We start from the raw sequence: 72,089 nt of genomic DNA, 5'->3' as shown, positions 1-72,089 counted from the left end.
TCAAGCTTTAAAACCCCAACTAGTTCATTGAAGGTGTTTGTTCTTGCTTCTAGTTGAAGTTGTGGTAACTTAGTCTTGAAGTAAGTTGTGTGGGCCGAAGTTATTTAGCTATAATGTATGCTCTTCACACTATCTCTTAGGTTGAGTTGATTTGGAGGTCTAAAAAGTCTTAAAAGTGAAGAGAATCATGGTGGAAAGGTCATAAGGTGTTGTGTTGAAGTTATTGCCTATGGACTAATTTTGAAAGGAAGTTTTGGACTGATTTGAGTCTAGTTTGAATATAACCTCTTGGCTATGTTGTTGTTGATGTTGTTATTGATGTTTTGGAGTTGTTTTGGAATTTGGTGGAAGTAGCTAATATAAGGAAAAATGCTATCCGAATTCCGTTAACTCACTTACTAGTTTAACTTGACCTTATAAGTATTTCAACAACTTAACCTTAAAGTAAATCATCTTGAATGTATATTTTCAAGCTCGAGAAGATAGACGTTGAGTGGTTAAGTAGACGACGAGATATGTTAATGCAAACTCGTCTTTCATTTTGGCATGATCTATAACAAAACGAAACGTCAACGAAAGTCATTCCATAATGATTCTACTCTTAGATATACTAGAAGCTTATGTTCTTGATCTTCTTATGATGTTATTGATCTTGTCTTATGGTTGTTGATCTTACCTTATGGTCATTGATCCCTCAAGGTGAGATATGTCAATGATGTTAGTTCCATAATGGTAATCGTGAGGTATACCGACCTTACGTCTCTCCGATAGAGTCGTAACACCTCTTTGTGCTCTCATGCATGCATTATATATATGTATCTACGCGCTATAGTCGGCCGGGTACGGCACCTATTGTGCACACCACTACGATTGGGTACGGTATGATGATGATAGCCCCCGAAAGAGCGGCTTAATGATGATGATGCATCCCCACAGTGTGGCTTTTATATATATATATATATATATATATATATATATATATATATATATATATATATGTTTTTAAAAGAAAGCATGCATGTCATACGCACTCAGTGGCATTCAGATGTACAAGTTAACTCTCTTTTATCGCATGTTACCTTCATGTCTTTATGATGTTACTTTCATGCCTTAAATAATCAGTACTTTGTCTGTATTGACGTCCCTTTCCTGAGGGCGCTGCGTTTCATGCCCGCAGGTTGACGATCCGCCCCTATAGGTTGTTGTTCAGCTGACGTTGGAGCACTTCTCTCGTTCCGGAGTTGCGGTCTAATTTTGGTACGATATTCTTTTGTGTACATACGGGTATGGCGGGGCCCTTCCCGACTTCTTTATGTCAGATACTCCAGTAGAGGCTTGTAGACAGTCATGGTTTAGCTAGATTTTGTATGGCCTCCTCGGCCTATATTTTTGTTGTACTGTCATCTTTGGTAGCCTTGTGGGCTTGCTCAGTTTTGACCAATATAGTTGCATAGTATGTCTTCCTAGGCTCATCCTTTCTCAGTATATTTCTCATATGATTTAGTAAACTTTCATCTGGTGACCCCCGAGGTCCACTCATGATCATGATCATAATAGGAAAGTATGTTTAGCGGTGCTTGGCATATAGGGCCCAGGTGCCCGGCATGGCCCCTTCAGTTTGGGTCGTGACACTATTTGTTTCATTCTGGAGCACTTGGGCACGACATTGAAGAATATGAAGCCTTCAAGTTCGAGTTGGAGCATCTAGTTCATACTGGGGAAATTTGGGTAGTGCTTCCTCCCCGTTACTAGAAAGTAGGGCCATTGGCCAAATGCGTGGTTGTAAGGACGACAACCCGCAATGACTTCAGGGAGAGGTCATCTTTTGGGTAGATTTAGACGTCTCTTTTTCTTCAAATCAAAATGTTATCCCCCCCCCCCCAATTTACATGCAAAAGAAACTACGTCCGACCTGATATCCCAAGAAGGGAGACGTATGAAGCCCTTGTCGGGCCTGGTCTGGGAACTCTTTTGGGTAGAACAAAATTAGGGGATATTTTATACATACCGAACTACCGAAGGGCCTAATTTCTCGCGGAGGGATACCTAAGCAGTCTACGTAAGACTCGGTCCCTATATTATATAAAGTATATATTCCCCACTCAAGAAGAGAGCATCAAGAGGGATCGCTCAAGGGTCAATCCCGACGATATTACAAGAGCTAGTCAACTGTAGACTCTCAAATCGAAACCCACAAAATTTGAAATGCCCAAATACCAAAAAACCTTGGAATGGAGGATCAATCAAGCATTTGGGTCAAATATATGAATTTCTTTGCTTTGTGTGTTTATTTACAAATTATATGTGATATCTTGTATTGTTTATTATTGCCTAACATACTAACATCATTTGTCTTTAAGTATTTCTCTTCTTATACAGGGGGTCCATCCGTGTCATGTCATGCTGGCATACTTCACCAGATCCAAAGCCACGACAGCATACCTTTCCGAAAAAAGAGAAAGGCAAAGAAAAAATGACTGGTACATTGAAAATGAGTGCGACAAGAATGAACTCGTCATAAGGGATGCAACATCCCCAGACCCGAAAGAGGCATTGCATTCTGAGGATGTGATCGCCATGTTGTTTGAGAAAGTTTCTGACCTTCAAAAAAAGGTAGCGAAAGCTGAATCGACCAATGTGGCCAAGGAAACATCTAATGAGGCAAGAAGGCCTCCTCCGCCTTTTCTATCTCCAAATTCCCCACTGCCGGACCATTTTCTCACTTACCCTGTTGGAACCATACTACCTACCCAAAACCCACTTGCTGCTGAATTTCCCCACATTGGTTCATCCTACCACACTCCGCCACCTGCCAACACTAGCTAAATTCTCGGAACTACCAATTCTGTGCCTTCATACCAAGTACCACAACAGGCTCACGCCAACCCCACTATCCGTCCAAGCACAATCACCTTACCCACTTTATGAATCGCCTATACGCCCAGAAATTGTCCTGCACATCCAACGTATCCTTTCACACCCCTGTCACTCTAAATGACTTCCGCTCGGAACACCATGAACTCTACCATTACGAGGAGATGGAAAAGGACTAGAGAGTTGAGCATGACAAACGTCATAACAAAATGGAACAAAAGATGGCAAAGATGCTTAAAAAATCTACAAGAGCCACCCGAAAGGCAACTGGCTTAAGCTATGACGACCTCTGCATGCGCCCTGACTTGCATTTACCTGAGGGCTTCAAAGTGCCAAAATTTGAGATGTTTAATGGAACAGAAAATCCCAAGGCTCACTTACGATCCTATTACGACCAATTAGTTGGTGTAAAGAGAAACCAAGCACTGATCATGAGGCTATTTGTCACGACCCGACTAGAGGGCCATGAAGGATACCCGGAGCTAACTACTGAGCACCACTCATTATGCTAATCATCATACCCAACCTGAACATACATAATCTCGAAGGCAACATTTACATTTGTGTGTATATATATATATATATATACACACACACATAAGCCCTCATGGCTACAAAAATGATATACAAAATATACATCGATATATCCATAAGACATCAACTACCCACGCATCCGTATCTACGAGCCTCTACTAGAGTACTGAGACATAAGGACGGGACAGGACCCCGTCATACCCGAATATATATATACAAAAGAATTTGACCATAAGTAGCACCTTCGGAGTAATGGAGTACTCCTGTGAATCCGCTGATGAGCTCCTACGGGTCTGCACCGTCTCCCTGTCTACCTGTGGGCATGAACATAGCGTCCAAAAGAAAAGGACGTCAGTACGAAAAGTGTACGGAGTATGTAAGGCATGAATAATACTAGCATAATAAAGAAGTAATGAAATATGAGGTGAAGATATAACACCTTAACCTTTAAAAGAAAACACATGCTATGCATATCAAATATACCATCATCGTTAACCCGCGTCCGGGTAATTATCACACGCCGCCCACTAGTGGTGTCATGTCCAGCGATCTAGGCACGGTGTTATCTTAAGTCGCCCGCCTTAGCGGTGTCATGCCCGGCCATCTAGGCATGGTGTAATCATAAGTCGCCCGCCTTCGCGGTGTCATTCCCGGCCATCTAGACACGGTGTAATCATAAGCCGCCCGCCTTCGCGGTGTTATGCCCGACCATCTAGGCACGGTGTTATCTCATCATTATATACTTATCATAAAATATGCATTAGAAATCGATTAGATACTATAATTCTATCGGGGTGACGTAAGGTCGAGGACCCCCGATTCCATTATGGAGTAGTCATGATTATCATGCCTCACCTTGAAGGAACTAGCATTTTAAGGTGAGTCTAATCCACAATGAATAACATCAAGGAATCATTAACTTCATAAGAATATCATATCATAAGCTTTGTGGGAATATCGTATCGTGAGCTTTAGAATCTCTAGACTTAGGCTCATCATCATCATCATCATATTCATAACATATCTCTTATCTTTATCTCATGAGTAACTCTTATTAATCATAGACTCATAGTTTCAGAATATAAGATGGTCATGGAAAGATAAAGGAAGTCATGTTATAGGAATCATGCCTTAGAAAAAGAAAGGATTAACCTCACATACCTGTACGTCTCTTCCACTTTATCAATTAAACACTTTCCTTCACTGTTCACGATTCTACATTCAAGAGAATTCGTACTAGAATTAGATAATCGATAATGTACTTAAACTTAAGCTAAAGCTAATGAAAATTGGGTAGCATCTCCTTTGTTTCTACAACTTCCTCCATATCATATAACAACTCCCAAACATCCATAACAACATTCATAATATCGTAATCAATAACTTCTTTGAGTTCAATGTTATTCAATTCCTTACCAAAATGATTCATGACCATAACCATAATATAACACCACATTCATCCTCGTATAATGTTTCTCCAATTTTTTTAATACCATTTACAACAAGATTATGCTCATATCATCTCAAGAAGTATGATTCATGTCAAACTACTATTCAAGAATACCATTATTTCACAATTGAGCTCCATATTCTACCTTCTTCCATAATCTAAGTCTTTTAACCATTCAATATTCCTAATAACAAGAAATAATCATAAAATTCACCTTTGATTGTGTAGGAATGGGTTTTGGATGGAGATACTTCACTTGAAGAAAACCCTAGCTCCACTTCCAAAGAAATTTCTTGACTTCTAGCAACCCTAGAGAACTTCCTTGCACTTGATTTCCTTGGATTGATGAAGTTGATCTTTGATTTCCCTTGAATTCTTGTAAATGAAGTGTGTGGAATATTCTAGAGACTTAGAGAGAAGTGGAGAAGTTGGAAGAATGAAATTTTAGAAGTGGGAACACATTTATATACTTGGAAAATACTCAGCCCGTCGCGTGTTATACGGACACTTATACGGTCCGTATAACATTATACGGTCCGTATAAGTGACCGTATTTCACCATCAGGGAAATCATCTTTTCTGTTGGGTTATACGGACCCTTATACGGACCGTATAAGTGGTCGTATAACTCCACTTTTCTGAAATTATTTCCGTCATTTCGTTTGATCTCCAATCCTTATGGAACCTTCTTAAAACTTGTTTAGAACTTCACTAGCAACCTAAGGAGCGTTATAACTTTTTCTCAAGACATTATTAAATCAACATTAGCTCGGCACTTGCAAACCCTTCTTTCAAAACACGACTTATACTTGACAATCTTCAACGAACTTTTTCCTCTTGCCTCAAATGTCTTTAGAATCTTAATTAAAACTGTTAAGTACTACTTCTTACTTATAGAAACATCATATACTTCTTACCCTGCGTTAGTCTATCTACCATACGACGACATGAAATTTTTCGAGGTGTAACACTATTTAGCCGAAGCCTGACCGGAGAAGCCTCCGAATGTTTTACCGCGCAAGACACCGATAGAACTCATGGGAAGATATGGCGAAATCCTTCATGGAGAGGTTTCAATTCAATGTAGAAACTGTACTTAGCCGATATTACTTGGAAAAAATCAAGCAAAATTCCACTGAAAACTACCGTGAATAAGCAAGCTGGTGGAGAGTCGAAGCCACGCGAGTGCAACCGCCCGTTAGCGGGGAAGAGCTGGTCTTTGTCTTTATCCGGTCACAAGAATCTAATTTCTATGACAGAATGTTATCTATGGTTGGAAGGCCATTTTCTGAATTAGTTAAAATGGGAGAGGCTATAGAGGATGGCCTCAAATCTGGAAGGATCATCAGGGTAGCCAACAAGGCTACCCAACAAAGCACTGTGGGGCCCGCTAGGAAAAAGAAGGAGGAGGTGGCAAAGGTTTCCCATACTCCTGGCCCAAAACTCAAGAGACGAGAGGAGTCACACTCCCCCCAAAATATATCAATCACCACCCCTAGTAGTTACCTGCCAACACCATACAGTCCCGTACATGTCTTCTATGTACAACCCAACTTTCAAACACCCGCACCTACCTACCATGCTCAAAAAAAAATTTCCAAACACCCTCACCGACTTACCAAGCTCCACAGCCAAATTATCAAGCACCCGCACCTGTTTACCGAGCTCTACAAAATAAACAACCATTAAACAACCCAAACCAACCACCTTTAAACATATATAATCTACCACATCCTAACTTAAAAAATAAGCCTCCTCGTGTGTTCACTCCGTTGATTGAAACATGAACTCGATTATTCGAGAGATTGTGACTTGCTGGGCTGATTCAGACTGTCCCGCCAAAACCTGCCAATCCCGAAAATTATTTTTTTCGAGCTGATCAGACATGTACCTATGATTTTGGTGGAAACGGACATAGTACTGAAGATTGCATCAACTAAAAACATAAGATACAAGATTTGATCGGTAAAAGAGAGATCACTCTACAGACAGCTGCACCGAATGTGTAGCATCCCCTTTGGGAGGATACCACTTACGAAATAAAAGCTAATTTAATACTTACAACGTTTAGAAGAAATTTATGCCAAAAGATATTCACAAAATATTTAATAGCGGAAATAGGCCCATGTGAAAAAAGGTTGAAAGTGCGATATTTTTTTTTCCATTATACCCTCCAAAAATTACTTAGATAAAATACAATATCGGAGTATCAATTTAAAATGGTAATGCCCTTCTCAAATAGTCAACACATTTAAGAAACTTCGTTTTGAAATTTATATTTTCAAATCAACACCACTGCGGGTCCATAAGATACACGAAACTCAAACTTGCGATTATCACATAAACTAGTATCTTCCTTTGTACATAATTACAAGGCAAAATGTAAACCCAGTACATGGCATGACTTGGGTTGGAAGCACACCCTAAAATAGCAAAACAAGTCACCAAGTTCAAGTTACAAGCATATGGTCTTGTGTCCAACAAGCCTCCAAAATTTCATACATAAGTGTTACATATGGATCATGTACAAGTCCCCAAAATTTTAAATGACCTAGATGCATATGCAAATGTGATCTTCACTAAGGCTCCCAAAAAGTCTACTCCAAATGGCCATCTTCAAATCTCTTCCCGTACATTACCTACGATAGAAAACAACTATCGCTAAGCATAAAGCTTAGTGGTGTATAAACTTTGGGCTTGGAGCCATTAGATTCTCCAATTCCCTTATCCGTCGTAGGTAGCTCAATAAGATAACAATAAATCAAGTAAACAAGTATATCAAAGTATCAAATATCAAAACCTTGAAGAGTTTCCAAATGTCGAAATCAATATTCGAAGGTTCAAGTATCAAGAAAGCTTATAATTCAATTCAAGAGAGTTTGTCAATTAACCAATTTCGCCCAATATGTACGTCATGCCATCACACCAAGCACAATCAATATCAAGATGGACCGAAGCCCCAAATCAAGAAGGGTCGTCACCCAATAATCAAGAGAATCAAGAGCCATGTTGAAAGTGGCTTTCCACTCGTACTCGAAAATGGACGAAAATCCATCATCAAGACGAAATGTAAATCCAAAGTCAAGATGGGCAAGATCCGAATCGAGAGGCATGCCGATATCGATGACAAAGTCACCGCAACAAGAAGGACAAAGTCCCAACAAGAATGCAAAATGATCAAGCAATTCGTACAAGTGGGCGATTTAGCGAAAGTTTTGCAATACTTGAGATAATAACCATACAATGATATAAGATGAAGAGTAAGGAAACAACCCATCAAGATACTTCAAAAATTCTAGAAAATAAAGATATTCCAAGTTCAAGTTTATACACAAACCTTGGCGTTTTACCACACAACAAGTTCTACCACAACTCGAGGAGTTCAAATCGTCTACGCCATAGACCAACCAAAGTCCACTTCGTCAAACAATTCCTCTTAGCTTGTACAAGAGCATATATACCTTAAATACACAATCAAATATCTACTTAAGTTCAATAGTTTCAACACGTCGAAACTAAACATGAAATCAGTGAAAATCAGCCTAAACTATCAAAACGAGAATTTTGGACAAGATTACTATCTTGTCTTGTATTGTCGCTCGCCTTCAAAGGGTAAACGGCAAAAATAGACTTTGTGGCCTTAATGAAAGTTGTAGATATATGTCTTGGGGTTTCAAGAAATTTAATCACTCCTATAGCAGTTTTTCACAAAAAGATATGCTCAAAATACTAACAAAGAGTACATGTAGGGTTTGCAAACAAAAATCTGGCAAAGACACATCGCCCCGTACTTCATCACCCCTTTTCGAGTAAATACAAGCAAAACTAGATTTTGGAGCCTGAACGAAAGTTTTAGGGATATGGAATAACTATCTATAACATCTTGAATCACTTAAAACTAAGCTTTATACAAGGAATTATGCTGAAAACACTAACAGCAGTCCAGTCCAAAAATGGGTTTGTAACTTACCTCAATCGTGTGGAGTTGCTTGGGGCTCAACCAAAACAAGTCTTGATGATTGATTTAGAGGATGAATATTGTGAGAGGAGAGAGGTGTTAGTGTCTTATTTCCTTGGAGAAAACGAAATTGGAGGGGTGGTGGAGAGGACAAGAGCCAAAAGGGTATATATCTTACTTAGTAAGATAAGGATGAAAAATAATACAATAAATAAAAAAGGGGCTGCCCACTTTTATAAATATCTAATCCATTTAATAAATTTACTAAGATAATCATAGTAGGAGTAGTTTATATAACTACACCATAACACTTCAAACAAGTTTCAAATATCGTCAAGTTCACATTCAGGAAGTGCGAAGTAAAATATACCCTTACTATCAAGATATGATAAATCAAAAATTCAAGTATTCGCTAAAAAAAAACTTTTGGGGTGTTACAACTCTCTCCCCCTTAAGAAATTTCGTCCCGAAATTTACCTTATGCTAGTCTCGAAACAAATGGGGATATTGAATTCGCATATCCTCTTCTCGCTCCCAGGTAGCCTCTTTGCCAGAATGATTTCTCCAAAGGACTTTTACTAATGGGATTTTCTTGTTTCTAAGCTCTTTTGTCTCATGCGCCAAGATTTGGATAGGTTCCTCTTCATATGTCAAGTCAGGGCTGACCTCAATGGATTCAACAGGAAGAACATGAGATGGATCTGAGCGATATCTTCTAAGCATAGAAACATGGAAGACATTGTGGATCTTATCTAACTCCGGTGGAAGAGCTAGTTTATATGCAACTGGACCAACTCTCTCAAGTACTTCATATGGTCCAATAAATCGAGGACTAAGTTTTCCTTTTTGGCCAAACCTCATAATCTTCTTCCATGGAGAAACCTTTAAAAATACCTTATCTCCCACTTGATGTTCAATTTCACGCCTCTTAAGATCAGCATAAGACTTTTGTCTATCCGAGGCAATTTTTAGACGATCCTTGATGATTTTTACCTTATCTTCAGTTTGTTGCACAATCTCAGGACCAACCAATTTTCTTTCACCAACTTCACTCCAACAAAGAGGAGTTCTACACGTTCTCCTAAATAAGACTTCGTAGGGAGGCATGCCAATACTTGATTGGTAGCTATTATTGTAAGCGAATTCTATCAAGGCTAGGTGTCTGTCCCAACTACCCTCAAATTCTATAATGCAAGCTCAAAGCATATCTTCCAAGATTTGAATCACCCTCTCGACGGCCGTCTGTCTGAGGATGGAAAGAAGTACTAAAGTTCAACCTAGTGCCCAAAGCTTCTTGCAAGCTAGTCCAGAATCTGGATGTAAACCTTGGGTCTCGGTCAGATACAATAGAAATAGGAACTCCATGCAGCCTAACAATCTCATTAACGTACAATTCTGCTAAACATTCAAGTGGGTAGTCCATTTTGATGGCCAAGAAATGAGCACTCTTGGTTAGCCTATCAACTATAACCCAAATTGCATCATGATTTCTTTGAGTGCGTGGAAGCCCGAAACAAAGTCCATAGTTATTCTTTCCTATTTCCACTCAGGTATCGATAAGGGTTGTAACAAACCAATTGGGACTTGATGCTCGGCTTTTATTTATTGACAAACTAAGCATATAGAAATAAATTTCACAATGTCCTTCTTCATACCATTCCACCAGTAGTGTTCTTTGATGGTTTGGTACATTTTAGTACCTCCAGGATGCATTGCATATGGTGAAGTATGTGCTTCATTCAAAATTTCTTTCCTCAAGTTGTCATCTTTAGGAACACATAACCTATTTCGATAAAATAGAACACCATCCTCCCTTAATTTAAAATCAAGCTTTCCTCCAGTTTGAACTTCTTTGATCAATTTCACAAGCTTCTCATCTAACTTCTGTGCTTCTTTCACCTGTTCAAGTAGAACTGGCTTGACTTGCAAACTAGCAACAATAGAGCCATCAGAATTAAATGCAAGACAAGCATTCATGGCTCTTAATTTAAGAAACAAAGGCAAATGACTTAGAGATAAACTAGCAAAGGCTTTGCGACTTAGAGCATCTGCCACCACATTGGCTTTACCCGGATGATAATTAATCATGCAGTCATAATCTTTAATGAGTTCAAGCCATCTACGTTGTCTCAAATTCAACTCTTTCTGTGTACCCAAGTACTTCAAACTCTTGTGATCAGTAAATATGTGACACTTTTTGCCATATAAGTAATGCCTCCAAATTTTCAAAGCAAACACTATGGCAGCGAGCTCAAGGTCATGAGTAGGATAGTTCAATTCATGTGGTTTCAATTTTCGAGAGGCATACGCAACCACTTTCCCTTCCTGCATCAGGACACAACCCAAACCATGATGAGAAGCATCACTATATATCACATACTCTTTCCCTTCAGTTGGTAGAGTAAGTATAGGAGCTTGTGTCAATAAGGATTTGAGCTTTTCAAAGCTCTCTTGGCATTTGTCATCCCATACGAACTTGACATCCTTCCTCAAGAGTTTAGTCAAAGGAGAGGCTATAATGGAGAAGCCTTTGACAAACCTTCTATAGTATCCCGCTAAGCCCAAGAAACTTCTTACTTCAGTTGGACTTTTAGGTGGTTTCCATTCAACAATAGCTTGAATCTTACTAGGATCCACCTTCACACCTTCAGCTAACACAACATGTCCCAGAAAAGCCACTTCACCAAGCCAAAATTCATATTTGGAAAGCTTATCATAAAGCCTTTTCTCTTCCAAAATTTGTAAAACAATCCGGAGATGCACATGATCTTCACTATTCTTGAAATATATTAAAATGTCATCTATAAAGACCACCACAAATAAACACGTGATTCATAAGATCCATGAATGTCGCAGGAGCATTTGTCAACCCGAATGGCATCACCAAGAATTCATAATGACCATATCGAGTCCTAAAAGCAGTTTTAGGGACATCTTGTTCACTTACCGCAGACTGGTAATACCCGGACCTCAAGTCAATTTTTGAGAACAACCTAGCACCCTTTAGCTGGTCAAATAAATCATCAATCCTAGGCAATGGATATCTATTCTTAATTGTTACCTTGTTCGATTCATGCGGTAATCAATACAAAGCCTAAGAGTTCCATCTTTCTTTTTCACAAATAAAACAGGAGCTCCCCAGGGAGAAACACTTGGGCGAATAAAACCTTTCTCAAGAAGTTCTTGCAATTGAATTTTCAACTGTTTCAATTTTGCTAGAACCATTCGATAAGGAGTTATAGAAATAGGAGTAGTTCTAGGAATAACCTCTCTAGGAAATTCAACTTCCCTTTCGGGGGACAATCCAGGAAGATTTTTAGGGAAAACATTAGGAAATTCACCTACAACTGGTATATCCTTAAGGCTTGGACTTTCTAGGTGTGTATCAAATATATGAGCAAGATAAGATTCACAACCCTGACTAACCATCTTTCTTGCCACAACCGCGTAGAGATAATATTAGATGTCAATGATCTTTCACCTTGAACAATGATGTGTGAAAATGAAGGAGCTCTAAAGGTCACATGCTTCGACCTACAATCAACTACCGCATGGTATCTATGAAGCCAATCCATACCGATGATGACATCATAGTCTTGGAAAGGCATTTCAATCAAATCAGCAGGGAAGACTAGATTTTGAATCACCAAGGGACAACCTCGATAGATTTGATTACAAACAACCTGTTGACCCAAAGGACTTTGGACAAGCACACCATAATCAAGTCTCACAGATTTCACATTTTTAGGAAAAACCAATGATGAGCAAACATAGGAATGTGTAGAACCAAGATCAAATAATGTAACAACACATAAGCCAAATAAGTGAAATTTACCAACAACCACGTCTGCTCCATCTTGGTCATCCCTCTGTCTCATAGCATAAGCTCGTGCTGTAGCTCTTGACCCACTAGCTTGATTGGCTCCACCTGCACTTGTTGCTTGCATGTTTCTAGATCTTGCACCTCTATTCCCTTGAGAAGGAATGGTAATAGGTTTCTGAACTGAGCCTTCCGTACGCGGAGAAGAAGTAGGGTTAGGATTAGGACAATCCTTCACTTTATGATCGAAGCTCCCACAATTAAAACAAGCACCAGAAGCTCTCCTACAAGTACCAGAGTGATTCTTTCCACATTGTGCACAAGTGGGTATACGAGTCTTGCCTTGGCCATAGCTTGGAGTGCTAGCAGTAGAGAAATTTGATCTATTTTGCTTATGCTGGGCTGACTTGTGAACAGTACTAGCTTTGGAATTGTCAAACCTTCCCCTTTTAGATGGACCTCCTGAATCTGCATCAGCCTTTCTGAACTTGTTTTCATTTCTACTAGCTTGTTCCTTGTCGATCCTTTCCCAAGTAAGAGCAGCTGAAACTAATTTACAAAAGTTTTCATGTTGTAGGACCGCCACAGATTTTCTGATGGAATTATTCAAACCGTCTTCGAATCGCCTACACTTATCTTTTTCGTTATTAATAATACCACCAACATAATGAGAAAGCCTGAGAAACTTTTGTTGATATTCAAAGAATAGACATACTCCTTTGCTCTAGATTCAAAAACTCCTTTTTCTTTGCATCATGATAAGCAGGTGGGACATACTTCATATGAAATTCTTTCACAAAATCATTCCAAGTAAGAACAGGAGGTTTTGCCTTGGCATTCGGTACACTTACCCACCAGTCATAAGCATCTTTTTGTAACAGTGAGACAGCATACTTAAATTTGGCAGCGTCTGAACACTCTAATTGCTCAAATACTCTTTCCATCCGCTCCAACCACTGCTCGGCATCCGTAGGATCAACAGTGCCTTCAAACTCAACTCCACCCATTTTTCTCATTTTCTCAAAGTTCATTTCATTAGGGTCGGGCATTCTTCTAGCCATGTGATGAAAGAAATCAGCCATTTGTTGAAAAGGAGGATCAACAGCAGGAGTATTATGACTCATTTGAGGGTGTGGCCCAACTCTTGTACCCTGATTATTTCCCACTTCAGATCCACTAGTACGAGGAAGATTAGAATCAGAAAAATGTTCTCCAACCCCTTCTTGTAAGTGAGGTTGGGCATTAGAGTTATTTAAACCCTCACGAGCATATATTATATTTACCATAGGTCTATTAGAGGAAGAAGAGACCATAACTTAATTCCTACATAAGGGAAGATCACATTGCATTAGGGACATATACATGATGCATATGCTCAATACACTCAACAAAACATGTAAAAAAAAAACAAAAAAAAAAAAAAAAAAGAACAAGTATACCAACAAGTCACAACAAAAGTCCTAGAATTACAAATCTAAACTCTGATACCAAAATTTGTAGCATCCCCTTTGGGAGGATACCACTTACGAAATAAAAGTTAATTTAATACTTAAAATGTTTAGAAGAAATTTATGCCAAAAGATATTCACAAAAATATTTAATAGCGGAAATAGGCCCATGCGAAAAAGGGTTGAAAGTGCGACATTTTTTTTTCCATTGTACCCTCCGAAAAAATTTCTTAGATGAAATACAATATCAGAGTATCAATTTAAAATGGTAATGCCCTTCTCAAATAGTCAACACATTTAAGAAACTTCGTTTTGAAATTTATATTTTCAAATCAACACCACTGCGGGTCCATAAGATACACGAAACTCAAACTTGCGATTATCACAAAAACTAGTATCTTCCTTTGTACATAATTACAAGGCAAAATGTAAACCCAAAGACATGGCATGACTTGGGTTGGAAGCACACCCTAAAATAGCAAAACAGTCACCAAGTTCAAGTTACAAGCATATATTCTTGTGTCCAACAAGCTTCCAAAATTTCATACATAAGTGTTACATATGGATCATGTACAAGTCCCCAAAATTTTACAAGACCTAGATGCATATGCAAATGTGATCTTCACTAAGGCTCCTAAAAAAATCTACTCGAAATGGCCATCTTCAAATCTCTTCCCGTACATTACCTACGATAGAAAACAACTATCGCTAAGCATAAAGCTTAGTGGTGTATAAACTTTGGGCTTGGAGCCATTAGATTCTCCAATTCCCTTATCCGTCGTAGGTAGCTCAATAAGATAACAATAAATCAAGTAAACAATTATATCAAAGTATCAAATATCAAAACCTTGAAGAGTTTCCAAATGTCGAAATCAATATTCGAAGGTTCAAGTATCAAGAAAGCTTATACTTCAATTCAAGAGAGTTTGTCAATTAACCAATTTCGCCCAATATGTACATCATGCCATCACACCAAGCACAATCAATATCAAGATGGACCGAAGCCCCAAATCAAGAAGGGTCGTCACCCAATAATCAAGAGAATCAAGATCCATGTTGAAAGTGGCTTTCCACTCGTACTCGAAAATGGACGAAAATCCATCATCAAGACGAAATGTAAATCCAAAGTCAAGATGGCCAAGATCCGAATCGAGAGGCATACCGATATCGATGACAAAGTCACCGCAACAAGAAGGACAAAGTCCCAACAAGAATGCAAAATGATCAAGCAATTCGTACAAGTGGGCGATTTAGCGAAAGTTTTGCAATACTTGAGATAATAACCATACAATGATATAAGATGAAGAGTAAGGAAACAACCCATCAAGATACTTCAAAAATTCCAGAAAATAAAGATATTCCAAGTTCAAGTTTATACACAAACCTTGGCGTTTTACCACACAACAAGTTCTACCACAACTCGAGGAGTTCAAATCGTCTACGCCATAGACCAACCAAAGTCCACTTCGTCAAACAATTCCTCTTAGCTTGTACAAGAGCATATATACCTTAAATACACAATCAAATATCTACTTAAGTTCAATAGTTTCAGCACGTCGAAACTAAACATGAAATCAGTGAAAATCAGCCTAAACTATCAAAACAGGAATTCTGGATAGTACTACTGTCTTGTACTGTCGCTCAGTTTCAAAGGGGTAAACGGAAAAAATAGACTTTGTGGCCTTAATGAAAGTTGTAGATATATGTCTTGGGGTTTCAGAGAAATTCCAATCACTCCTATATCAGTTTTGTACAAAAATACATGCTCAAAATACTCACAGCAGTACATGTAGGGTTTGCAAAAAAGAAATCTAGGCAAAGACCTACCCTGTACTTCATAACCCCTTTTCGAGTAAATACAAGCAAAACTGGGTTTTGGAGCCTGAACGAAATTGTAGGGCTATGAAATAGCTTTCTAGAACATCTTGAATCACTTAAAACTAAGCTTTATACAAGGAATTATACTGAAAACACTAACAGCAGTCCAGTCCAAAAACGGGTTTGTAACTTACCTCAATCGTGTGGAGTTGCTTGGGGCTCAACCAAAGCAAGTCTTGATGATTGATTTAGAGGATGAATATTATGAGAGGAGAGAGGTTTTGGTGTCTTGTTTCCTTGGAGAAAACGAAATTGGAGGGGTGGTGGAGAGGATAAGAGCCAAAAGGGTATATATCTTACTTAGTAAGATAAGGATGAAAAATAATAAAATAAAATAAAAAGGGGCTGCCCACTTTTATAAATATCTAATCCATTTAATAAATTTACTAAGATAATCATAGTAGGAGTAGTTTATATATCTACACCATAACACTTCAAACAAGTTTCAAATATCGTTAAGTTCACATTCAGGAAGTGCGAAGTAAAACATACCCTTACTATCAAGATATGATAAATCAAAAATTCAAGTATTCGCTAAAAAAAACTTTTGGGGTGTCCTAAATATCCCTGTTGGTAAGTTCTCCACAACATCGCCAAGCTCTGATGAGGGTGTTAGATGAAGCCCATGCCTGCGGGCACAAGTAGCAAAATCTGGCCGATATAGTGGCCCATGTCATAGGAGAGCATCAAATCTCCTTCACTAAAGAAGAATTGTCAAAATAAGGGATGGCACACCACAAAGCTCTATACATAACTGTCAAGTGCCGAGACAAGATCGTGGCATGAGTATTGGTCGAAAATGGGGCTGGCCTCAATATCTGCCCCAAACCTACGCTCAGTCAGTTGGGCTATGATGTTGGAAAGATTCGCCAAAGCCACACAAATGTAAGAATTTAATGGAGCCCAACGTGATCCTGTTGGAGAAGTCAATCTCTGCATCCAAATGGGCTACTGAATTCCAAGTCATGGCAATCACTGCCAACTATAATCTGCTATTAGGAAGGCCCTGGTCTATATGGCTAAACCCGTTCCATCATCTCTCCACCAAGCTGTGAAATTTGCATAGGAAGACCATGAAGTCGTGATCCACGGAGAAGGTAGCATCCACAAATACCCAAATAATTATGTGCCAGTGATCGAAGAAGCTTCAAAAGGTACATATATCCACGTAGTGGAACTAGTGGGGGCCGCTAACAAAGAAGACTCCCCACAAGCTCCCATTCCAGCTGTTTACAAGATGATTGCATCCACCATGCTCCAAAATGGGTTTGAACTCGGACGAGGTTTGGGAAGGGATTTACATGGCATAGTGGAGCCAATCCCAATTCCTCATGACAACTTTCTCTTCGGTCTGGGGTATGTTCCCAATGCTGATGAGACCTTTGAAGCTAATAGAAACACAAGGAGTCAACCTAGCTTGCGCAAGCCAATTCTGAACTTGTACCAGTCATTTTCAGTCCGAATGCCAATGGCTGATGATGGAGATGCTGAGGAAGGGTTAGGGTTGTTGTTCCAAGAGGAAGATTTCTTAGTGATAGTGAAAGAATGCAATGAAGTGCCCACTATCCGCGATACTGACCTGGGCGAGCAACTATTCAACTGGGCCTTTACCCCGCTCTTAGCTCTTCAGTAGAGATGATGAATTTAAATCTTTATGAAATTAGTGGGAATCATTCAAGGCCCTATTACTCACCATTTGCACTTTAAATACCTCGTGATGTTTAAAAAATGGAAATTACTTGATGTTGATCCGAGTCAGGACCACAGTTTGTACTTCTTTTAGTAAATTAATGAAGCCTCGATTTATGAGAAAAACAACTCTTTTCTTTTACATAAGCATATGTTTTATTCTAACCATGCTTTGTCTTGCTTTTTTAGTAATAATAATAAAATAACCCTAAATATCATGACATGTCGCAAAATAAGTGAGCCAAGTGACATAGACGAAGAGGACTACGAAGAGTACGATGAGGAAACAATGTTACCTCAAGGTCTCGTCGAAGAGGTAGAACAATTTGAGAATGAGTAAAAAATTCCAATCTAGGTGAAGCCGAAGTAATTAATCCAGGAGATGAGGAAACATTTACAGAAACCAGGATAAGCGCACATTTAGAAGCACCTCAGAAGGAGGAATTAATAGAACTATTGAGAGAGTGAGTGGACATGCCTGGGCTAAGCACAGACATAGTGGCCCACAAGTTGCCCATCAACACAGGTTTTGCTCCGGTTAAACAGAAAACCAAACAGTTTAAACCAGATCTAAGCATCCGAATTAAGGACGAAGTTGGAAAACAGATCAAATCCGGAGTTGTGGATGTACTTCATACCCGACTTGGTTAGCCAAAATCGTGCCGGTACCTAAGAAGGACGGAAAGATTCAAATTTGTGAAGACTACCGTGATCTCAACAGAGCTAGTCCCAAGCATAATTTCCCACTCCCGAACATCCATAACCCATCGAGAATTGCGGGAAGCACGAGTCATAATCATTTGTGGATTGCTTCATGGGATACTAGCAGATCTTGATAATTGGGAGGATGCAGAGAAAATAGCTTTCATCACTCCCTGGGGAGTGTACCATTATCGAGTAATGTCATTCGGCCTCAAGAACGCTAGCGCCACTTACATGAGGGCTATGACTACTATCTTCCATGACATGATCTACAAGGAAATTGAAGCATACGTGGACGACATCATTATCAAGTCAAGAGAAAGCTCATAGCATACCACGCACTTACGGAAGTTCTTTGACAGACTCCGGAAGTTCAATCTGAAGCTAAACCCAGCCAAGTATGCATTTGGAGTGCCTGCCCAAAAACTGCTTGGGTTCATAGTCAGCCGAAGAGGCATAGAGCTGGACCCATCAAAAATCAAAGCAATAAAGGAGTTGCCTCCTCCAAAGAACATGAAGGAGGTCATGAGTTTTCTAGAAAGGTTAAATTACATTGGTCGGTTCATAGCCCAGTTCACTGTAATTGTTGAACCCATACTCAAATTGCTGAAAAAAGACGCACCTACGGAATGGACTGAAGAGTGTCAAAAAGCATTCGACACCATCAAGAAGTACCTTTCCAACCCATTGGTCTTAGTACCTCCTAGAACGGGAAGCCCGTTACTGCTATACCTGTCGGTATCAGACAACTCTTTCGGATGCGTGGTAGGACAACACGACAAAACCGACAACAAGGAGCATGTAATTTACTATCTGAGCAAGAAGTTCACTGCCTGCGAGATGAGGTACACTCTGGTAGAAAAGACATATTGTACTTAGACATGGGTAGCCCAAATGCTGAGGCACGACCTGTGTCATCATACACCACTTATCTCATCTCCAAGATGGATCCACTAAAATACATCTTCAGCCAACCCGTGCGTATAGGGAAATTGGCCAAGTGGCAAATCCTATTGAGCGAGTTTGACATTACATACGTGATATAAAAGGCCGTCAAAAGGAAACCATTGGCCGACCTATTGGCAGAAAGCCCAATCGATAAGGATTTCGCACTATTTCGAACTTACTTTCCGGATGAAAAGGTATTGACGGTGGACAAAGACATAGCTGAGCCCTATTCGGGCTGGAGAATGTTTTTCGATGGTGCGGTCGACTACAGGGGTTCAGGAATCGGAGCATTCTTAGTATCACAAATAGGAAAACATTATCCGATGGCTGCGAAGCTCAAGTTCTGATGCACCAACAATATGGCAGAATACGAGGCCTGCATCTTAGGCCTCCGAATGGCACTCGACATGGACGTCCATGAGTTATTGGTAATACGCAATTCAGATCTGCTAATTCACCAAGTGCAAGGGCACTGGGCCACAAAGAACGCCAAAATCTCACCATATGTAAACCTCGCATAAAGGTTGCGCAAGAGATTCAAGAAAATTGAGTTCAAGAATACGCCAAGGGCTCAAAATGAATTTATCGATGCTCTTGCTACCATAGCATCCATGATACAACATCCCGAAAGCAGTCACATTGACCCGTTTGAGATAAGCTTGAGAGAAGAACACGTTTATTGTTCCCATACGGAGGCAGAACCCGATGGCAAGCCTTGAAACACCGATATAAAGATGTACTTGGAAAAAAGAGAATATCCTAAAAACACCACGAGCAATCAAAAGAAAACCATCCAAAGAATGGCTAACAGATTCTTTCTAAACAAGGAGATACTCAAAAGAGGAACGCCAGATCTTAGATTACTGATATGCGTGGATACCACAGAGGCCACAAAATGACTAGAAGAAGTACATGCTGGGACTTGTGGGCCTTACATGAATGGGCTCGTTCTAGCTAAGAAAAGCTTGGCTACTATTGGATGACAATGGAAATCGACTGCAGTAAGTTCGTGCAAAGATGTAATCAGTGCCAAATCCACGGAGACCTGATCAGAGTCCAACCAAGTGAACTTAATTTCATGAGCTCACCTTGGCCATTCATCGCCTGGGGCATGGACATCATTGGATCCATCAAACCAGCCACATGTAATGGACACCGATTCATATTGGTCGCCATAGATTACTTCACCAAGTGGGTAGAAGCGACATCACACAAATCAATGACAAAGAAAGTGGTAGTTGATTTCATGCGAAACAATATCACATGCTGATTCGGCATTCCAGAGTCCATCATAACGGAAAATAGAGCAAATCTGAACAGTCATCTGATGAAAGACATCTGTGAACAATTCCAAATAACCCATGGAAACTCCATCGCCTACCGGCCACAAATGAATGGAGCCGTAGAGGTAGCCAAAAAAAATATCAAGAGGATATTGAGAAAAATGACAGACAATTACACATGCTGGTTCAAACAGTTGCCTTATGCATTACTGGGATACCGAACGACAGTTCAGACTTCCATAGGGGCAACTCCGTACTTCCTTATCTATGGAACCAAAGCAGTAATACCCGCTAAAGTGGAAATACCGTCGCTCAGAATCATACAAGAAGCAGAGTTGGACAACACACAATGGGTCTGAAATTGATACGAGCAACTAGCTTTGATCGATTAGAAAAGAATGATCGTCATATGCCACGACCATTTATGCCAGCAAAGAATGGCTCGTGCCTTCAACAAGCGAGTCAAAGCTCGACTTTTTCTAATAGGACAACTAGTACTCAAGTGAGTGTTCCCACACCTTCCCACACCAAGACGAGTACAAACGAAAGTTTCCACCCAACTGGCAAGGCCCGTACCTGGTCTGCATAGTGCTCTCTGGAGGAGCAGTGATCTTAGCTGAAATGGACGGCCAAGAATGGATCAAAGCAATCAATTCAGACGCAAACAAGAGATACTACGCATGAAGACACGCTTTACAATTTATAATCGTACTTTTTCTTGTAATCACTGCAATAAGACCTATCTCTTATGGCAAGGATACAGAAAATCCATATCAGATTTGGTCTTCCTTTTGTAATAGATAGAACAACCAAATAATTTCCTTGTAATATAAACTACGCAATGACCTGATTTTTCAAGGTGGGTTACGTACGTAGTCCATATATGACTTGGTCACATTATTAGAAAAAAAATCAATTATTTTATTTCGAACTACGTTCGACCTAATTCCTGTTGCAATAGGATACATAGGCGCTCCTCGAGTTCGGTTGTACCAATCAAAAAATCCAAGAAACCCCTAGGAATCAACAAGGTTAGAATTTTTTAGATAGCCCTAAAAATATTCCGAATTCAAAGTTAGGACGAGATTTCGCCAAAACATCTTCAACTGGGGCAGAATTTTTGAGATCCTCTAAAAAATTCCTTCACAACAATTTGGCACAAGAGTCAGCCGATCCGAAGCCTTCAACTGGGGCAGAATTTTTTAGAGGACCTCAAAAATTCCTTCACAACAATTCGGCACAAAAGTTAGCCGAACCAAACCTTCAACTGGGGCAGAATTTTTAAGAAGATCTCAAAAATTCCTTCACTACAAGTCGGTACGAGAGCTCGCCGACATAAACCTCAAACTGGGGTAGAATTTTTGAAAGGGTCTAAAAAATTCCATTGGATAAAGCCAGAGTTCCGCCATAAGATACCGCGGACAGATAAAGATCCTCTCTTAAATCCACATGTCATGATGACAACATAAATACTTTTCAAAAATTATATTCCGTTTTACAATCAAACGTTTTGAAAAGCTTATTATCAATGTTTTGAAATTTTTTTACTTCATTTTATAATTCATCTCTTGTACTACCAAATCTAAGAGGGTTGGAGCCAAGAACATGACCAAAGAGGAGAAGGAATGACGCAAGAGGAGTCGATGACACGAATCGACCTTGTATAAAACTAACGCTCTTTCTATGAATGAAGGTTCCCCAGTGTCGTCAGGAGGACGACCATTTATTTTGCTAACCTTGTTTGCGCATGATGATAAAAGAGCTAAGAAGCGGCTCGCTGAAGAAAATCCCGGTCCACACTAAGTACCCAATCAAGCTAAGAGGGCTACCAAAGAACAAAGCGCCACAAGAGTGGCACAATCTAGCCAAGAGGGCTACCAAAGAACAAAGTGCCACAAGGGCGGCACAATCTGGCCAGAGGGCTACCAAAGAACAAAGCGCCGCAAGGGTGGCAAAAATCTAGCCAAGAGAGCTACAAAAGGACAAAAGCGCTACAAGCACTGCACAATCTAGCCAAGAGGCCTACAAAGGACAAAGCGCCACAAAGGTGGCCCAATCGAGCCAAGAAGACTATAATAAGCCAAATGTCATAACGACGGTATCATTAGGTCAAAAGGACCACACAGCGAATGAAACGGCATATCATGGCCAAGAGTTTCACAACCGACATAAAGGATGAAAGAAAGATAATCTAGCCAAGAGGGCCATCTGTCATTCATTTAAAAACATTTGCATGCCAAAAAGGCCATTCATACAAACATTGCCGAGAGGGACATTCATATCAAACACTGCCGAGAGGGCCATTTATATCAAACACTACCGAGAGGGCCATTCATTCATATCAAACAATGCCAAGAGGGCCATTCATATCAAATACTACCGAGAGAGCCATTCATTCATACCAAACTGCCAAGAGGACCATTCATTCATACAAATACTGCCGAGAGCGCCATTCATACAAATAGTGTCGGGAGGGCCATTCATACAAATATTGTCCAGAGGACCATTCACACAAATATTGTCGAGAGGGCCATTCATACAAACATTTTCGAGAGGGCCATTCATACAAACATTACCGAGAGGGCAACTCATTCAAACAAAGTCCAAGAGGGCCATTCATATCAAACGCCAAAAGGGTCATTCATTCAAATAAGCGCCGAAAGGGCCATTCGTTCAAATAAAATGCCAAGAGGGCCATTTCATGCAAGCAATGACCAAAAGGGTTAACAAATCAAACGGTACCAAGAAGGTCACCCATTTTTAAAGAGTCGGCCGAGATGGCCATGTCATCGAAGCCATGTATGGGTGGTAAGACAAAATATACAAGACCAATAAGTTCATTCAAACCAAACGGTGCTAAGAAGGTCACCCATATAAAATCAAATGCTGCCAAAAGGGTTACCCAAAGCAAACCAAATGGTGCCAAAAAGGTCACCCACAAGAAATCAAACCAAGAGGGCTACAGTGACGAAGTCACGCAAAGGAGGTGAGACAACTACACAAGACCAAGAAGGATATTCAAATCAAACGGTGCCAAGAAGGTCACCCATGTGAAATGAAACCAAAGGGCACAGCTACGAAGCCACGCAAGGGTGATAAAAGAAGAAAACAAGGACCAAGAAGGTAAACCACAATGCTACCCAGAAGATAGGAAGCAGGTTCATAGTCGCCAAAGAGACGAGCAGGCTGATCAAACCAGATCCAGATGTATGTGGAGCAAACGTGAAACTTTTTCTTACCCAGCCGGTCGAGATATGGTGCCAATGAGAGTCAAGCTCTTAGGCCAGGAATTGGAAGATCGCTCCACACTGTGCTCAGCCGCACAAAATAGGTGTTTTAAAGATTTTGCTTTATTTTGCTTTATTTATCAAAAATCCCACAACCGGTCGGACACATACCGGGAAGTAATAAGGCAATCCCGCATCCGGGATACCCTTTTCCACCGATTGAGTCGAACTACAAGTGACCTGATTCCCGAAATCAGGGACATGTAGGCGGACTCAATACCAGAGAGTCAGTCACATTCCAACAGAACATTCCGGAACTTCTCAGTTTTGACACTGGAAGATTCGGGATTTGTTTTATAAAATTTGCATTAGAGTTTAGTTCAGTCGAACTACAAGTGGCCTGAATTCTCATAATGTGTGAGATATGTAGAAAACCAAGAGACCCGGGTCCAGCCATAATTTTGAAAATTCATAAAAAGAGAGAGGTATTTTGAATTGGTCGGCCAAAAATCAGGTTAGTCAAATTTCGATAATCAGTGATGGTTTTACCATCCCTGAACAATGAAGGGGTAATTTTGACACCTAATTTTTTCCCTCCAATATTTTCTTTTAATTATTCAGAGTTCTTTAGTCAAAAAAAATGAGTGAAATATACATTTTACAAATCAAAAATGATTTTTACAAAATTGTTCTGGTGACATTTTGCCATTTCATTTGACAAAATATCATCAAGTATGCTATTGTATATCATCTTGTATATTTAGTATATTTCTAAGGATTTTTGAAATATTTATCAAAGTTTTAATTCAAAATAATGGAAACAATTATTAAATTAATTGTTTAAAACTGTTTAATAGTCGATTGATAAATATTTTACTCTGTTAAGTCAAGAAAGTTGAATAATTGAATAAATAATTCAATTACGTCTCAAATTTAACAATTTGTTTAACTTCAATTGCAATTCCTTTTAAAATGGTTAAAATTAAAATTAGCAAATCAATTTATGCGATAATCGTGGTTAAAATGGAAAAGGCCAAAATTTTTTCTATACTTTAATTACAGTTAAAATTGAAATTGTTGATTTTATTTTAGTTATGTGATTAATTGAGGTCATAATTAAAATGATTAATTAGCTGTTGCATTCTCAATTATGGTCAATTTTGAAATAAGTATTTAATGGTTACATTTTAATTATGGCTATAGTTGAAATGCTTGATTTAAATTGGGATTTTAATTAATGGCCACCTTTGAAAAGAATTGGCCTTCATTATATACATATACATATATATGTATGTATTCATTATATATATATATATATATATGCAAATATTATTTTGGGCCAGAGACCCTTTAAACTCGGCCAGGCTTAGTCCAAGAAGGACAAGACCCGGCCCAAGCCTCACCCATTCTACGAACAAGTATACCAAATGACCCCTATAACGTTTCATTTGGTAGAAACGAAGGGTTCCAAGAGAAACCCTAACGCCGCCACCCAATTCCATCTCTTTATTCGATCATCAGCACCAGAAATGGCAAATTCTTCAAACACTTTTGCTTTATGCAGTACGTGGTCCGCATGTTTGTTTCAAGTCTAGCAATTAATGTTTTACCCTCTCTCTACCGCAGTGTAACCAAACACAGTAAAATCCTATACTCTCTCTTCTACTTTTCTGTATTCTACGGCAAACAAGGACAAATTCTTTAATTAATTTTGTCATTTTGCTCTGGGTTTTCAACGATTTCTATTGGTTTTCAACAAACCACAAAGATTCAAGATGAATTCCTCAAAAACCTACAAGTCCCACATCGGTTGATAAACTGAAACTTGGGATTTTTGGAGCCTATATAAAGGACCTCCTACTCTACACACACACAGAGAGAGAAAAGTCTCAAATTCGAGAAAAATTGATACAAGTCTTTTTTTTAATAGATCATAGTCCCCAATTTAATTAGGGTTTTAGCTTTAGCTGAAACTTTTAGCTAATTGGGATTTTTAGTCTAAAAAATTATTTGTTTTTGTGGTTGAGTCTCAGGGTTGAAGAGTGCAAGGATCTCCAATTTCAATTCTCGACAAGGTTGCACAAAGAAGAGGTAAACCTCTTTCCTCTTATTTATTTTAGTATTTTGTATGTTTTTGCTTGTTATATGTTTGTGTGATTAGTGTATGCTTGTTAATATATGTGTTTAGTTTAGTTTAGCTTGGTTAGTTTAGTTTAGCATTAATTATTTAGATAGTTTTAGCTTAATAGTTATATGTGTTAATTTAGTCAATATTTAATTATGTGATATGTTCACTAACATGTTTAAGATTGGTTTGACCACTGTTTATGTCACAACCTAATCGGAGGGCCATGACGCTAACTCATAGATATCATAAGCTGAGAGGAAAACAAGCCCAAACGATATATATATATATATATATATATATATATATATATATATATATATATATATATATAGAGAGAGAGAGAGAGAGAGAGAGAGAGACACACACACACACACACACACACACGTTATCAAGCTAAACCCAAGTATACATGCCGACAAGGCTATCAAAATAATAATACAACCAAATGTAGACCGAGGAGGCCATAGGACATCTAACTGTGCATATCTGTCTACGAGCCTCTACTAGAGTACAAAACATAATAGGGACGGTGCAGGACCTCGCCATACACGTATGTACACAACAGGATCATACCAAGCTAGACTGCAACTCCAGAACAAGTAGAGTGCTCCAGTACAATCGCTGAGAAGGCAGCCTAAGGGTCTAAACCGTCTTCCTGTCTACCTGCAGGCATGAACGCAGCGTCCACAAACAAAAGGATATTAGTACGAATAATGTACCGAGTATGTAAGGCATGAATAACAATATAGTAAAGACAAGGAAGAAACATGAAACAAAAGAGAGATAACCTGTACATCTGAATGCCTCTGAAGGCGGATGACATGCATGCTTTCCTTTTAAAAAAACATTTTCATACATATATCATACCATCATAATACCATACCCGGCCATAATAAGGCTCGGTGTCATCATACCCGGCCATAATAGGCTCGGTGATACAGTACCCAACTGCAGTGGTGTGCACAATAGGTACCGTACCCAGCCGAATATAGCGTAGTGTCATAAAATAGATACATACATAGAAAGCATACATGAGAGCACAATGAAACGTTACGACTTTATCGGAGTGACATAAGATCGGTAAACCTCCGATTACCATTATGGATCTATCATCGTCAACATATCTCACCTTAAAGGATCATTAACCATAAAATGAGATCAAAAACAATAAGACAAGATCAATAACCAGGAAACGAGATCAATAATAATGAGACAAAAATCAATAATATCATAAGAGGATCAAGAACATAAGCTCCTAACATTTCTAAGAGTGGAGTCATTATGAATATCATTTGTGTAAGTTTGTATCAGTATTCTTTCCAATTCGTTCAACGTCTAACCTTCGTACTTTTTTCCAAAAATGTTTAACAGCTTATATATCTCTGATATGCACCCATAGTCCTCATACACAACTCCCCATTTAATTCTTAATACGAACCTACGGCAACCGACTTAAAATGAAACTTTAACGTACGCGAAAACGAGGTGTAACATTCTTCGCCCTTTAAGAATATTCGTCCTCGAATGTTAAATTCCTAGGGGTCTTAAAAAAATATTTTGGCAGAGTTTCCTGTAGCTGTACCACTACCAATCTGACACAACAACCTAAAGTATACAATGCCACATAGGTCCATTACAAGCAATAACAATAATTGCCTCACACGACTAGTAATTATAACAAATGAAACATTATGCACCTGAAGGCAATGGTGTCTCTGTCTGGACCTCCTCTGGGAGTGGAAACAAGTGCGGATACCTGGATCTCATATCTTTCTCAGCTTCCCAAGTCATCTCCTAGACAATTCGATTCCTCCAAAGGACTTTCATTGAAGCTATATCTTTAGTCCTCAATATCTGAACCTGTCTATCTAGAATAGCAATAGGAACCTCTTCGTATGACAATAGCTCGGTAAACAGAACATCATCAATAGGTACGACTTTGGAAGGGTCTCTGATACACTTATGAAGCACCAATACATGAAAAATAGGATGAACTGACTCTAAGTTTCGTGGCAGATCTAATTCGTAGGCCACTTGTACCACTCTACGTACAATCCTGTAAGGCCTAATATACCGAGGACTAAGCTTACCCTTCTTACTAAATCTCATAACGCCTTTCATAGGCGATACTTTCAGGAATACCCAATCATCAACCAGGAATTCTAAGTCTCGTTAGCAATTATCTGCATAAGACTTTCTATGACTCTGAGCTGCCAATAATCGATCCTGAATAAGCTTGACCTTCTCCACCGCTTGCTAGATCAAATCTGGCCCTACTAACTTAGATTCCCCCACTTTGAACCATCAAATTGGTGACCTACACTTTCGCCGATACAAAGCTTTATACGGGGCCATCTGGATACTCGAATGATAGCTATTATTATACGCAAATTTGATAAGTGGAAAATAGTCATCCCAGCTACCTCTGAAGTCTATCACATATGCCCGTAGCATATCCTCGAGGGTTTGAATACTACGCTTAGCATGCCCGTCTGTTTGGGGATGAAATGATGTGCTAAGACTCACCTAAGTTTCCAAACCCTTCTGGAAGGATCTCCAGAAGTTAGCTGTAAACTGCGCACCCCTGTCGGAGATGATGGATACCAAAACACCATGAAATCGTACTATTTCCTTAATATAAATCTTCGCATAATCCTCGGCTGAGTAAGTAGTCGTGATAGGCAGAAAATGAGCTGATTTTGTAAGTCTATCATCAATCACCCATATAGAATCAAACTTACACTGACAACGGGGAAAGCCTGTAAAGAAATTTATATTAATCACTTCCTATTTCCAAATCGGAATCTCACTAGCCTACAATAATCCACCAGCCTTCTGATGCTCAATCTTCACTTGTTGACAGTTAGGACACTGGGCTACAAACTCTGCTATGTCTTTCTTCATTCCATCCCACCAATAAACTTCCTTGATATCATGATACATCTTCGTCATTCCCGGGTGAATAGAATATCGAGATTAATGAGCCTCTCTCATAATCTGATGATGTAACCCTAGAACATCAGGAACACATAATCTGCCTCAATATCTAAGAACTCCATCTACAGAAATCTAAAAGGGTAACTTCTTCTTCTGAGGGGTTGTGTATCTATAATGAACTAACATAGGATTCTCGTACTGCCGCTCCTTAACCTCAACTACTAAAGATAAGACTGTTGAATCTTGGATAGTAACCCCTGTATCGCCTGAGTCTAATAATCGAACTCCTAGGCTAGCTAACTATTGAAGCTCACAAACTAGTTCCCTGTTCTCTAGCTGAACATAAGACAAGCTACCCATAGATCTGCGGCTAAGGGCATCCAACACCTTCTTCTTGAAGATATACTGAAGGCTCTTATGGTCTGTATAAATATCAACATGAACTCCATACAAGTAATTCCTCCATATCTTCAATGCATGAATCACCGCAGCTAACTCTAGATTATGTGTTGGATAGTTTTTCTCATGCTTCCATGACTGCCTTGAGGCATAAGCTATAACCTTACCGTGTTGCATCAACACACAACCTAACCCAATACCGGAAACATCACAATAAATAACATAGCCTTTCGATCCTTCTGGAAGTGTCAGAACTGGTGCCGAGGTCAATCTGTTCTTCAATTCCTGAAAACTATGCTCACAGGCATCGGTCAACTGGAACTTAGCTGATTTCTAGGTCAGCTTCGTCAGTGGTGCAGAAATGGAAGAAAAGCCTTCTACAAATCTCCTGTAATAACCTGTCAAATCCAAAAAACTATGAACCTCCGTGGGTGTTGTGGGTCTCGGCCAAGTCTTCGTGGCTTCAATCTTCTGCGTATCTACCCTGATACCCTCATCTAAAATAATATTCCCTAGAAAAGTCACGAGTTCAACCAGAACTCACATTTAGAGAACTTTGTATACACCTTCTGAGTCTAAAGAACTTTAAGGACGGCACGTAAATGATCTGCATGCTCTGCCTTTGATCGAGAATACACCCAAATATCATCAATAAACACAATCACGAACAGATCTAAGAAAGGCTTGAATACATTGTTCATCAAATCCATAAATACCGCCAGTGCATTTGTCAAGCCAAACGACATTACATGAAATTTGAAGTGACCATATCTGGTTCTGAATGCTGTATTCGGAATGTCCTTCTCTCTAACCCTCACTTGGTGATACCCTGATCTCAAATCTATCTTTGAGAACCATTAAGCACCCTATAACTGATTAAATAAATCATCAATCCTCGAAAGTGGATACTTATTCTTTATTGTCACCTTATTTAACTACCTGTAATCAATACACATTCACAGGGAACCGTATTTATTTCTCACAAATAACACTGGTGCTCCCCACGGTGACGTACTAGGCCTGATAAAGCCTTTCTCAAGTAAGTCCTTCAACTGCTCCTTTAATTCTCTCAACTCAGCAGGCACTATCCTATAAGGAGGAATAGATATTAGCTGAGTATCTGGTAATACGTCAATGCCAAAATCAATCTTCCGCTCTGGTGGAAGACACAAGCTCATCCGAAAATACATCTGGAAACTCATTAACCACTGGGACAGGCTGGAGAGTCGGTGGCTTTGCTTCTACATCTCAAACCCAGACTATATAATATATACAACCTTTGGCAATCATCTTCCTTGCCTTGAGATAGGAAATAAACCTAGCCCTCGGCGATGCTTTATTACCCTTCCACTCTAGAATTGGCTCTCCTGGAAAGTAAAATCGAGCCATCTTCGTTCTACAATCAACATTAGCATAACAAGAGGCTAACCAATCTATACCCATAAGGACATCAAAGTCTACCATGTCTAATTCAATCAAATCTGCTATAGTATGATGATCACAGACTATAACTACACAGTCTTTGTATCCCTGTCTAGCTATCACTGGATCACCAACGGGTGTAGACACCTCAAAAGTTTTAATCGACTCCGGTTTTCACCCCAAACTGACTAGTAATAAAAGGAGTAACATACGACAACATAGAACCTGGATCTATAATACTGTACCCGGCAATAATAAAGCTCGGTGTCATCTTACCCGGCCATAATAGGCTCGGTGTTACCGTACCCAACTGTAGTGGTGTACAAAATAGGTGCCATACCCGGCTGACTATAGCGCGGCTTGGTGTCATAAAATAGATAAATATATATAAATCATGCATGAGAGCTCAAAGAAACGTTACGACTCTATCGGAGTGAAGTAAGGTCGGTAAACCTCCGATTACCATTATGGAACTATCATCGTCAACATATCTCACCTTGAAGGATCAATAACCATAAAATGAGATCAACAACAATAAGACAAGATTAATAACCATGAGAAGAGATCAATAATAATGATACAAAAATCAATAATATCATAAGAGGATCAAGAACATAAGCTCCTAACATTTCTAAGAGTGGAGTCACTATGAATATCATTTGTGTAAGCTTGTATCAATATGATCATGCCATAAAAAAGAAAGGGACGGCCTTAACATACCTCGTCATCTACTTAACCCCTCAACTTCTATCCTCTCGAGCTTGCAAACCTACATTCAAGATGATTCACACTAAGGTTAAGTCATTGAAACACTCATAAGGTCAAATCAATTTAGTAGGTGAGTTAATGAAATTTGGGCAGCATTTTCCCTATGTCACCTACTTCCACCAAACTCCAAAACAACTCTCAAACATTATTATCAACATCAACAATACCATAGATTATCAACATCAACAATACCATAGATTATCAACATCAACAATACCATAGTCAAGAGATATTTTTCAAACTAGACTCAAATCAATCTAAAACTCCCTTTCAAAATCAGTCCATAGCCATCAACTTCAACGTAATACCTTATAACCTTTCTGCCATAATTCTCTTCACTTTTAAGACTTGCTAAACCCTCAAATCAACTCAACATAAGAAATAAGATGAAGAACATACCTGATACTTAAAGAACTTTAGCTACACAAAACTTTCTTCAAGACTTAGTCACCACAACTTCAAGTAGAAGCAAGAACAACCATCTTCCATGAACTAGTTGCGGATTTAGAACTTGATCTTCTCTTGTATTGGTTTGGAATGATTTGGGATGTTTGAGAGATCTTAGAGGGTCAATAGGGATCTGTTTTTTTTAAAAAAACAATAAGCCCCAAGTCGTGCTACTTAATTTATAACAAAAGAAAAAATTTCCACCGCCTCAATTCCACGATTCACTTTCACAGACAGTGAATTATTTCACGGGCCATGAAAGTGGCTGTGAAACTGTTCCAGTGGATCCACCCCACTGCCACCAATTCATGGTGCTTGCTTCCTCTTTTTCACGGCCGTGGAATACTCCACGGACCGTGAAACAAATCGTGGAATTGCCCTCTTTCGATTTTCCGACGAAACATATTCTTTCCGATTCGTTTAACGTCTAACCTTCATACTCTTTCCAAACATGTTTAAGCTTATATATCTTCGATATGCACCCATAGTCCTCATACACAACTCCCCAATTAATTCTCAATACGAACCTACGACAACAGACTTAAAATGAAACTTTAACGTAAGCGAAAATGAGGTGTAACGTTTAATTGCATATTTGTTAGGTTAACATAACAAATATGCAATTAAACTGTTTAACCTAACAAATATGCAATTAAACTGTTAACCTAACTACTAGTAGGTCTTATATGCTTTGAGTGTTTCATTTGTGATTACTTTGGTTTAGCTAGTAATTATTGGCATGCCTACTTAGTTTAGTTTAGTTTAGTTTGATTTAAATGTTGTTTAACTAAATATGTGTTATATTAATCATCAACATGTTTATAGTTTAGCTTAATCCCTGTTCAGTATGTAACTAGCCCAATCATTAGTATATTGTGCAACTTTGATGTGGTTTAGGTTGTGGTTAATGCTATGTCTGCTTAAAGTGATTACAAGCATGTTAAGTTGAGTTCCCATTACTGCTTTAACTATGTGTTTGTTCAACCTAGTCCTAGACTATCAGCATGTTTATAAGTGTTTTTGTATGCCTTATTGGATTTAACAGTTGTCTAATAAGTTGTTTAGCATGTGTATGCTTATGTACTTAGCTATGTATATGCTGGACTGGTGTATTTGCTTAGCCTGTTTTAACTTAGAACTGATTTAGTGTCCATGCTTAATAACCAGCATGTAAAGCCTTTAGTCAACTTAGCATGTGAGTTAGTTTACTTGATTCATGATTTTGTGCTAGCTTTGTTTAGTTAGTTTAGCTTTGATATATTAATTTATGTGCCAATTCATTCTTATTTGAGGAACCATGCCTATATATGGTTTGTTGATGATGAGCATTGTGTTAGTGGATTAGTTCAAATATATGCAAGTGGTCATCTCTGTTTGATTCAAGCATGTCTTCAATTCATGTGTAATCCTTGTATATTGAGTGTTTAAATGGGCTTCAGTGTTTAAAATTGGTGTTTTTTTAATCCTAATCACCATATGGAATAAACTACCTTTTTCTCCCATAAGTTAATCTTAATATGAAGTAACGTGGCCAGCCTATTAGTGTGTGTCCAAGGCTTTGGTAGTTTTCTTATACTATGGGGATAATACATGGAGTATATGCTTTGCCTTTCTCTCTTTCTAAAGTTGTTTGATAGTAGCAAAGTGTGATTGAAACTGTAACTAAGTAGTTAAGTTCAAAAGACACAAACCTTATTTCAAATGACCTTCTCTGATAACTAAAAATGATTGCATTGTTTGCCTGGATACTGTGATGCTTGTTTGCTGGTCAATATGGAAATGTCCATTGCTTATGGTAAAGAATTTGGTTAAAAATGGCCCATGATTGGTACTGCCCTGTTTGTCTGAGTGGAAGTTGTTATTTTAACAGTTGGGAGTTTAAGAGGTTAAATGTTTGCCTTGTCATGATAAACTAAAGTAGTCTGGTTCATTCAAGGGTAAATAATGAAATTGCTTAGGATCACCTAAGTAAAGGGAACTTATGAGGCCGTTACTTGATTTATAAAAAGGTAGGGAGTGATTATCCTAGGGCTACGAAGGGTATAGGAAAGGCTTTGAGTTTCACTCAGCCTAGTACTGCCTATGCTAGGCTGCTGAGATTCCTCCTTATTGAATTTCAACTCTATGGGACCCCTCTAAGGTTTCAGTAAGCCCTAAATAAGAGGACTATGTGATTTGCATGATAAAAATGGGGTCCTGAGGTCTGTATACAAGACAATAAATGTATTTGTGTAGTTTACCTCCTCTTCTCAGTGTTTTGAAGTGTATTTTATCTTGCCGCCATCTAATGCTTGTTCATTTGCCTAAAATATGTTTAGATAACTTATGTTCTATTGTGCCTATCTTTAAAAAGAACAAGTATGTGATCAACATCTAGGATTTTAGACTGTCAGTGTGATCTAATATATGATATTGATTTTGAATGCCTAAAAAGACTTGCATGATGCTGAGTAAGCAATACCTTTGCTATGAATCTGCATGATCCTTTTTTACTTTTCTCTCCTTTTCTTATGGAAGTCATTAAGTAATAACTGATGTCACCCCATAGAATTGATTACCATACTATTATGCTTGTGCATGAATCTTAACCTATGCTAGGACCTGTATTTGTTTTCTTTAGCTCTCTTTGGAATGCTTTTACTTCATACGACTACTCTTTGTCTGAATCACTTCAGTTTGTGTCTGTAAACCCTTTTGCCATTTAGCATGTCATGTGTGTGCTTGACTGTGGGTTGACCTGTGCAAAGATCTGCACCTGTTTTCCATTAGGCCTTAAAATGTATGTTGTACTAGTCTACCCTTGATTTGAATTCTTTAAGAAGGCTTAATCTCATTGAGTCCCTTTTTTAATGTGAGTTTGCAAAACTATGTGTGCTTCTTTTCACCACCTGAGTAGGGAAAACTTGAGTTTCAATGTTTAAGAAAGATCAAAAGGAGTAAATATTCTAAGTATATTAGTGTGTACTCTCTGTATATGTGTGTATGGTGTATTGATATTGATTTGAGATGAATGCCAGATCCTGCTTATTTTAAACTTCCTTTCCTTCTCCTTTTCTCTTCTCATCATGTACTGTTGTGATAGAATATTACTAGGTATACAAAATACATACTCTATGTATACCTTAGTATATATTGGACTGTATATCGTGTCTACTGATGGTATATCACAAAGATTGATTAACTTGAATGTTGGTATTGAGTGACAATTTGGGCCTGCTCTTCATTTGTTCCTCGTAAAGATTAATTTGGGCCTTTTCTTGCTATTATTTGTACACGACATCATATTGGGCATGTTGTTTCTCTTTTGAATATATTTGGGCTTGTCTTCTTTTTTCTGTTTTGGTTCTTACTGTATCATTTCAGTGAATATAACGGACTATACTTGATATATGTTTACATATGCGATTGTGTTTGAGTGTTTTAAATTCTCGTTAAATTAGTTATTAAGTATAGATGCCCTCTAACCTCCATTTTCCTTTTTCCCTCTCCTTTACATGAAACTCGGTGACGTGGGCCATTTGGGTCGAGCCTGCATGACTTCGGTTTGTTGGGCCAGAGTCCCAACACCTCTTCCTTCTCCTGAGTTCGAATCTAACAGTGAAGGCCCAACCATGGGTGAAAATGGTCAACTGGTGGGTTCGGTAGGCCCACTGGCCTTCCCTTTCTTTTATTTTTATGCATGTATTTGTAAATATTGTTGTAAACGAGTGCTTGTAAAATATTGAAACCCGATTGGTTATGACTTAGTTGAATTAGGCAAACGATACGTATATCGTCTAGAATGAATAGGAACCTGGTTGCTATTGCAAATTCGGACCCAACAAAAGATAAGTGATAATATGCCTTCAAAAAACATGATGAAAAGATAAATTTTGTTCTTTTCTCTATAAAGCCAAAACTGAAAAGAGTAGGATACACTTTTGAAAAAAAGATTAACTTTTCTCAAACTTAAAACTTTCTGAAAACTGGAAGCAAATGGGACATGTTTTGAGAAAAATTCAACTTTGCTTCTTCAACTCAAGAGTTTACAAAAAGATAGCAAAAGAAAAATCTGATTTCAAAATAGGCCTCTTCGAAATGGACTTCAAATGGTTTCAAGTAACTTGAAGGATTTTTCTAAAACTCCTTTAGGCCAAGCCCACTTTAAAACAAAACAAAGGGAATCCTACTTATACTTAAGTTAAGGGATAAGACACTATTACCCCTCTGAACTATACCCGAAGTTGCTACAACACACCTTACCTTTTCCTGGATTTTATTATCCGCCTAAACTTATTTAAAACGGAATAATTACCCCCCTAAATGTTGATGCCCACCCTCATATGGGAGAGTGACATACACTCTCCTTGCCACATGTGTATTTATTTATTTATTTTAAAAAAAAACATTCAGCTTACGTGTCAATTTTTTTTTTTAAATAAAAAACAGAATTTTCTTTTAAAAAAAAAGATTTTTAAATTAAAATTTGATTTTTTTTTTTAAAACCCATTTTTTTAGAAAAAAAAATAAAACTGAAAACATGGATTAAAAAAAATTAAAAACTGAATTATTTTTTTTAAAAAAAATGACTTTTAAAACCTGTTTTTTTTATAAAAAAAAATAGAAAATTTGAGTTTTTTAAAACCCGTCTGATTTTTTTTTTTTTCCAAAAAAACAAAACTGAAAGCATGGATTTGTTTAAATTAAAAAACTGAATTTTCTTTAAAAAAGATGATTTTTAAAACCCGTTTTTTTTTAAAATATTTAAAAAATCTGAAAAAATTTGATTTTTTTAAAAACACATTTAAAAAACAAAACAAAACAAAGCTGAAAACATGAATTTTTTTAAAATATGGAAAACTGGATTTTTTAAAATATGGAAAATTTGATTATTTTTTTAAAATCTCTTAAAAAATCTTGATTTTCATGATTTCATTTTCTTAGGACACTTTTATTTTTCAAATAAAATCCGGAAAAAAGTGTTTTTCTTGTCAAAATGTGAAAAAACTGAATTTTTATAAAGTTGTGGAAAAATTAATTATTTTTTTAAATGTGGAAACCCCATTTTTTAAAACTAAATTTGGAAAACCAGATTTATTTCCATATATAGAAAAAAAAATAATCAATTTTCAGTCCAAATTTTTTAATAAGAAGACTCAGTTTTCCAGATTTATTTTCTAAAAAAAATGGATTTTTCATATTTATTAAAAAACAATTCAGTTTTTCATATTTTAAGAAAATACAGATTTTTAATTAAAAAAAATTAATTTTCCCCTTTTTTATGCTTCTCACTCTCCCAAAGAGAGTAAAACACACTCTCCTTGCCACGTCAGCGCTTAGGGGAGTAATTATTCTGTTTTAAGTAAGTTTAGGGGGGTAATAGGACCCAGGGAAAGGTAAGGTGTGTTGTAGCAACTTCTGGCATAGTTCTGGGGGGTAATAGTGCCTTATCCCTAAGTTAAACGAAAAGATTCAAAAAATGGAATATGGTTGGCCTTCAACTAATAAAAATAGAAACTTTTATAAACTTGTATAAATCATATGACATTTTTACAAATAGAGATGCACTTGTTATGAAACTTATAAGAGGCAAAAGGGACATAACATTTGGACCAAAAATTAAGTGGAACTCTACTCAAGAGAAATCTTGGGTGTGTTTTGGCCCGGAAATGAAATGATCATTTCAAACCTTATAGGCATTTTCCCAAAAAAAGAATTTAAATTCTTCAAAAAAAAAAGGATGTTTTTGCCAAGTATTTTAAATGATATGCCATGACATGATATACAAGATTTTAAACTATTTTTAAGCAAATAATTACAAATCACACATTGAAGCTCGTAGATCCACCGCATTCTGCGGATTCTTAATATCAGGGTGTCTTAACACCTTCCCCGAAGAATCACCAGAACCCTTACCTCGAACTCTGGTTTAAAAGGATTTACCTTTGTTTGAATAAACCCTTTCACTTGGATTTTTCTAATTTTCCTTATAAATTAGGTGGCGACTCTATAGGAACATAAAATCCAAAAGAGTCCACAAATTCAAAATAGCTTTTATGCCTCGCGCAAAAGTAAACCGTAACACTGATCGAATAGGCTTGGGCCATCTCATGTCTGTAATTTTGCCCATTGCTGCCACCAACCCAGCCACATTGATATTAAAATTATACTCAGATAATCTTGGATTTTTTATATTATTTGATGTTGAAGCGCCCACTCCGATTTTGACCTGCAAACTTCTGCTACTTTGGCCTCGATCTCTCTGTCTTTCAAAATAGGGCTTTTCGGACGTTGGGAATATTAACTATTGCAACCCCGTTCTGACCTTTATGAGACCTTTCTGACGGACCATAAGGCTGATACCCGTCCCTCAAAGATCTTAACTCAGAATCAACACTTCTTTTAGGTTTGTCATGAAAGATTGCGACCCATTGATCCAGCTGAAGGCCCCAACTGATCGTCTTCCACCCGAATCTTGACTCATACAGGTTGTGAACATCTGCCCATGTTGTCGCAGGAAATTCCAACAAGTTCTCCTTTAATTTTAAAGAAGCACTTGAGCTCTTTGGGTTCAAACCATGGGTGAAAGCTTCCTCTGCCTATTTGTCTAGTACCGCGGGCAAAAGCATGTGCTTCCTTTGGAACCTAATCATGAACTCCCGCAACAGCTCTATGCCCTCTTGTGCTATTTTAAAGACATCCGCCTTTCTAGCTGATACCTTTTTTGCGCCGGCATGCACTTTGATAGAAGCATCTGCAAGCATTTCAAAGGAGTTAACAGAATGCTAAGGTAATAAAGAATACCATGTCATTGTCCCTTTGGACAATGTTTCACCAAACATTTTTAATAAAACCGATTCAATTTTGTCTAGTGCATGTCGTTGCCCTTCATTGCACATAGGTATGATGTCACATGCTCCTGAGGATATGTTGTTCCATCATGTTTGGGTAGGTCCAAAGATTTTGAGCCTCTTGGGAATCAACTTTGGTGATGCACTCGGTGGGAACGACAACTGGATATATCTCTTTGAATCTGGTCCTTTCAAAACCGGTGGTGCTCCCGAAATCTGATCTATCCGAGTATTGAACGCCTTGAACTCCTTCTCATTTCGATCCAATCGACTGGTCAACTCTTTTTCGTTCTGCTCCAATCGATTAGATAAGGCCTAAACATACTTCATGATTTCCAGTGCTTCATTATTTCTAGAACCACTTTCGCTACCTTCTTTTTTATCCTCGGCCCTAACAGCTGTGTTTCCGTTTACCGTGCCTGCATTGGTCCTACCTTTCTTCTGTAAATCCACAATCGCCTTCTGTTGTTTTTCCAACAGATCAAAGATTTTCACCAAGTCGGACCCGACGATCCTTACTTCACCTTCAACATCATCGTTTGGGGTTAGATCATCCCCAGTGTGCTTTGACCCTTGAGTTGAAGCAACAGATTCATTCCTTGCCCGAATTTCTCTAGTAGTCGGATCGACTTCTTGGGCGAGTGTGTTGTTCAACAACTCATTGTTAAGGGTGTTGGTTTGACCTTCAGTGCCTACCATTTATCTGATTCCACGGATTTAGAAGTGATTAGCAAAGTAGCAAGAGCAACAAAACAACACCACAATTATCCTTAGCCCACGGTGGGCGCCAAGCTATTTACCCTCAAAAGGTACAGTTGAATTAATTTAGTGGTCTAAAGGATACGTAGATTGATTTGTTATAAATGGTACTAACGATAAATGGTAAATGATGAAATCAAGTAAACTTAAAGCAATAATGTAACAAAATTAGCCTGAATAGTCTGAGCTCGGAGGAATCTCTCAATGAAGTCGTCCCAGGATAGACTTCAAGCATTCATGAACATTTTACAACCGTAACAAAAATAAGTAAATTGTATTCTATTTTTCTAGAATGCGTAAATTGTAAATTGTTAAGCTAGAATTGGATGCCCTCTAACATTGATATTGAGCTCCTTTTATAGGTGATAATTCTGCAGCCAAAGGCCGTGAATCGCTCCCTCATTATGGACAATAATGATAAATAAATGTTCCTTAATTACAAACGCATAATGTTTGGCTGCATATTTGGACCAGATACGTAACGTCTCGTGCTCATAACCTCTCCGTGACAATTGATCTGAATTCTTTGCTACGGACGCGTATGAAGTATTTTCCTTCGGGATCTCGACAGAATTGCATCCTAATCCATTTCGCCTGCAACATGTCAACATCGTATCTTGCCACCGGTAATATCGGTTTTTACCCTATACACTCTCCATAAGCAAATGCAACGCAAATTTATTATCTAATGAGTTTGCTTTCATTAAAGCCTTTTTTACTGAATGCTTTTTTGGTTTCTTCACAAATTGAACTATAATAATTATTTGAAGATTATATGAAAAAATGCGATTAAAAATAGCTGATTGATTACCTAGTAACATTATCATATAAAGTGGAGTATAAAGAATATTAATTAATTATTATTTATGAGGCAGATACATTCATATATTTATTTTTTATTTAATGTAAATGTAAGATAATAAGCTTTCTTTATATGAAAAACGCCTCGTTTTAAGAAAAGTGGCAATCTTATCCATATTAATGGAAACAATCTTAATCTCAAGTCAGTTTATATATACTCTCTCAAAATATTTGTTGTCCTAAATAAAAATACTTGTCTCAAAATATTTGTCGTTTATTTATCCAAGATAAAATTAATAGTTTTTTTTTTCATTTTACCCTTATATTAATTACATAATGGGCCGATTTTGTGAGTTCACATACCAACATTTAAGAGGTTTCAACATTAATGGAGTAAATATTTATTAAGGAGAGAGAATTTGATGAAATATGTTAAGAGGATAAAACAGTCAAAATGCTACCCTTATAAATGCTTTCTTAATGGGCGTGTAAATTAAAAATGCGGCAAATATTTTGAGACTGATGAGTATTATTTTTGTGCCGCTTAGAAATGAAACTTTGGTAAAAGGGTAAATATAATCAAAGATTTAAGATTATATGACATATCCGCGTCACAGTTTATTGTTAATAAAAAAGGACAACTTTTTTTTTTTACATAAAAACATACCTCGATATAAGAAAAGTGGAAACATTTATTCATATAGAAGGAAGACAATCTTAATTTCAAGTCGGTTTATATATTGTTTATGTCTTACTCAGAAAAGCGACTTTGTTACAGGGTAAAGTATATCACTAACGAAAACCTGATTTCAAATTAAGGAATCATATTCTTGGCAACCAAGAAGCATATTATTAAATATTATAATTCAAATTTCAAACTTCTAATCACTTCTTTATTACATTGTCCATTTGTGTTATGTCTTTTTCTCCCCAAAAATATAGCCGTTAGTCCCTATATGTACTCATTTCCCAACAAATCACAACTATTCACAAAAGTGTTGTTACTTTTCAGCATGGAACACTTTTTCTTAGTCTTTTATCTCTTGCCGCATACTCAAATTTCTTGTTTCCTCATGCGTCACCGCCCAAACATTTTTTCTCTTTTGGAATTTCATTGTGTAAACTGATAATATGACTACGTGGCTAATATTTATGTTGGGTTGTATATTTTTAAAAATTTCTTTTATTGAAAATAATTTAAGTTCACAACAAACATGATATAAATACCTGACACAAAATTAATGGAGATAAATACATTTTATAGAAATATGTTTTTTCATACAAAACTAAAGATCGTTTAATTAACCAATCATTTAATTAACCAAATTTAAGAATGACATCAACATCTATACCATTATAATATGAGTTTTAGAATTTAGATTAGATAGTACTTCAAACAAGTATGCTAAATTAGGTAATTGTAAATCACTAATTTGATGTTCAATTATCTTTAAATAGTAAGTCAATGTTTAATTATTTTTTGTAAATCACTGAGGTTACGTGCGCTTAGTTAAAGACTAAAGACGTGACAATGTGGTATCAGAGTGAAGGTTACGACTAAGGGAATGACAAACGACGGAGAAATCAACGCTGCTAATACCTAAACCAACATCACTCAGGATGCCGCTGGCAAGAAGGGCCATAACAAAAAGAGGAATGCTGTCAAAAAGAGCCAAGAGGTGCCGCCAGAGGTTGTGCCAAATGAAGGGCTTACATCCCAAGAACCATCTACCACCAAGGTGAGCGAGGATGACGTGGAGGTCCTGTCCAAGGACATCTTGCTCGATAAAGAGTGGGTTATGAAAGTTAGTGTAGGGATGGACGCCATCGACATCTTTGGCCAACGTCTTGGGAAGGTGGAGGGCACCCTTAGCGTTCTTGAGGGGCACACTATTAAAGAGATTGAAAGCATCCGAAATGACTTGGAAGGGCGCATGCAGGTCGAGATTGAGGTAAAGCAAACCATCACTTCCTTAGAGTGAAGACTCATGGAGGCGTTGAGTACTATCGATGCCATGAAGGCAAGGATAGTGGCACTCGAAGAGCAGGTCGACACTGACTTGATCGAGGCAGCCAACAATGTTGTAACGAGGGAGACTAAGATCGGGGCTACCAAGCCACCAGTGTTCAAAGGGGTTCGTGATGCGCAAGAAGTGGAGAACTTTCTTTGGCACTTGGAGAACTATTTTAAGCATGGAAAAGTGAGAGACGATGAGGCCAAGATCAACACTGATGTGTTGTACCTATCAGAGACTGCCATGGTGGAGAAGAAAGGTCGCCAATGCTGAGAGAGATCTATGCACAATTAGCACGTGGGATCAGTTCAAGCACGAGTTCAAGCGATAGTTCTTCTCAAGTAATGTCTTGTACGAGGCAAGACGCAAACTTAGAGAGTTAAAGCAAATAGGAAGCATACGAGACTATGTCAAGGAGTTCACCACCCTTACGCTTCAAATTCCTAGCCTCACTAATGATGACTTATTTTTTCACTTTATAGACGGGTTGTAAAATTGGGCTAAGCAGGAGTTGCAACACCGTCAAGTCGCAGACATAGACTAAGCCATAGTGGAGGCTGAGTCTTTGATAGACTTCAGGTATGACAAGCACGACAAAGACCAAGGCAATGAGTCAGGGGGGTACCCATGCCAAAGGTGGGGGAGACCGTGGCGAGAACAAGGAGTCGCAACAACAATACTCTAAGACTTAAAAAGCCAACAATTTCAACGGCAAGAAGTCAGTGGTCATCAAGGCTATGCCGAAAAGAAGACACAAATCGAGAAGAAGGGATGCTACCTATGTGGAGGGCTGCACAGACCTAAAGAGCCTCAGCGCTATGGTGCGTGAAAGGAACGAGCAAACGCAAGCTCATAGTTCGGGAATCGCACAGTTGGGGACGATCAGACTATGTGGCGCTGTCACGAAGCAAGATAGCCAAACTAATGAGAATAGAAACCATTACGCGGACCTCACCATCAACAACAACCCCGTTCGTGCATTGGTGGACACTGGAGTGACTCACAATTTTGTGACTGAGGCTACAGTGAAGAGACTAGAGTTGAAGCTCACACCAATTAACGCTCATATCAAGACCTTGAATGTTAAGCCAGAAAATGCTCGTGGTGTAGCCAATGGTGTTGGTGTCAAATTAGGCGATTGGAAAAACGACAAACTTTACCGCTACTACTATGGATATCTTTTACATTGTTCTTGGGCAAGAGTTCTTTAGACATTGCTACGCGATGATCGACCTCTACCTCCAACGTCTCTTGATCTTGGAGCGAGAAAGAGCTTGCATGGTACCTATAGTGACTATGCCGCATGGACAAGTCCAAGCACAACTTTCAGCTATGCTGCTTATCAAGGAGCTCAAGAAAGGGGAGCCGACTTTTTTGTCAACCAATGCAAGTTTGGAGGAAAATAATGGTACCCAAGAGACACTGCCACCTTGGAGAATATTGCTTCTAACCCCTATGAATGTGTCATTTAATCCTATTAGGAACTGAAGTAGTCTTTTTTCTTTATGAGCCTTGACACTTTTCTTCTTTGCACCACAAATACACTCACAAGTGCAACTGGAAAAAGTGTTAAGGGCATCTAGTTCATCCCACAAACTCTTCAATTTAGTGAAGTAAATTGAAATTCTAGTATTTCCTTGAACAACAGCACTGAGTTCCTTTTGTAATTGAAACAGTCTAGCACTAGATGTCTGACCAAATCTGTCTTCCAGGTTTTTCCAGAGGCTTTTGGCACTGACTGAGTACAAGACACTTTCAACAATCTCCTTAGAGAGTGAATTAAGGAGCCATGACAAAACCATGCCATTACATCTTATCCAAGCTTTTAGAAGTGTTGAATCAGATGTGGGAACAGCCAAAGGATCCTTCAGTGAATCCCAACTTGTTCTTGGCTGAAAGGGCTATGATGACTGCTCTTCCCCAGCCACCATATCCTCTTCCATCAAACACAGTGGAAACAAGACTCATCCCTGGATAATCCGAGGGATGGATGTAGAAAGGATGACTAGAATCTACTACATTTTTTGTAGCAATTCTAGCAGAATCAACAGCATCACCAACTATGGTGCTTTTTTATTGTTACTTCAGTGATTTCATTTGTATTTTCTGGTAAATTAGACATAGCAAAAAATGTAAAGCAAGTAAATAGAGATGTAAGATGTAAAAACAAGAAAAAAAGCCTGATCGAGCTGCTGTTTTAAGCCTGCCCTGATACCATGTGGAAATTAAAAGAAGAACAATGTAAACAAATCTTTCTTGCTTTGATTGATGAATTTAAATCTGTACATGTCCTATATTTATACAAGTATGGGAGCATCTTCTCCATAACAGAAATGACACTTGTCTATTTTCTATTTGCTAAAGCTCTAACAAACAAGCAATAATTACAAAGAATAAAATCATTACAATGTATATGTACAGCTGTGACGTTTTTGCATAGGCTTTGGGCCTTTATCTTCTATTTCCATCTGATAGTTGACAGATTCATTCAGCCCAGTACTTGGCCCAATAATGAAGAAATATTCAGAGGCCCAAGTTGTGAATAATACCCCTCTTGTATTCATTCTTCATTTTCACTTGTAACCTTTACAATGTTAAAACCCTAGCCACCGTCTTCTTCTTCATTTGATAGCCATAACCAAAACTTCAAATCCAATTCAAATTATGTGATGATCGCGAAATGTCCAAATACCACAACAGTGTTTGTGTAAAGTTCAGAATTTTGAGGCTTTCTAATACTAATCAACACTAACTATAAATGTATCGCTTCTATCTTAAAAAAAATATGTCCTTTTTTTCGTTTTTTAATTCAACTTTCTTAATCCATGTCACGACCCGAACTATGGGCCGCGACGGGTATCCGGGGCTAACCACCGAACACCACTCATTCTGCTACTCACCTGCTCTCATTCATACTATATACTCATAATCGTGTGAAACTGTCATTATCAGAAATATTTTAGCTTTTATAAACATAAGCCCTTCGGCTATCAAAATAATATATATACATGCACATACATATACATGGAGACCATGGGACCATACTACCCACACATGCGTATCTACGAGCCTCTACTAGACATAGGGACGGAACAGGACCCCGTCGTGCCCAATCATGAATATATACATGTATGTACCAAAAGAATAATCAATGGCACCTCCGAAAAATGGAGTGCTCACAAGTCAGCTACTAGCTCCTATGGATATGCACCGTCTCCTTGTCTACCTGTGGGCATGAACACAGCGTCCAAAGAAAATGGACTTCAGTACGAACATTGTACTGAGTATATAAGGCAGGAATGAAATAAGCATAATAAGAATATCATAAGTCATGAGATGGAGATACAACCTGCGTCCTCTTTTAAGCATCATTACATGTCATATACATTCGTCATACATACGCATATCATGTGCACTATCATAACGCATACTTTATCGTATCACATATACATCATCATACCATACATACATCGTCGTATCAATCATACATTATCGTGCCGGTAACCCGCGTCCGGGTAACCATCATATGCCGCCCACTAGTGGTGTCATGCCCGGCCCTCTAGGCTCGATGAAATCATAGCAGCCCGCCTTAGCGGTGACATGCCCGGCCATCTAGGCACGGTGGAATCGTAGCAGTCCGCCTTAACGGTGACATGCCCGGCCAATTAGGCGCGGTGGAATCACATCATCATCATGCTTATCATAAGATGCTTATCATAACTTGTCATAATATGCTTATCATAATATACTTATCATAACTCATCATAGTACATGCATAGAGACTCATAAATGATCATACTCTATCGGGGTGACATAAGGTCATGGGCCCCCGACTTCATTATGGAACATTCATAAGTAACCTGCCTCACCTTGAAGGAACAAGCATAAGGTGAGTGTATACGATGATCAACATCGATGGGCTATGGATAGCCTCATAAGCTTAATTGGAACATCATATCGTAAGCCATAGCATCTCTAGCCTTTATGCTTATCATTATCGCTATCATTTTCATAACATTTTTCTTATCTCGTGTGGCTATTCATAAACGAGGATTCATAGTCTTATTGAAGATGGAACATTTGTAAGAAAGAGGAATTTCATGTCATAAGACTCATGCCTTAGAAAGGAAGGGATTAGCCTCACATACCTTTGTCGTTTAACTATTCTATCGCTTGCTCATTCTCCTTTAATGCACTTGTTTATACCTTCAATGGAATTCGTGTCGTCATTAGCTAAACAATCATGAAAACGTACTTACTAAAGCTAGAGAAATTTGGGCAGCATTTCCTTTGTTTATACTACTTTCCTCCATATTCCATATCAACTCCCAACATTCATAATAGCGTAAACGATAGGCATCATCTAATTATGTTGGCCACAATTCATGATTTCACTACAATCTTCCATAATCATGACAAAAGTCAATCATCGCATTCTTTCATATCCAATACTTCTTTCATGTTCTAAATATCATTTATAACGTATTTATATCATCAACATAACCATTTCCATGATTCAACTCAACTACTATTCAATAATGACACTATCCTCATATTTGTGACCCATTCCCTATACTCTTTCACAATCCATGTGTTTCAGCTTATAAATACTTCAAATAACATGAAAAGGTTATGAAACTCACCTTAGATGATACTTCTTGATTTGAATGACTTTTATGAGATTTCCTGATTTGAATGACTTTTATGAGATTTCCTTCACTTGATTCACTTGATTTCTTGTTGTTAATCTTTGATTTCTCTTGTTTTCTTGTGTTTGAGGTGTATGGAACACTCTAGAGGTTTCTTGAATGGGAGAGGTGAAGAATGAAATGAAAATAAAATGAAGGAAGGGTCCCTTATATAAAATGAGTTCAGTCCCGACCAGTTTATATGGACCAACATACGGTCCGTATGTCTGGCCGTAGATCTGGTCCAGTGAAGTATACTCTACTGGACTGAATCTACGGTTGGACATACAGTCCACTTTTTTATACGGCCAGTATGTCTGGCCGTAGGTCTGTCCAGTTTTCCGGAAATCGTTTCGTCGACTCGTTTGATCTCCGATCCTTATGAAACCTTCTTAACACTTGTTCATCACTTCAATACCATTCTAAGGGACGTCATAACTCTTCCTCAAGGTGTCATTAGGACATCACTAACTCAATGCTCGAAATTCTTATTCGATACCCAACGTATGACTCGCTTCTCTTAACAACTTTCTTTCCTTTACTCGAATGTCTTTGGAAATCTTAATTAGGACCATCAAATACTATTTCTTACTTGTCCAAACCTCGTATACGTCATGCCCTTCGTAAGTCTATTTACTCGTACGCTAGGGGAAATTTCCGAGGTGTAACAATCCAACCCCAAACCACCCTTTTTTTGTTTGTTTGTTTCCCATCCGGTGTCCGATATCTGCATTGGGGTCCGATTAAATCCGGATTCGTACCGGGTAGTCCCACATTGTGGGGCAAAGGACTTCCTAACAATGATGACTCCGTACCTAACAGGACTCGAACTCGAGATCTCTTGGTTAAAGATGAGCAGTACCAACCACTATAAGCCTAACCCTTGTTGGTGCAAACCACCCCTTGGTATTTAAGAAGGATAGAAAACTACTGTTATAAAAAACAAATCAAGAAGAAAAACATACATAAAAAGTACTGGCTCCTCAATCTTTTACGCGTTGGCCATTTCTTTTCAAATAATTTATATTTATACACCAACACAGACACGGAAATCTGCCTAATTTCTTTTATTTAAAAACAGTTTTGTAGATTTATCAACAATTCTTCTCTCTTAGTAGTATTTGTCTTTTGGTTTTGGCAAACCTTCATCAACCATAAACCCTACATTATAGTAATTCCTATAACTTCAAAAAACAAGAGGATTTTCTTTTATCAACTATCATCCCCACGTTTAGCCTATTTCTTTGTTGGTGGTTTTTCAGGCTATATTTGAGGAGGTTTTGGTTTCCACGCACGTCCTCTACTTTCTTGATTTTTATACCCTTTTTATCTATCAAAAAATCTCAATTTCCTTGATAAAAATCATTTCTTTTATCCCTTTTCTTTTCTGGGGTTCTCTAATTCTTTGTTCAAATTACAGTTGTGCCAAAAAAAAGGAGAATAAATCAGTAGAATCCCCAAGATCCTGTGTTCCCAAAATGTTTAAATTTGGGATGTTTGTGTTATTATTTTTAAGCTGTGTTGAAGGGTTAGGAGTGAACTGGGGAACAATGGCAACACACAAATTGCCACCAAAAACAGTGGTACAGATGTTGAAAGACAATGGTATTCAGAAAGTGAAGTTGTTTGATGCAGATCAGTCTACTATGAGTGCACTTGCTGGTAGTGATATTGAAGTTATGGTTGCTATTCCTAATGATCAGCTTTCTGCTATGAATGATTATGATCGAGCTAAAACTTGGGTTAGACGCAATGTCACACGTTACAACTTCAAAGGAGGTGTCAATATCAAGTAAGATTACACTTCTCTTTTTTGTGGTTTGCTTTTTGTTTACTTAACTGCAATTATTCCAATCATTGTGGTTTGCAATTAGTTATGAGTTATCTTGTTGTTAAGCTGGAAACTTTATGTTTGCCCTTTTGTTTTACTCCCTCCGTCTCAAGTTGTTTGTTTGGTTTTTACTTGACGCGGAGTTTAATAAAGTGAAGAAGGCTTTTGATTCGTGTGGTAGTGTTAAATTAAAGATATGTAAAATGTACCAAAATAAACTTTAATGTTGTCGTCTTAAACATGCCATGTCGAAAGTTGAAATTAAAGAGTTTCCCAAAAAGGAAATGAAACATTTTTTTTAAACGGACTAAAAAAGAAAGTAAGACAAACAAATTGAAAAAGAAGGAGTCATCTTGTTCTGCTTGTAACTCCCTCGGTCACAATTTAGGTGGCATTATTTCATCACTAGGCACAAAGTTTGACAAAGAAAGGAAGACTTTTGGTATTTGTGATCTGAAACAAACCTTAGACATTTGTGTGGCTTATAAATCATTTTACTAAGGGTAAAAGGAGAATTTTAAAGTTAAATTGTTTTTAATTATAGAAAGATAACATTCTTTTATAGACAGACTAAAATGGAAAGTGTGTCACATAAATTGGGATGGAGGGGAATCTTTGTGTATGCCCTTTTTGATTAGTGTAATCTTGTTTTTAAACTTGATGTGTTTTATGGTTTATACTGATGATCTGCACCGCATTGAGCATAGCAGCTTCTCTTGTGCTTTTAAAGCAAATTATATGCGGGATATGCTATGCTTCAAAGGCTTTCTTTGGAATATGTATTAGAGGAGCTTAAGAAGAAATGGCTTTGCAGATAAACTTAGGCGGTAAAAGGGAAAAAGAAAAAGAATCTTTCCCCCCCCCCCTTCAATGCTATGTTTTCGTATGACGGCATCGCCATAGAGTTGTTCCTTTGGTTGCTCATAGCTCATAGAAAGGTTGCATAGACTCCCCCTACCCCCACATTAACCAGGCAATATTTCTTTCACAGTTTAAGTCCTTTTGAGAGCATATTCTTTTATCCATATTGTTCTTCAAAAAAAACTGTATTCTGCTTTTGCCCGTTCGGATGTAGTTATCCTAATGGGAGAACCATTGCTAGTATATGAAAAGGTTAAGAGCCTGAACCATTGCTAGTATATGTTTCTGTTAGTATTCATTTTCAGTTCTTTTTTTTTTCTCCTTTTGGCTGCAAACAACCATTCTTCATGTGGTCTACTGGACATGGTCTAGTGCAAGACTGTACAAATATTAAGCAGAGAATGTTTTATTTCAAAAGAATAGTGCAGCGGGGTTATTGAAGTGCAGTAATGTGATTATTCTCTTCTGTATAGCTTCTTTTTGTCACTTTCTGGCTACTTTGTGTATTCACTTTCTTTCGAACTGAAACGTCGAGTCAATTTATTTCCTTTTGAACTGAAACATCGAGTTTGACTTTTGAAATTAAGCTAGTGCTTGGTTGAAGTTTTGGTTATCTTCTGCGTTCAAGCCCTGCCATAGATAAAAGCCTGATATCTAAGTGGAAAAGGGTGGAGGGTGGGTCCATTATCCAAAGTTTTGAGCCGTGTGCCTCCATTGACCCTCGGGAGTTTCTCGGTTATCAAGAGAAAAAAAGAGAACATAAAAAAGAAAAAACAAGTGATGGTTAGCATAATCCTTTACGAAGTGAAGGAAAATAGTGAGTTACATCTAAGAAATCCTATTGCTTGAAGTTTTATGGCTTTGAAATGCTATATATCATACTATGATCAAACAATTACTTGACTTTAAACGCCAAACTATGCACTTGATTATGGAGAAGGTATAAATTTTTTATTGTTTTTAAGGAACTCTTCAAACTGTACTTAATTTCTTTTCCTTGTATGAGAATCTTTTTTCATCTGTACTGGATCTTTAGATTTGTCATTCGAAGTAGTGAAATCCGAAACTATGTGATGCTATAAATGGTCCTTGAAATTGAAGATATTGTAGGTTGCAGTTCGTAGACGAATTTGTGCACCAACTTACTCCCTAGCCTTCTCATTGCTACTTACTGTTCAAAGAAAAGTGTGTAAAAGCATTTCAAACTTTTATCTAGCTGATTACTGGATAATTTTCTTCTGCAGATATGTTGCAGTTGGTAATGAGCCTTTCTTGACATCCTACAACAACTCCTTTCTCAATACGACCTTCCCAGCACTTCAGAACATCCAAAATGCTCTAAATGAAGCAGGACTTGGGAACTCCATTAAAGCAACTGTACCTCTAAATGCTGATGTTTATTTCTCTCCAGACAGCAACCCCGTACCGTCAGCCGGGAGATTCCGGAAAGACATCAATGATCTAATGACCCAGATTGTTCAATTCATGAGCCAGAACAATGCACCTTTCACAGTAAACATTTACCCCTTTCTAAGTCTTTACGCCAATGAGCATTTCCCCGTTGATTTTGCCTTCTTTGATGGAGCCAGTAACCCCATTGTTGATGGTGGAGTCACATACGCCAATGTTTTTGATGCCAACTTTGATACCCTGGTTTCAGCCTTGAAAGCAGCAGGTGTTGGCAATATGACCATTCTGGTTGGGGAAGTTGGATGGCCCACAGATGGTGACAAAAATGCCAATGTCAATCTTGCTTATCGGTTCTATAAAGGACTGTTAACCAGGCTTGCGGCCAACACAGGAACCCCTCTTCGCCCTGGATATATTGAAGTTTACTTGTTTGGGCTTATCGATGAGGATGGTAAAAGTACTGCTCCAGGTAACTTTGAGCGCCACTGGGGAATCTTCCGCTATGATGGACAGCCAAAGTTTGCCATGGACCTTACGGGTCAGGGACAAGATAAGTTTCTTGTGGGTGCACAAAATGTAGAATATTTATCCAAGAAATGGTGCATGCTTAATCCGAATGCCAAGGACTTGAGCAAACTTGCAGATAACATCAACTATGCATGCACATTCTCAGATTGCACAGCATTAGGATATGGTTCTTCTTGCAACGGTTTGGACGCCAACGGTAATGCATCATATGCATTTAATATGTATTACCAGGTTCAGAACCAAGGAGATTTCAGTTGTGGTTTTCAAGGTCTCGGAATGCTGACGGATCAGAATATATCTCAAGCAAACTGTAACTTTACCATCCAGATTGCTGCCTCTTTCTCTCCGAAATTGCTGCCTGGGATTATCACATTTCTAACTGCCTTCACATTTGCTTTACTATAGATTTCTTTCTGTAAATTATTTATTTGCAAGAGTGGTTATATTCGAGATTTCTGGCTACTTCCATCTAGTCGATGCTTTAATAAAATGATCTTTATTACGTAAAAAATGTTCAGATGAGGTTTTTGTTTCAATTATTGGTTTCCACTTGGTGATTTGATGAACATCGTCTTGTAGTTGTTTTTACTGTGTACTTCTTTGGGAGATTTCTACTGTAGAGACATTTAGGGCCTGTTTGGAAAGCCACTGGAATTGAGTGTAATTACGCGATTTACCGTTTGTTTGGCAAAATTACACTCTCCAATTCTCAAGGTGAGGGTGGGAGATTTGAGAATTGGGTGTAATTATACCATGTATTTACAGGGTTACGTTTTAGTTTATTTTAATTTCTTTTGATTTTTAATTTATTTTTTATTTCTATTATTTTAATTTATTTTTTATTTCTATTATTTTAATTTCTTTTTTATTTTTACTTTTTAAATTATTTTTCTTTTTATATTATCTATTTTTCATTTCCTTTCTTCTCATTCCCAATCTTTACTTCTTGTGGTTCCATGTAATTGCTCGTATTTTTTTTTAATTCATTTAACATAACCGTATTATTCTAATTTTTGAAACTACATCTCTTAATATTGGAAAGAATAAGTCATTAACAAACTTAATTGATGGCAAGTATACAGCAGGCATCTCCCCAAAACATACTGCAAGGAATAGGAAGGAAAGCAGGCAATACAAACAAAGAGATAAAAGTGTACCTCCTAAGACAGTGGGAGGTGTACAAACAAGGAAAGCACTTGCCATGTCAACCTCTCAATGAATTGTTCTCTCATTTGGAATATTAGGTCTGTTAACACTCAACAGGCCTTTGAAAGAGTAGTGTTGTTACATAGGCAAAAACAATTCAATGTTATCGCTTTAATGGAACCTTTTCAGCATGTTAGGCATATTGAAATGTATAGGCTATGGCTTAATATGGAGACTGCTGCATACAATATAAATGGAAAGATATGGATTTTTGTGAAAGCAGGAATACAAGTGGAGGTTTTAAAGGACACCGATCAGCTATTGTCTTTTAAACTCACCCACTTAGATGGGGGGGCAAGAAGTTGTTATGACTGTAATTTATGCAAGCACTAACAGGGATACAAGGAGGACACTATGGGATGATTTGTATGACATTGCTTCACATGTAAATCTCCCTTGGCTGGTAGGGGGGATTTTAATGTGATTACTGAGGCTGCAGAAAAATATGGTGGACTCCCAGTTCAATTTACAGAGACAGAGGACTTCAGGCATTGTATTGATTCATGTCAGCTAGTTGATCTTGGTTTTACAGGGAGCATTTACACTTGGTGGAATGGAAGGTCAGATGAGGCATGCATTTTCAAAAGGCTAGACAGATGCTTAGGGAATCAAGCACTTCAGAATACCTTTCCAAATCTTGAGGTAGAGCACCTTATCAAGCAAGGATCAGATCATTCACCCTTGTTGATAAGTTTAAAACAAGATAGTAGACTAGTAAAAAAGCCTTTCAGATTTCTTAACTTCTGGGTGGAGCATGAGACTTTTCAAGATGTGGTTAGAGACAATTGAACCTCAAACTTTGGCTCAGATCCTTTTTATAATTTTCACAACAATTTGAAAAGAGTGAGCAGGGCTCTTTCTAAGTGAAGCAAGGAGACATATGGTGATATTTTTAAGAAAATTGCTACTTGGGAGGAGGTGGTGCAGATACATGAGCAAGAATTTGAGCAAAATCCCAGCAGTTTGAATAGGCAAAGATTACAGAAAGTACAGGCTGAATTGATAAGATTTTATGCTATTGAAGAAAAGTTTTGGAAGCAGAAGGCAGGAATGCAGTGGTTTAAAGATGGAGACAGAAACAACAAATTTTCCCATGCTCATGTAAATGGAAAAAGAAGAAGAACGCAGCTTAAAAGAATCCAGGACAGTAATGGAGTCGGGGTGGAAACTGAAGAAGATATTGCTAATGAGGCCATTAGATTCTTTTCAAGCCAATTCAGGGAAGAAACTTGGCCTACTGATTTTGAGATGCTGAAACATATCCCTAATTTGATCACTGATGCACAAAATGAAAAGCTAAATGAACTTCCAGAAGAGGATGAGGTAAAAAGGGTTGTTTTTGGCCTAAATGCAGATAGTTCTGGAGGTCCTGATGGCTATACAGGTAAATTCTTTCAAGCATGTTGGGAGATAATTGCAAAGGATTTGACCATGATGGTGAGGGCATTTTTCTGTGGACATGAACTACCTAGGTACATCACTTGTACTAACTTAGTTCTAATTCCTAAAAAGAAAGAGGTATGCACTTTCTCAGATTTGAGGCCTATCAGTCTGAGCAACATTACCAGCAAAATTTTCTCTAGAATAATTCACGAAAGGATGGTATTGTTATTACCGAATCTCATTTCACCAAAACAATCAGGATTTGTCAAAGGTAGAAGTATTGTAGAGAATATACTACGGGTGCGAGAGATAGTTCATGATATCAGGATTAGGGGTAAGCCTGCTAATGTGGTCATTAAGCTAGATATGGCAAAGGCATATGATAGGGTCTCTTAGCTATTCCTGACTAGAGTTTTGAGAAAAATAGGCTTTGGAGAAAGACTAATTGACATGGTATTCAGGATCATATCTAACAACTGGTACTCCATTCTGATAAATGGACAGCCACATGGTTTTTTCAGGTCTACAAGAGGGGTGAAACAAGGAGATCCTTTATCTCCCACTTTGTTCATACTTGCTGCGGAATGTCTAACTAGAGCTTTGAATGCTTTACATACTGATGCAAAATTCAAAGACTATGGGATGCCAAAATGGAGTCCATATGTCAATCATTTGGCATATGCTGATGATACAAATATTTTTACTTCTGAAGATGACCAATCTATGAGACTGGTCATGGATACTTTGACAAAGTATGAAGAGGTTAGTGGACAGAAGATTAACAAGGGAAAGAGTGCAGTCTACATGCATCACTCTGTTCCACAGACCATTAGTGACTTGGTGTGTAATGTTACCCAAATTTCAAGAAAGGAATTTCCATTTACATACCTAGGGGTTCCAATTTACTATGGCAGAAGACAAGATATCCATTACCGTGAACTTATTGAAAAAGTTCGTAATGTGCAGTTATTGGATCGGAAAGCTATTGTCAGTTGGAGGAAGAACCACGTTGATAAAACATGTACTGCAAAGTATGCCCATACATCTTTTATCTGCTTGTAATCCACCGGCTGGAGTCTTAGCCCAAATTCACAGGCTTTTTACTAAGTTCTTCTGGAGTAATTCTTTTGGGAATTCTAGCAAACATTGGGCTACCTGGACAACTCTATGCCACCCACAGGAAGAAGGAGGGATGGGTTTCAAAAGTCTGCAAGATGTCTCCAAAGTCCTATTTGCAAAGCTATGGTGGAACATGAGAACTAAGCAGTCACTATGGAGGACTTTCATAAGCAACAAGTACTTAAAGAAGTTTCATGCAGTGATAGCACCACAGAAGAATACGGGTACCTATGTTTGGAAAAAAATGCTCAAAGTTAGGGAAGAAATAGAACATGAGATTTGATGGAAGGTGCAACAAGGAAATTCTGGATGGACAATTGGACAGGTCTGGGAGCACTTTATCATATTACCCCACCAGATTTTGAATGGAATCCAACAGTAGTCCTTGTTAAAGAAGTTGCAGAAAATGGACAGTGGAATGAAGATGTGATGAGGAAACTACTTCCTGAAGAACTGGCTAGTTATATTATAAACCATATTGCTCCTCCAGTGGAACACAAAGGGGTTGATAAAGCTTTTTGGAAGATGGAAGCAAGGGAAAAGTTCACAATGGGATCAGCATTTCAACTAATCGGACAAAGAAAGGAACTAAGCAAGTTGTACAAGCAGATGTGGATCAAGGGACTACCTATTAAAATTTCATTTTTTATGTGGAGGTTCTGGAAGTTTAAATTGCCCCTTGATGATAAACTCAAAAGATGGGGTCATCAGTTCCCATCTAGGTGTTATTGCTGTCAGAATCCATCAACTGAAGACATCTCACATGTGTTCCTACAAGCTCCTGATGCTCAAATTATTTGGAAATATTTTTGTAGACCAGTTAGGATAGACATTCAAGACTTGCACATCATTCAGGTGGTAAACAAATGGTAGGACTTGCCAGTGAAGGGTGAGGTCAAGTATATTTATAACGCAGTGCCTGCAATCATACTTTGGGATCTTTGGAAAAGGAGAAACACATTGAGACATGAAGGGAAGATTTCAACAGCCAAGCTGATTTATCAATTGATGCATACTTTGATTTTGTTTATGAAGGTTAGAAGGAAGAATTTCAAGTATGCTCCTTACAGATGGGTGTCAGTTGTTGAGGCTCTGGATAGGTACTCTCAACCTGTGAAAGTCACTACTGTGGTGTGGAAGATGCCAGATAGAGGTTGGATAAAAGTTAACACTGATGGTGCTTCTAGAGGAAATCCTGGGAGAAGTGCTTGGGGTTTCTGTGTTAGGGATGAAAATGGAGATTTATTGCAGGCAAAAGCACAGGAAATGGAGGACCGTCTAAGTACTAACTGTCACGACCCAACTCCGTAGGCCGCGACTCGTGCCCTAACTGGGCACTCATACGTACCCTATCCTACACTAGCAAAATATTAAAAATAAACAGAAATAATAATTTAATGATGTCCAGTGAATATGGCGCACGAAGGCCGATAAGGCCGTCACAAAACATAAATAAGCTCTAAACGTACGCAAAACTCACAAAGCATATACAGAACCCACACTATATGTCTACAGACCTCTACTGAACCAAAAGCGTAATCACATGACGGGACAGGGCCCCGTCGTACCCAGAATAAATATGTACATATAAAACAGAAAAGTCTATACCAAAATAGGGGCTCCGGACAAAGGAGCACTTCAATCAGCTGAGCAGATAGCCTAGGCGAGAGGATCAATAAATCAAGCGTCGGTACCTGCGTGGCATGAACGCAGCCCCCGAAGAACAGGGGGTCAGTACGGAAAATGTACTGAATATGTAAAGCAAAGACTGTAACAACAAAAATGAAAATCAGAACAGAATGTACGGAGAACGAACATAATACATAGGTAATCAAAATGCATATCAGAAACCATAGACAATGCATGCAGAAACATATGCCAAATCCGGTCCCGCTTCGACTCGGTGAACGAACATAGGCGCCCCCGTCTCCGGCGCCAAAACACATCATACTTCGAGTAGGGAATATCTCCGAAACAAATCATAACATACCCGGGCCACATCACATCACACCATCGTATATCGAATATATGTACATGGCACATCATACTTCGGACCCATGTACATGTCATACCTGCCCCCTCACACCGAGGCACGGCGAACAATGCGAGGGAAAGCGCTTGATAACATATCCTGGCCCGGGCTCAGTGAAGGAAGCATTGAGGCATCCACGAGTGGAGTAGTGAGAAACTAATGCAATAAAAATACATATATATATCCAGAGACTCAATGAGGCATGTCGAGTGACAAATCGAATCAATGAAACCGGACGGAGTCATAATAGGTGAATTCCGGATGTCATAACGAGTTACAAAGGCATAAATCCCTCTGAGATCGTTTCCAAGATCCAAAACAATTTGTAGGACTTAACGGAATATTCAAAACAATTTTTCAATAATAGATAAGGAAGTAGTTAAAACATTTCCTTTAAAACCGCTCGAAACCAAGTCATAGTCGCAAAAGGGTAGAGTCGGAAATAGTGGGCCCACCTCGGGTCAACCGAGGGGGTGGACACAAATTATGTATAATAGGCTTTATGGAATCGCTTATGAAGGTTTTTAGGGCAATCGGGTTTTACTTGCACAAGTTCTAGGTGTTTAGACATTCTCCTAACTACTTACAACTTAACTAATTCAATTCTACTGAAAGAAAATGGGACAATTTCGAACGTGGATTCCGAAGAGTAGAGGTGTCCCCGAGGTCCGAATTCAAGCCTAGTATACCTAGGACATGCCAAGAGAAGGGAAGCAAAGCTTTACATACCTTTCGCGCTTGCTAAGCTCGTCGAAACTCCGGTCTCGTTTCGTCAAAAATCTGCAAATGGTCATCTTTAGCAGTTACTATTCATGCAAGTTAACATTTCAATCTTTGGTTTCTATCTGGCTACCGAAATTTCGGCAGAAGACTTCCCCTATAAATACACCACCCGAGAATTAAACTCGCCAATTCTTCAACAACGACATCAACAACCATTCCAACAACATTAACAATCCATTCCAAAATACATTATAATGTCAATAACTTTTCTTCGAATATTCCAACACATTTCAATTATGTTCAATTCAACTTCATGTATTCAAACTATCATCAATGCTTACGTATGCCAATAATAATCCGAGGCCATTCAAATACGTCTTAGGAACATCCCAAGGGATCCATATAATGTTCAAACAACTCAAACAACAAGTTAACTTACCCGAAATCCATCAACTACATTAAGGATATCGATAACATATTTTCTTCCTTCACAATTCACAAATTACATCAACAAACCATGCTTTAACAACATTATTTTTAAAAGTTCAAGAAACCGCATTACATCATATTAATCCTTAAAATCAGCCCACACCAATTTTGCTTCAACTAGGGATCATTAACCATCATTTTTACATTATATAACGCATGACGACAATGACCAAAATACCATATAACATCAGCTCACCATGGCTGCCCCAAAACTGTCCATACACGGCCATCATCCACAAGTAACATTCCATGAGTTTCATTCATTTTTCGCACTCTACAACAACATACAAACATGCTAAATACAATGGATTCATTATTCCCAATCATACAATACCTATGCACGGCAAGTGTCCTTACCCACGGTCAACTTCAACATCTTACATTCTCATAATTTTCATTCATTTCGACACATTACAACAACACACAACAAGCTAGATAGAATTGTTTCATCACTCCTAACATGCCACACATATGCACGGCTACACACACATATACACACGGCCACATTGCAACATCCACATATTCATGGCTTCTATCATTTCCACACTTCACAACACCTACAAACCATTCATAATATATGAAAATAAGAATGAAATCTTACCTCTTTCCCTTCACCTCCTCACCACGGCTAAGCCTCAACTTTGCATGAAAGAGTACTTTACAAGCTTCCACAATCACTCCACGTTGTTCCTCACCTTCTAATGAGTTAAAAAGCTTGAAGAATCTATTTTTTTTGGACCAAGTTTTCCTTGGCTTGCTCGGCTAGGAGAGGGAGCCGTATGGTTGCTCCCTCTCTTTCTCTCTCTAAGTTTCTTGAACTTTCCTTGGAAGAAAATGATGAAGATGACTAATAAGTCATCTTTCTCTATACATATATTTACCTTCCATGTGGCCATGGCCCACATCCATGTGGCCGGCCACATGGCTCTCCTTTCTTTCTTTTCTTTTTTTTGATGAATTTTTAACTTTCTAAGGTAACCTTTTGGCCCCAAATGTTTCCCTAATGTCCCATGCCAATAACACTTGCAAGCAACTCATGACGTAACATAAAATCGTAGTTAAAGATCTCGACTTCTTGTCCCAAAGTAGTCTTGTCCCTAACTTTCCGCCATCAACTCGACTTCTTGTCCCAAAGTAGTCTTGTCCCTAACTTTCCGCCATCAACTCGGAATGTTCCAATATACGAAAATGAGAGGTATAACACTAACACTCAAGCAGAAGCAATGGAAATCCTACGGGCTCTCAAATATTTGGATAACACTCAGGAGGAAAGAATTATTATTGAAACAGATTCTCTTCTCCTAATGAATATCATCAAGAAGACATGGGAAGTCGCTTGGCAAATTGTAAGCTTGGTGGAGGAAATATGGGAAATCATAGAGAGGAAAACAGTGGCGATTCAACACATATACAGGGAAGGAAACAAGGTGGCGGATTATTTAGCTAATTTGGCTTTGGACTGCGAAATGTGGTGGCTAATAATTTTAAAGAATTAGACAGCCATGGAAGAAGATTGGTAAATAGTGATAAGTTGGAAGGGCTGTATTTGAGAATCAAGAAAGGGATCAGGCTATGAAAAGGAAAGGAGGAGGCAGAAATAGAGTAGATCCTCCTATTCAAATCCTTTGGGAGGAGAATAGGGAGGACTTTATTATTACTAACAGTTTGCTTATTGATGCAGGTATAACATTTTCAACAACTCAATGGAGGCAATACAAGGACAAGCTGGAAAGGGCAAACATGAAGGAAGCACCAACAATTATGGAACAGCAACAACATAGAAAGAGAGAGCACAGGAATACAACCAGATTAAATTTCATACTAATCCTTTTGTTTTTTGTACTTTGTGTGGTACCAGTACCTTTGGGTACTCAATCTATTGGACAAATTTCAAAAGGATGTAGTAGGAACTAGGTCCAACATCAGACTTCAGAGAAGAGAAATTCCTATGGAATGCAGCAGTAAAAGCGAAAATGGAGTCACATAAGTCTTGAATACACTCAACTTGGATGGAGGGATACAAAAGTTTGTAAGCAGCAAACAACCATGATATGGGTGGCATCGAGATGGAGAAACAGTGAAAGAACAAACAACGAAACACATACAACAACAACATCAACAGAAACCAAGAAATCAAAATTAACAGACCAACAGGTAGATTCATTCTATTCAATTCAACAACAGCACCAACAAATCAGCCAATCGAGACAACTGCAAGAACTACAAACAAGCAAGAAGAGAGGATACAACAACAAATTTCATGGATATCGACATCGCAAAGGTCGAAAACTTGAAGATGAGGAACGAGCTCAAATCTGACAAAGAATTCTAAGCAACACCAGCTGAAATCATCAAGTTTTAGCTCCCGCAAGCAACATACAAGGCGGAATCGGAGAACTCACATATGCAGGAACAAAATCACAAGTTAGAGCTTTTACACAAATCGAAAAGGAAATGCACTGAAGAAGAAATCGGAGGTACAAAAAGAACAACAACAGAAATCAATTTGACAAATAAAGGCAAAGAACGAGTCATTGAAATTGCCAAATTCAAAAATTTGGGATTTCAGCTGCCTCTTCACAATATTGGGGCGTGCTTTAAATGACCATCTTCATCAGCTCCAAGCCAACACCAAGGATAGAAGACAAATGAAATGGGTCTTGATATGGAGTCGGATTTGGAAGGCAAGCTTCACCACCGGCAGCTTAGTTTCCACTTTAGGTATTTACTTTTTGCATTTTTCTTTACTCTTTCCTTAGGATAGACTTATTTTGTAGGATTTCTTACAAGACCTTTATTTTCTATAATTTATAAAATAGCCCCTGGGGCCTTAATTTAAAAAAAAAAAATTAACAAACTTGACATCTAATGAGTGACGTTATTAAAATAGTATTTCGTTATGAATGAGGTTATAGACTTATATTTTTCCTTTCTTTTGAATTGTTTACTTAAGTTACGTTGGAACTTATTTATGTAATGTTGGAATTTGATATAAGTGTATTATGTTAAACTTTTTCTTTTGGATTCTGACTTTAGGTTATATTTTCAATTTTAAGTTATTTGCTTTCACATTGCATGAAGTTTATTTTTCACTTACATTTGATGGATTTTTTGTGTCAAATATTTGAATAATGTTATGGCATTATATTTATAAATATTATTTTTTTGTCAAACGTCCAATCCATGATGTTCTCACAAAAAAAAGTCTTCTTTTATGTTTTATAATTAATTAAAATTAAATATTATTAATTTGAAAAATATATAGCAATTATTTTTTTACAATACTAGTTACAAATATATGATTCTTAATTAATATATTTTCAAGAAACAATGTGTTATTAAATAACTAATTTAATATTATTTATAAAGGCAAATATATTTTAAATATTAATTTTAAATTTTTTATAATTAAATTTTATTTTAAAATTAAACTAACTGTGTAATTACACTTGTGCAACCAAATAGCACACTTGTAATTACACTGTGTTAGCGCTGAAATGATAAAAATATAGTAATTAACGTAGTTCGGATCGATGTGAATGTGATCCTAGTCCACGGAGAACAACTGGCACTTTTATTAATAACAAGGGAGAAAGTAAGTTACAAGATTGAATACTCTTAAGTTTTATGTTCTGTCCTACTTAATAAATCCTAGTTAGCATGTATTTATACTAGTAGGTCTAATCCTTTCCTAGAAAGGATCTAAATGCCAATAACACTCAAAAATCAACAAAGAAAAAAGTTTCCTTTTATTTCTTTCCGCTTTTGAGTAGGAATTGGCTTGAATATCTTCTCAACTTCACAATCTCCACCTTGAGATGAATTTTGAGCTTTCATATGAACGTCATTTAGTCCAATGTCTCTAAGCCTACGTGAGCTAACTCCGTGTAGGAAACAAGAGACACAAACCGAAGCCTTATACATACTAGTAGCTCTGCCTTACCTTGCCGTTCTCCATCCTGACGCATCAGTTGATGCGAACTCCTGTCAAATTCAAACAATGACTGAACTTGACAAAAAGAAGGAAGTAGCCAAGGATGGTACAGAAAGAGGACTTCAGCTTTCAAAATATTAACATCACATATCCTATTTTATGCACCCTCCAGGCAATAGTGATGAGTGGTGGCATTAGTACTTGTCTATTAGCATGGTATTGAACAATCATTGTCACCAATAATATCTTACCCCTGATTTCAACCCCCCCCCCCCCCCAAAAAAAAAAGAGGAAAGGTATGTTCTCAAGAAAAAAAAAGGAAGATGGGGGTTCTCAGGCAATAGAAATTTGTTTCCTACGATGATTCCGTCTTCGCGCTTCTTAAAAATCACCCTAGCCTTTTACGAAAGTTGTAGTACTTTCGAACCAAGCCATAGAAATTTATTTCCTATAGTGTCTTCCGTCTTCGCGCTTCCTAAAAGTCACCCCAGACTTTCCTCAAAGTTGTAGGACTTTCTGGTCAAGCGATAGAAATTCAAATCCTATAGCGTTCTGTCTTCGTGCTTTCACCCTAGCCTTTTACGAAAGCTGTAGTACTTTCAGGAATCTTTTCAAACCTTAGTTAGGACTACTTGAAGATACTTGCATCTGTTCATGCCGAAAGGCACCTTAATTATTACATGCATACATTATGTACTCCATTGTTATATAGACACCAATGCATTTTAATTCTTTCCTTTATTTTCTTTTCCTTTGCTCTTTTACTCTTACCAGTTAAATATATTAGTAAAAATGGCACCATATTTTAGATTCGGAAAACATATACGAGTTGAAAATAGAATCTTATTAGGAAAATATTAGGATTTTAAGGTGTGAATGAGAAATGAGAAATGAGAAACGGTACCCTTTGGAGTGCACCCAAAAAGCACCTTTTGAATTGCAACTCTCCATCTCAATCTTTCATTATTTATAAATTCAGAGGAATAGCCTCATTTTACTGAATTTCTGAACTTTTGCATACTTTCTTACAAATAAAAAATCGAGTCTTGTGTGATTTTCTTTGGTCGGAGTTGGTGGAGTTTGAGGTACTACTACGCCATCAACAGGTATATCCGTTTTATCTTAAGAGGAAATAATCCACAACCTTGGTACAGTGAGGGGATTAAATTCCTTAAGGAAACACAATGAATTCTGTGGTTTCGGATATTTAAAAGTTTTTGCATTTTCATTTTGTTTTCCAGTTTATTTTCGTTTACTGGTTTACTTATTTTTTGACATAGTATACTAACAATCTAAAAGAATTTAAATTAATTTATAGTTGTGAGAGTGGTGTTGCACTCTTACTGTTTTGCAGTTTGTATTGCGCTCATACTGGTGAACGAAAATGGCGATGAACATGAGTTCGGCACTAGCCATCATGTAGAAGATGAAAAACGAACTCGCAGAGCATTTAAACAGTTTGTTGTTAATCAACAACACTTTGAAAAAAAAAAATACTCTGAAGAGAAAAGGCATTGAAAACGGAGAAGAAAATTGTAGATTACTTTGCTGGAAGTTGATGATCACTTTGATCGGGCAACAAAAGGGCATATGGAAATTTGCAGAAATGTATTTCTTGGTTAATGGAGATAACATTACTAACCAAGATTGAATCGCAACATAAAATTTTACACAGTAAAATTGTAAGAATTTTTATTATTCTTATGTGTGGCCCAATTAAAGTAAAGCCCATGACTAATATTTAATGAAGAATAAATCTTGTCTGTTAGATCGCATTACTTGATGGACGTATCGGATTTAGTCACAGCTCCTATAAATTCGTCCTCCCCCAAAATCTCTAATCTTTTCCATTGCTAACGGCCGTGGTGACGTAAGGCTAGGGCAAGGAGATAGAAACCAATTTCAAACTAACGCTTCCGCTCTTCTATGCGATAATGTCTTCCGCATCAGGTACGATTTCTGTAAGATTATCATGTTTTCTGTAACGTCTCTCTGTAAGATTATCATGTTCAAGATCCTGGTATGCATTACGTTAATCTTACATGTGGTATCAGAGCCTAGATTGTATGAATTGATAATCTTAGATTATAAAGATATTACTTTCATGATGCATAGTTGAAAAACTAATCTAAATAGAAGAGTAAAGAATCTGGAATGATGCATTACGGAACACAACAAGGTTTTTGTTTTAGTTTTGGGTGAATTTATATGATTCATATAGATCTATTTGAATTACTAAAATATATATGTATACCAAAGTTGATACAAATCTTCGCCAAGAACGTTATCAGTGTGGCACCGTTCGAAAGGCCGTAAGGTTTTTACTTTCTGCAATTATGATTGTCTCCTTATTTAAACAATTTGAGAACGGTAGAAAGTCACACATGAACTAATCAGGATTCTTGCATAAATATGTAATTAAAGTGGACTATTAAAGTATTAAAGCAAATTTTGTCCTTAAGCCCACGGTTTGTTCATACATGGCAAATTAGTATATCTGATGGTTCTATATCCGATTCAAGTAATCAGCTCTTTCCTCCCAATACCGTATTGTGCAAGCTCCTGTGAGAAGGAATTTAGGTTACGATTTCTATTAGTCATTTGATTTATTAGACCGTATTGGATATCTATTTATTGGGCCATAAAGTTATTTTGTTTGGGGCTCATTAAAGTATTTAATGTGCTTCATACATTAGACAACAATTAATGTATGTGTTTTAAAGTTAAATAGTTTGTTAGTCACCAAAGTGGCCAAACTAGAATGTTTAATGTCTACACATACATTATATTCATGTTAACTTTATGCATGCATTATGTTTATATAGTTTGTTAGTCACCAAAGTGGCAACTAGAATGTTTATGATTTGTACATGTATAAAGTTATTTATTATTTATATTATGTACGTGATCATATTTTTATAGTTTGTTAGTCGCCAAAGTGGCCAAACTAGAATGTTTGAAATGTACGTACATAATTGCTAAATTTAGTTTATGCATGTATTAAAGTCTATATAGTTTGTTAGTCACCAAAGTGGCCAAACTAATATGTTTGTGAAAGACATGCATATACGAACATTGTCGTTTGTCCATTAAACTAATGAAATATCTATTATTGAAAATAGATGGATAAATTGACATTCACTATTGCTAGAACTTAAGGATTAACCCAAAGGCGAATCAATTATTCTATGGCTAGTGAATATGATCAGGTAAATTAATATTATTGGTCAAATATATATTGTATGTCCAAAGATGTCGTATATATTTGATTAAGAATATATAATTGCCTATTAAAGATTAAATGCCATTTAAACTATGATAGTGTGTCGTTGTATCTACCCAAAGGAGAATAACGATATACTTTTTTTGTTTGTTGAATCCATATTATTGTATATCTATTTTGCATCTATTTCTCTTCATTCGTTTGCTTCATCTGTTATTGTGTTCAACCGATTGAACTTCTCTATGAGGCATGATCAAGTCGAGTTTCACTTAGGTATTATGGATCTTGACTTGGCTCTACTGAAAGATAAACCTGTTGTCATTACTGATACGAGCAGTGAGGGTGAGAAGTTATTCCATAAAGCATGGGAATGCTCTAACAGATTGAGCCTTATGTTTATGCGAATAACTATTGTCAATAACAATAAGAGTACTATTTCACAAACAGAAAGTGTCAGGGAATACCTGAAGTTTGTGGAAGAACGTTTTCGTTCTGCTGATAAGTCCCTCGCTAGTACACTAATGATTGAACTCACGACCATTAAGTTTGATGGCTCGCGAAGTATGCAAAATCACATCATCGAGATGACTAACATTGCAGCAAGACTCCAGACTTTGTGGATGACTCCTTCTTGGTTCAGTTTATTCTGAACTCAGTGCCTCATGAGTATGGACCATTCCAAATTAACTATAACACCATTAACGATAAGTGGGATGTTAGTGAATTTTCTAGTATGCTTACTCAGGAGGAATCAAGACTTAAGAAACAAGAAAGTCATTCTATTAACCTCATGGGTCAAGGAGCTGGTAAAGGACTTAAAGTGAAGGCCAACAAGTTCAAGAAGAAGAAAGCACCTGCTAAAGTTCAACAGGATACTCATAAGGAACTTAAGGCAGATGTGTCTCGTTTCTGTAGAAAGGAAGGGCACTATCAGAAAGATTGCCAGAAACGTAAAGTTTGGTTCGAAAAGAAAGTTACTTTTAGTGCTTTTGTATGTTTCAAATCAAATTTAGTAGAAGTTCCTAATAATACTTGGTGGCTTGATTCTGGTGCAACTACTCATGTATCCACTATGTTGTAAGGATTTCTTATGATCCAAACTACAAATCTAAATAAGAATTTCTTGTTCATGGGAAATCATTGAAGGCTCCAATTGAAGGCATAGGGACTTATCATTTAATCTTGGAGACTGGACATTACCTTGATCTATTACAGACTCTTTATGTTCCTTCAATTTCTAAGAATTTGATTTCTCTTTCAAGACTTGATGTTTCTGCATTTGATTTTAAGTTTGAACATAGATGTTTCAATTTATATAAAAATGTTGTTTTTTATGGTTTTGGTGTTCTTATTGATGGTTTATATAAATTGAAACTCAATAATATTTTTTTACGAATCCCTTCTTGCTATACATCAAAATGTTGGAATTAAACGTAGTTCAATGAATGAAAGTTCCGCTTACTTGTGGCACAGGCGTTTGCATCATATATCCAAAGAAAGGTTAGAAATATTAGTAAAGAATGAGATTCTCCCGAATCTAGATTTTACTGATCTTGATATGTGTTTGTATTGCATTAAGGGAAAGCAAACCAAGCATAGTAAGAAAGGTGCCAGAAGAAGCACCCGAACTTTCTTGAAATTATACACACTGATATTTGCGGACCTTTTGATGTTCCATATTTTGCTGGAGAAAAACATTTTATCACTTTTATCGATGATTTTTCATGTTATGGATATATCTACTTGCTGAAAGAAAAATCCCAAGCAACGGACGCCCTCAAAGTGTACGTAAATGAGATTGAAAGCAATTAGATAGAAAAGTGAAAACCATTAGGTCAGATAGAGGTGGTGAATTTTATGTAAACTAGAGCGAATCGGGACAATGTCCAGGTCCATTTGCAAAGTTCCTCAAGGAACATGGTATATGTGCACAGTATACTATGCCAGGAACACCTCAACAAAATGGGGTTGCAGAAAGGCGTAATCGGACACTTATGGATATGGTTAGGAGTATGATAAGTAATTACTCATTATCCAAAACTTTGTGGATGTATGCTCTTAGTACTGCTGTGTATTTATTAAATAGGATTCCTAGTAAGGCAGTTACAAAGACCCCTTTTGAAATATGGACTGGAAGGAAACCTAGTTTAAGGCACCTGCATGTTTGGGGTTGCCCAGCGGAGGCTAGAATTTATAATCCACATGAAAAGAAGTTAGATTCTCGAACAGTAAGTGGTTACTTTATTGGTTACCCAGAGATATCTAAAGGGTATAGGTTTTACTATCCAAACCATAGCTCAAGAATTGTTGAAACAGGTAAAGCAAGATTAATTGAAAATGGTGTAGTTAGTGGCAGTGTCGAACGACAAAGTGTGAAAATAAATGAGGTAAGGGTTAATGTGCCATTGCCTATAAATGTGCCTACTTCCACACCAATGACAAATATTGTTCCCGTTGTCGAAGAACACTTTGACAATACTGAACAACATTTGAATGAAATACTCCAGGAAGGAACTAACTCACAAATATCTGACGCAAATAAACCACAAACAGTGCCATTGAGAAAATCTCAAAGGGAAAGAAAATCGGCTATTCCATACGATTATGTGGTTTATTTACAAGAGTCAGATTTTGACATTGGACTTAATAAAGATCCAATTTTATTTTCACAAGCCATAGAAAGTACTGAGTTTGACAAATGGATTGATGCCTTGAAAGAAGAGTTAAAATCAATGGAATACAACAAAGTCTGGGATCTCATTGAATTGCCAGAAAGTTCTAAAAGAATCGAGTGTGGTTGGGTCTTCAAGACCAAGCGTGATTCAAATGGCAATATTGAACGATATAAAGCCAGACTTGTTGCCAAGGGTTATACTCAGAAAGGAGGCGTTGATTATAAAGAGACCTTTTCACCGGCCTCAAAGAAAGACTCGTTAAGAATTAGTATGGCTTTGGTGGCTCATTATGATTTAGAGTTACACCAAATGGATGTGAAAACTACCTTTCTTAATAGAGACCTTGAGGAGGAAGTTTATATGGACCAACCAGAGGGTTTCGAAATTAAAGGAAAAGGTCAAATGGTGTGTAAATTAAAGAATTCAATATATGGACTCAAACAAGCCTCACGAAAATGGTATATAAAGTTTAATGATACCATAATATCTTATGAATTTAAGAAAAGTACCGTTAATCGGTGAATATACCAGAAGATCAGTGGGGGTATGTTTATATTTTAACCCATATGTTGATAATATATAATTACTTGCTGCTAATGATTTGGTGATTGTACATGAAAGTTTTCTCTCAAAGATTTTTAGAATGAAAGATACAAGTGAGACAACTTTTGACATGAATAAGATATTTCATAATAAGTCATAGTAATTGATGGATTGTCTCTGAATTTGTGTCTCTTAAAACTCTAGAGAGATTGCATATGTATTCACCTATAATTTGACAATGAAAAGATGCATAAAGTGTTGTGGTACCTGAAAGGAACAAGTGATAAATGTTTATGTATATGAGATCCAATATAATGAAAGTTGACTGGATACTCGGATTCAGTTTTACCAAATATTTTTGACAGTTAAAAATAACAATTAAAATCACACTTAAATATTTGTTCCTATTATGTGAAGGAACAATGGTGTGAAATAATGTTAAATAAACTCTCATTATATTACAATTCATGGAAGTAAAATTTGTGACATTATGTTTGAAGTCACTATTCACGCTAATGATTGCAGAACTTTATTTCAAGACTTGGGGTTGTCGACGACATTACCAAGCCGCTGGAACTTATGATGATTAGTCTGTAGTAGTGTTCTTCTAAGAATGACAAGTACTCTAGAGGTACCAGACTTGTGAAAATAAAAGTACATTGTCATCAAAAGGAAGATTTAGAAATAAAGAGTGTCTACTAAAATGATCTCATGATTGTAGATCTATTAATGAAAGTTTTCAATCAAAGACATTTAAAGAATATGTACATATAATGAGTCTTGGTTGTACTTATGACTGATGTGCTTATGATGTTTTGACACTCTGAGCTCAATTATGTGTTTCTGATATACATTAATGAATTTCCTGTTTCTCAAAATGGTGTACACATTATTGTTTTGAGATATTACAGGATGAGTCTCAATGAGACATTATTGTGGACCATAATGTTAAATGTTTTATAGCTTACCTAGTAGTTGCTAATGTTGTAGTATATGGAAGAGAGTAACTAGCACAAAATTATGTATAACCGCCATAACTCGCATTAGTAGTTTGTCATATTATGGTATGTATGATGGACGTTATATAAGAGATTTATTTTATGCGCAACTAATGTTTATGTCGTTAAATATTAGTGTTATGTGGTCATTGGAAGTGGGAGAAATGTAAGAATTTTTATTATTCTTATGTGTGGCCCAATTAAAGTAAAGCCCATGACTAATATTTAATGAAGAATAAATCTTGTCCGTTAGATCGGTTACTTGATGGACGTACCGGATTTAATCACAACTCCTATAAATTGGTCCTCCCTCCACCCATTAGAGTTGCCACAAAATCTCTAATCTTTTCCATCGCTGATGGCTGTGGTGACGTAAGGCTAGAGAAAGGAGGTAGAAACCAATTTCAAACTAACACTTCCGCTCTTCTATGCGATAATGTCTTCCGCATCAGGTATGTTTTCTGTAACGTCTCTCTGTAAGATTATCATGTTCAAGATCCTGGTATGCATCAAGTTAATCTTACAAAAATGCTGAGATACGATACCTGTCTGCAAGGAATTTTATCCTGCAATGACAAAAAGTGGTCAAAATTAAAGCAATTAACAAGAAGAAAGTGGCAAAAATCGAATTCTACTCTTTCTATTCTGCTCTTTTTTAATTTTCTGTCCTTTATGACTTATGAAATTCATTTTTTATAAATGTTAGGGTGATACTTATTAAGTGATGATCTCAAAATATATTCTATTTGCATGCTAATGATAAGGAAAATGGGATTTATGGTAATTTTACTACTCTGCCTACCAAATGAAATCGATTTGTTGGTATACATTTTGCTAGTAGGCATAATTACAAGAAATCTCACTTTTAACGACCACTTCCTAACAACGGGTCATAAATCCAGTTGTTATAAGTGTATATATAACGACAAGATATTTTTTCGGTCGTTGAAATCAATTTCTAAATTAGAAACAACGAAAGGATAAATTCCAGTCTTTGAAAGTAGTGATATCGGTCGTTAAAACTAGATAAAAGAGCGCCGTATATATTTATTTTTGCTATTCTAACAAATTCTTTTATCATTTGGCTAACTTTCTTTTAGTACTTTTTTTTTTTGTTTAATTACAATCTCCTACTCGTGGAAACCCCATTCCTTCTCTTCCAAATCAGAATTTGTCTGCGAGCCCTAATCTCCAATACCGCTTGCATCTTGGTCATGCGAAATCGGGTGATCAGTCTACCTCTCGATTCTTGTATGTGATATAATTACATTATGAAACTAGACAACACCGAGGGTTTCAAATTGGTCATCAACAAAACGCCCATGTCTCTCACACCACAGGTAACAATTCACTTTTCCAGGTCTCTCTCTAGCCCTAATTCACACACACACACACACACACATTAGGGCGTCGCTAGTTTATATGGAAGATTGTGGTAATTGGTTATCAATTTCTTTTCCGTAAGCGCGAATAACTTTTTAGTTTTTCCTTGGTTCTTGTAACTGAAGAATCGTCTGATGATTTTAAAGTTAAACGAAGTAAGCCTCTTGGAGGCAATTCATCTACTGCTGCTTTTATAAATCGAAGTATAAATGGGTATATCTTGATTATTGGTGATTTATGATGATCTGGATTTTGAGATCTATAGTTCTAGGCTTCTTCTAGTTTGCATACTATTTTGTAGAGTTTCTTTTTTTTTTTTTTTTTTTTTCAAATTTAAAGTTCTAGGTTAATTTTTAATTTGAGACTAAATAGTGTTGCACTTCTCAATCACATGGAATGGGTGAGGGTCTTCTAGTTTAATTAATGTTATGTTTCCTGATGATTTTCCATTCTACTTTAGATTTTCATAAAAGTAAAAGTGAATTGATATAGTATTATATTGTCGAAACAACTAGCGTGTCCTACTTGATATTTGATTGGGATCTCAAACTTCTTGGTCTTATCTTGTGAACTCGCATTATATGACATTATCATTTTGATCTAGAGTATCTTCGAAATATTATGGATTCATGGGTTTAGATATAGCTCATATGATCCGTGAATGGATACTCTTGTGCTTTCTTTTATATGTGACTTACAATGATAAGTTAATCATTATTTTTATGTTTAACTGGACTTTATAATGT

The 72,089-nt window shown here is 37.4% G+C and overlaps 2 protein-coding genes and 3 long non-coding RNA genes across 6 annotated transcripts in view; 3 read left to right on the top strand and 2 right to left on the bottom strand.

Moving 5' to 3' along the window:
* Positions 1 to 7,137: 7,137 nt before the first annotated feature.
* On the bottom strand, positions 7,138 to 16,216 carry LOC132043848 (uncharacterized). Of its 2 annotated transcripts, XR_009411944.1 has the most exons (4): positions 16,097 to 16,216; positions 15,469 to 15,592; positions 8,196 to 8,319; positions 7,139 to 7,497 (listed from the first exon to the last, which is right to left on the bottom strand). It is a non-coding gene; the product is annotated as an uncharacterized LOC132043848 (long non-coding RNA). The 2 variants fall into 2 exon arrangements; XR_009411943.1 differs by lacking the exon at positions 16,097 to 16,216 and having other exon boundaries at positions 7,138 to 7,497; positions 15,469 to 15,816.
* A 31,973-nt stretch (positions 16,217 to 48,189) lies between these two features.
* LOC132043846 (glucan endo-1,3-beta-glucosidase 8-like) lies at positions 48,190 to 52,146 on the top strand. Its single transcript, XM_059434310.1, has 2 exons — positions 48,190 to 48,797; positions 50,942 to 52,146. Exons 1-2 carry the CDS (start codon positions 48,484 to 48,486, stop codon positions 52,038 to 52,040), a joined length of 1,413 nt encoding a protein of 470 aa, XP_059290293.1. The 5' UTR covers positions 48,190 to 48,483; the 3' UTR covers positions 52,041 to 52,146.
* On the bottom strand, positions 50,120 to 50,395 carry LOC132043847 (uncharacterized). Its single transcript, XR_009411942.1, has 2 exons — positions 50,260 to 50,395; positions 50,120 to 50,191 (listed from the first exon to the last, which is right to left on the bottom strand). It is a non-coding gene; the product is annotated as an uncharacterized LOC132043847 (long non-coding RNA).
* A 2,528-nt stretch (positions 52,147 to 54,674) lies between the features above and the next one.
* On the top strand, positions 54,675 to 55,626 carry LOC132043850 (uncharacterized). The gene is made up of 2 exons (XM_059434311.1): positions 54,675 to 55,255; positions 55,365 to 55,626. The coding sequence occupies exons 1-2, from the start codon at positions 54,675 to 54,677 to the stop codon at positions 55,624 to 55,626; spliced, it is 843 nt and encodes a 280-aa protein (XP_059290294.1).
* Positions 55,627 to 70,949: 15,323 nt separating this feature from the next.
* Positions 70,950 to 72,089, top strand: part of LOC132043849 (uncharacterized) — a 4,250-nt gene continuing 3,110 nt past the window's right edge. Inside the window, exon 1 of the long non-coding RNA XR_009411945.1 lies at positions 70,950 to 71,320. This is a non-coding gene — a long non-coding RNA (uncharacterized LOC132043849). The remainder of the gene's footprint in view (positions 71,321 to 72,089) is intronic.

The sequence above is a fragment of the Lycium ferocissimum genome, unplaced genomic scaffold, assembly GCF_029784015.1.
Source record: "Lycium ferocissimum isolate CSIRO_LF1 unplaced genomic scaffold, AGI_CSIRO_Lferr_CH_V1 ctg2923, whole genome shotgun sequence".
NCBI lineage: Eukaryota > Viridiplantae > Streptophyta > Magnoliopsida > Solanales > Solanaceae > Lycium > Lycium ferocissimum.
This window is presented reverse-complemented; position numbering and strand designations above follow the sequence as displayed.

Bases quoted from the DNA above. Each gene is read 5' to 3' on its own strand.
- LOC132043846 (XM_059434310.1), top strand. From the start codon at position 48,484: ATGTTTAAATTTGGGATGTTTGTGTTATTATTTTTAAGCTGTGTTGAA. The intron at 48,798-50,941 runs GTAAGATTACAC...TTTCTTCTGCAG, and splicing joins AAAGGAGGTGTCAATATCAA to ATATGTTGCAGTTGGTAATG.
- LOC132043850 (XM_059434311.1), top strand. From the start codon at position 54,675: ATGGTATTCAGGATCATATCTAACAACTGGTACTCCATTCTGATAAAT. The intron at 55,256-55,364 runs GTATGCCCATAC...TGGGAATTCTAG, and splicing joins GATAAAACATGTACTGCAAA to CAAACATTGGGCTACCTGGA.